This window comes from Thamnophis sirtalis, unplaced genomic scaffold (assembly GCF_051295495.1).
Source record: "Thamnophis sirtalis isolate CommonGarterSnake01/CBP01778 unplaced genomic scaffold, rThaSir2_p1.2 scaffold_5, whole genome shotgun sequence".
NCBI lineage: Eukaryota > Metazoa > Chordata > Lepidosauria > Squamata > Natricidae > Thamnophis > Thamnophis sirtalis.
In genome coordinates this window covers 103931237-104003325 of record NW_028261385.1, presented here as the reverse complement: position 1 = coordinate 104003325, position 72089 = coordinate 103931237, and the positions used below count along the sequence as shown (strand labels likewise).

Genomic DNA, 72089 nt, shown 5'->3' with positions numbered 1-72089 from the left:
AGTCTTAAAAGTCCCATTCAGTTTTCCCCCCCCTCCCCCTGAACCAGAGGGATTCATTCGCTGTAAAGCAAACCCCTATCTCTCCAGCTTAGCTTTCCAATTCCTGCACACTAGTGTGGGCAGAGATATATACATTTCCTTCTCACCCCTATGAGTGGTGTTTGTCTTCCTTAATCTCAGACTCTCTACCAGAGGCCTGGCAGTTACAAGGTTTGGCACAGAATCTTTTCCTAGCACTGCACTCGTCTGGGCAGAGAGCTCTGGTGTCGCTCTTGAAATCTGTTGGAGCCACGTCTTAGGAATTACAGCCCCAAGTGTTCCTACCACCACTGGGACCACTTTGGCCTTGACTTTCCACACCCTCTTTAGTTCCCCCTCCAGGCCCTGGTACCTAAAATTAGCAGGCAAGGGGAGTGATGCTAGCCAAACTATCTTAATGGGCAGATTTTGATACTAGGCTGCCTTTAGATTTAGATTTAGATTTGTTTATTATTTATAGGCCGCCCTTTTCCCTGAGGGGACTCAGGGCGGCTTACAATTTATAGGGAGGGGAATACAAGACAAGACATGAGACAATACATAAGTAAAATAGAACACAACATTCACTCATCATTCGGGTGGGGACGGATTAGAATCTTTATCCCCAGGCCTGACGGGATAGCCAGATCTTGAGGGCTGTGCGGAAGGTCTGGACGGTGGTGAGGGTGCGAATCTCCACGGGGAGATCGTTCCAAAGGGTCGGAGCTACTACTGAAAAGGCTCTCCTCCACGTAGTTGCCAGTCGACACTGACTGGCGGATGGAACTCGGAGGAGGCCTAATCTGTGTGATCTAACAGGTCGTAGGGAGGTAATTGGCAGGAGGTGGTCTCTCAAGTACTCAGATCCACTACCATGGAGGGCTTTATGGGTGGTAAGTAGCACCTTGAAGCGCACCCGGAGATCAACAGGTAGCCAGCGCAGCTCGCGGAGGATAGGTGTTATGTGGGCGAACCGTGGTGCGGCCACAATCACTCGCGCGGCCGCATTCTGGACTAGCTGAAGTCGCCGGATGCTCTTCAAGGGCAGCTCCATGTAGAGCACGTTGCAGTATTCCAGCCTAGAGGTCACAAGGGCCCGAGTGACCGTTGTGAGAGCCTCCCGGTTCAGGTAGGGTCGCAACTGGCACACCAGGCGAACCTGGGCAAATGCCCCCCTGGTCACAGCCGACAGGTGATGGTCAAAGGTCAGCTGTGGGTCCAGGAGGACTCCCAAGTTGCGAACCCTGTCTCAGGGGTGTAAAATTTGGCCCCCCAGCCTGAGTGGTGGAACACTAGCCAAATTATTGGGAGGGAAACACAACAGCCACTCGGTCTTGTCCGGGTTGAGTACCAGTTTGTTAGCTCTCATCCAGTCCCTAACGGCTTTGAATCTACCAGTCCAGTTTCTGCTGTGATTCAGTGGATATGCTGTTTGGATGTCCCTGTGAAATTTAAACCTGTGAAATTGAAACCATTCCTGGTTGAACATGGTACAGGTAGTCCCTGACTTTACAACCTTTCATTTAGTGACCTTTACAGTTACAACAGCACTGAAAAAAGTGACTTATGATCAGTGGTGGGATTCAAATAATTTAACAGCCAGTTCTCCGCCCTAATGATTTTTTCCAACAACTAGTTCACCAAACTGCTCAGAAACTTAACAATCAGTTCTCCCTTTGCTGGATTGTACCTAATTGTCACTTAATAAAGGGCTGTTGTTACTGAAGCCTGAGTCTGCCTCATCCATTCACCCTATCTAACACTGGTGACGAGGATGGGATCGGAAGGTAACTAGGCACCAAAAGAGCAGAAACAATCCAGCAAGTCAATCCAGCCCGAAGCAAAGCACAGCATTGAGCAGCCATCTTAAAGCGGCAAATTCAAATCCACTTGCCAAGACAAGATGACTACGTACGCCCGACCAGCTCCGTATAACCCAGCCACCAAGCACTGGGACTCCTACATGATGAGGTACAAATGCTTCCTCGAAGCCAACGACCTCCTGGGCCTGTCTGAAGGCCGGAAAATGTAGTCAATGTTCCTGACTACTGCGGACCAGAAGTGTTCAAGACGGCTAAAGATTTGTCCAAACCAACACCACTACATTTGGTTGCTTAGTCAGTCCTACAAAGGACGCTGTGGACACACTATGCTCTCAGACTGTCCAAATACATGAGGAGGCATGAGTTCAACCTCTGCAACCAGAAGGAAGGCGAAACAATCAACCAATATGTTGCCGCACTTCGAAAGGCTGCAGCCTACTGCGAGTTCAGAGACTTAGACGAACTCTTGCTAGACCGAATTATATGTGGTGTTCGGGACATTAGTTTACAGAGGAGGTTGCTCACCAAAACCAACCTCACACTACAGATTACCCTGGACGAAGCCAGGGCTACCGAGTCCTTGACCAAGTCGACAGAAACCTACAGAGATAAAGCAATCCAAAAACTGTGCGCAAAACTACAAGGGTGCATCATGAGACTACGGAGCCAGAAGCTTCAGACAGCGATGATGACATCTATCGCATGTGCACTGATGCAAAAAATTGGCGCTGAAATTTGAATCGCATTTCCCACCTTGCACCGGCTGTGGAGAAAACCACCAGAGATCGGTTTACCATTTCCAGGACACCATCTGTAAGCGCTGTGAACAAAAGGGGCACAATGCCAGAATCTGCAGGAGCAAATTCCCCGCAGCACCCAGACAACCAAAGAGCCAACCTGCATGCCCGAAACTGCAGAGACGAGGGGCATGGCAACCGCAACCAAAGCAGCCAGGGGCAGAACCCAGAGCAACATTCCAGACCACCATTGGTCAAGCCTGCACGACACGGGCCAAAAAGCTAAAGGTCACAATCCTTGAGGGGTTTCCATGCTCCATGGAGATTGACACAGGGTCATCACTGACAATTATGTCCTGGACTATGCTTAAGAAGGCTGTCCCCAACTTGAGTAGGCACAAGCTGAAGGTTCCAGACCTATACCTGAGCGACTACCAGGGGAACCGAATCCCAGTTCTTGGCCAAGGCACTTTCCAAGTGCAATTCAAGTCCTTCAATGGACTGCTCCCTGTGACGGTGGTCGGCAGAGTCCTGCAGAGCCTCCTAGACTTGGACTGGTTCCAATCCCTGGGCCTTGGGATGACCGGAATCAACACCATTCGCGATGAAAGCACTGAGGAACTCCTTAAGGAGTTTGAGGACGTCTTCAGCACTGGTCCAGGTAAGTATGTGGGGATGCCAATCTCTTTTAATTTGGACCCCAAGATAGCCCCTATTAGGCTAAAGCCCAGGAGAGTCCCTTTCTCTCTCCGTCTCAAAGTTGATCTTGAATTGGACAAATTAATTGGCCAGGGAATCCTAGAGCTGGTAGATCACGCACGCTGAGAGACCCCCTATAGTGACCCCGGACAAACCAGATGAGTCAGTCTGCATCTGCGTGGATTACAAGTGCACAATAAACAAAGCTTTACAACAAAGCGCTTATCCTGTGCCCATTGTACAGCACTTACCACATTCACTAGGCCCCGGAAAAGTTTTTGCTAAATTGGGCATGATGCAGGCATACCAACGGTTGCCTGTAGATGGCACCACAGTGGAAGCCCAAACCATAGGTGGCCTTTAAATGCACCTGACTACAATTCGGCGTTAGTATAGCCCCTGGACTGTTCCAAATCGTCATGGAATGGCTTTTGCATGGGATACCAGGAGTCGTCCCCTATTTTGACAACATTTTGGTATCAGCTGCAAATAAAGAACAATTATTCAAAAGACTTAGGACTGTTTTGACCAGAATTAGTGAAAAAGGCCTTCGCCTCAAAAAAGAAAAATGCCACATTACTGTGCCAAGGGTTGAATTCCTAGGGTACTGAGGCTCTGAGATTCACCCCACAAACAAAAAAATTAAGGCAATCCAGGATGCCCCTACACCTCACAATCAGACCAAGCTCCAGGCGTTCCTCAGTCTCCTTAACTTCTACAGTGTCTTTCTTAAACAGAAAGCCACAGTTGCTGAGCCTTTGCATTGGCTCCTCAGCAAAAAGGCCAAGTGGACCTGGGGCAGAGCTGAAGCTGCTGCATTTGCCGTGGTGAAAAGACTTCTGTCAGAGGACACGTTCCTGGTCCAGTACAACCAGACTCTGCCACTTGTGCTGACTTGCGACACTTCCCCGTTTGGCGTTGGGGCCATCCTCAGCCACCACGTGTCCAATGGAACTGAGACGCCCATCGCCTACTACTCAAGGAACCTGTCAGCTGCTGAATGGAACTACAGCCAAATGGACCACGAGGGTCTGGCTGCGGTAGCTGGCATAAAATGTTTCCATGAGTACTTGTATGGCTGTGATTTCGAGATCATCACGGACCATAAGCCACTTTGGGGCTTGCTGGCTGGGGACCAGCCTACCCCTGCTTTGCTGTCGCCACAGATGACTCATTGGACTATTTTCCTCATGGCCTACAGCTATCGCCTCATTCATCGACCTGGCACCACTTTAGGGCATGCTGACACCCTCAGCTGGTGCCCTCTACAGTACGGCTTGCCGATCTGACCCCTGAGACACCAGTCCTGCTCATTGACTGCCTTGAGGCTGGTCCTGTCTCATCCAGTGAGGTCACCCACCACTCAGCAAAAGACCGGACTCTTAGACAGGTTTTGAACTGGGTGTGGAGAGGGTGGCCCAAGGGGCCAGTTGGGCCAGAGTTTAAAATGTTTTTTGCTAAAAGGGATGAACTGTCTATTGTAAATGGTTGTTTGCTGTGGGGTGACTGGGTCGTGAGTTGCAGTATTAGAAGCTTTGCATGTGGGGCATCCAGGAATTGTCCGGAAGAAATATTTGGCTAGGAGTTACGTATGGTGGCCTAACATGGATAGGGAGATTGAGGAATGGGTGGCTACCTGCAAATCGTGCCAGGAGTCCAGACCAGCTCCCCCAGAGGTGCCTGCTAAGGAGTGGGAGCGACCTCAAGCACCGTGGTCTAGGGTGCACATTGACTTTGCCGGCCCAGTTCATGGCCAAGTATTCATGGTAGTTGTGGACGCCTACTTGAAATGGTTAGAGATAGTCCTCATGACCACTACCATGGCAGAAGCAGTCATCAAGGCACTACTGAGACTTTTCTCCACTCACGGCCTGCCCGATATCTTGGTCTCTGACAACAGGCCCCAATTTATGGCCATGCAATTTGAGACCTTCTTAGCATCGCAGAGAATCAGGCATACCCTGGTCGCTCCATTCCATCCGGCCAGTAATGGACAGGTGGAGAAAATGGTGCGATCCGCTAAAGAAGCTCTATCTAGGATGGGGCCAGGAGATTGGCAAACACAGGTTGATCATTTCCTCCTCATTCAGCACATCATGCCAAGTGCTACTACTGGGACAAGCCCCTCTGAGCTTCTAATGGGTCGCTGGCAAAGATCACCCTTAGATCAGCTACACTCAAACTACTCTGCCGCGACACCCCCAGATTCGACTGGCAAACTTAGACATTTTAGCATAGGGGATCGAGTTTATGCCCACAACTATGCTGGGGGGGGGGGGGCTCTAGATTCCTGCCATGGTTACAGGCATTACCGGACCTCGCTCGTATCAATTGGAGCTGGAGGACGGTCGAACTTAGAGACAGCATATTGACCAACTCCTTGGCCGCCTATCCCAGTCCAACCTTCACAAGCTGGACAAACCCAACTAAGAGGGGAGGGGTGTTACATACTGACAATCAGTATAGTAGATTCCACCAAGGTCCTCTGTTCCAGCAGGAACAGTATTCAAATCTGATTGGTCGAAGGGTCTGACAGCTCCCTATAAAAGGGCTGTTGCCAGACAGAGTCTTTGCTGGATTGTACATAGCTGTCACTTAATAAAGAGCTGTTGTTACTGAAGCCCGAGTCTGCCTCATCTGTTCACCCGATCTAACAATCCTTTTTCACACTTATGACTGTTGCAGCCTCCCCATGGTCATGTGATCAAAATTCAGCCACTTGACAATTGGCTCATATTTATAATGGTTGCAGTGTCCCAGGATCATGTGATCACCTTTTGCAATCTTCTGACAAGCCAAGTCAATGGGGAAGTCGGATTCACTTAACAACTGTGGTGATTCACTTAACTGTGGCAAGAAAGATCGTTAAAAAAGTGAGACAGTTGTTAAATGGGGGCAAAACTCACTTAACAACTATTTCACTTTTGGGCTCAATTGTAGTCATATGTTGAAGACTACCTGTACCTATAGATTTCCTTACAGTTATCTCTAGGAAAAAAAATCTTTACAAGCCACACAAAGCTGCCCAGGAAAGGCAATAGTTCCTGCCCAGGAACCTGCAAGAGGAAGGGAGGATAGAAGGGTTGGTCAAAGGAGTTATGTAAATAAAGTTTTGCTGTGAATGGGCAGTACACCTCCCGCAGCACCTATTGTGCACAATCCCCATACTATATTCTCAAAAGTTGCTTTCTATTTCTCAGACTGGGAGATAACTGCTGTATGCATTTGCTTGGGAACCTCATACATTCATTCAATTACATAAAGAATTCTTACCTGTTTGCAAAAATATCCATAATGAATAATTTAAACAAACATAACATGCATAAAGGTAAAGGTTCCCCTTGCACATATGTGCTAGTCATTCCCGACTCTAGGAGGTGGTGCTCATCTCCGTTTCAAAGCCGAAAATCCAGTGTTATCCAAAGACGTCTCCGAGGTCATGTGGCCGGCATGACTAAAGGCTGAAAGTGCACAGAACGCTGTTACCTTCCCACCAAAGGTGGTTCCTATTTTTTCTACTTGCATTTTTACATGTTTTCGAACTGCTAGGTTGCCAGAAGCTGGGACAAATAACGGGAGCTCAGCTCACTCTGTTACATGGTGCTAGGGATTCAAACCGCTGAACTGCCAACCTTCTAATCAACAAGTTCAGTGTCTGTGTGTGTGTTTGTATAGATAGATAGATAGATAGATAGATAGATAGATAGATAGATAGATAGATAGATAGATAGATAGATAGATAGATAGATAGATGATAGATAGATAGATAGATAGATAGATACATACATACATACATACATACATATATATTGTGCTGATAAATATTATTTATCAGCACAAATAAAATACACACACACACACACACACACACATATAATTTGTATGTGTGTGTAAGCAAACATTGCCTATTGTGCAGATAGATAGATATCTAATATTAATATCAAATAACCACAATGAATATTTAAAAGCTTATAATATGTATATGTTACGTGTGTTTGTATATAGAATTAGAAATGCGGTATATATGTATACATTAGCAAAAATAACCCAATCTTCCTGAGTACAAAACTTGTGCAGGGGTTAAAAAAAGAAGCATGTTTGAACAGACCAAGCTGGCAGAGGTATGAGGCCACTGCTCATCAGTTTGGTTTTAATCCTTATGTAACAGATTTGTATCTCAGCCAGATTTCTCCTGTGCTCTGGGCACAAAACATGTTTAATCCAAGAAGATGGACTTTGCAAGTATACAGTCTAAATTAGAACAAAACAACCCATCCTAGCTTATGCTTGCTTGCGTGCAAAATTAGATTTGTTGATTTGGAAAAAGTTTGCCTGGGGTTCAGGAGGGCACCTTCAACACCAAGAAGATGTTGAACCTCACATGTTGATCAACATGTGAGGAAACATGATCTGAACTCAAAATCAGGATGATCAGCTTGATATTGAAGCCTTGTGTCCCATTCCCAGATGCTTTGGCAATTTTTTCAGGGTATGGATAAGTCTAAGATAACCATATCTGGGTCAGGAGGTCTGAGCTATCCCTACCATTCCAGAAGAATTTCTTGCTTGATAATAGAACCTCCACAGGATTAAATGGAGCAACCTTCTTTCCTTACTGGCCATCCTGATTGGGGCAGATGGCAAATCCTCCCCTAGAGAGACTCACTGCAAGAAGTATTTTCCTAATAGAAGCAGAAAATTACACTTTTGTTGCAGTGAAGTTAGAATTCAGTGCAAAGTTAGAGTTCAATGAATATGGTAGGTATACTTATGTTTGTTAGAGATCTACAACTATACCATTTAGCTATATAATATTCATATACACAAACAGAGAGTTTAAAGGCATTCCCTCATATATATCCCAGTGTCATCATATAAGGCAAAGATGGAGAACCTCCAGCTCACAGGTGTAATCTAAGGGAGGCTAGCCAGCCTGCAGTACCACCACCACCACCACCACCACCACAAGTAAAGCCATTCCCATCAGAAAGCTCTCCTTTTTCCAAATTGATTTTTGCTTTCTATACTTTCCTGATGGTAGAAGATACAGGGCAGATGAATGTGGTAAGAGCTACTATTAGAAGCATTCTGCTGGAAGTAGCAATAGCAATAGCACTTAGACTTATATACCGCTTCACATTGCTTTACAGACCTCTCTAAGCTGTTTACAGAGTTAGCATATTGACCCCAACAATCTGGGTCCTCATTTTACCAACCTTGGAAGGATGGAAGGCTGAGGCAACCTTGAGCCTGGTGAGATTCGAACTGCCAAATTGCAGACGGCTGGCAGTCAGCAGAAGTAGCCTGCAGTACTTCATTCTCACCACTGTGTCACCATGGCGCATAAGTACTTATAAATATGTCTGTATTTTGTTTGTTCTACACTTTATCCAATGGGAAAGACTGGACTTTTGAGTAGGTTGTGGAGAGAAGTGAAGGCTATTACCTGCTTATCCTGCATGGATTATCAGTAGTCTGCTTTGCTTTGTATAGGCAAATTAAAAGCATTAGTAATATCAATAACTTCTGCCAACCTAGTAGTTCAAAAGCATGTAAAAATACAATAGAAAAATAGGGACAACCTTGGTGGAAGGTAACAGTGTTCCGTGTGCCTTCGGTGTTTACTCATGTCGGCCACATGACCACGGAGACATCTTTGGATAGTGCTGGCTCTTCGGCTTTGAAACGGAGATGAGCCACCTCCTAGAGTCGGGAATGACTAGCACATATGTGCAAGGCGAACTTTTACCTTTTAATATCAATAGCACTTAGACTTATATACCACTTCACAATGATTTACAGCCCTTTATAAGCAGTTTACAGAGTCAGCATATTGCCCCCACCAATCTGGATCCTTATTTTACCCACCTCGGAAAGATGGAAGGCTGACTCAACCTTGAGGATTGAACCCTTGGTATTCAGAAAATTAGCCTGCAATACAGCATTCTAACCACTGCACCACCATGCTCTCAGGCTTACAGCTACTGTGTATTGTATTAACATCTTTCCATAAATCCTATTTTCTAATATTGTTAATCTGCTAATGCAGGTGATGGTTTGGGTTGAACTCAGGGAACCAGTTCAGGTGCTCACATCATTAAAGGTAAAAAAGAAATAATTTGAATATAGCTCAGAATGGTATGAACACTCTGTATTTGCTTGCAGTCTGAAATGATACCATCTAGGGTAATTTTGTAATTCATGCGAAAGCATAGATTCTAAAACAGAGCCTGGAAGATCATGAAATGACAGTGATGCTGATAATGTTCAAAGAAACAGACTCTAAAAGAAAAATAGCATGTGTCATTTTCAGCTGCTATCATTGGTATCCTGACTGATTTTAGCCTAACAACACCTCTCTTGATTTCTATGAATAGCTACTGGTCAAATTCTGAAAATCCAAACTAAGCTATTTACAGCAGCCAACAAATCTCACATTTAGAAATGATGCTGTATTTTCAGAAAGCCTGGGGAATATCCACCAGTGCTACACATTGCTATTTCTGTTATGGACACAGAGATGAACTGTAAAGAGGCCTCCTGATGTGAGATTTAGCAAGTGATATTTACATCTTGTAAAAAATAACTCACCCTACTGCATTTAGGTATGTGTGTGTAGGCACTCAGATGTACACACAAACTGCTCTCTTTCTATCTGTCTGTGAGTATATCTAATAAAATCTAACCTATCACATTTCTCAGTGTTGCTTTATTTACGTATATGAATCAATTGTACCCCCTCTGTTTGTTATGCACTGGGTGGACTGTCCATCTTAAAAAAAATACTTTCACACTCTTTCACACAGTAGTTTCTTTGATCATTTTAAAAATAATTTTTATTGAATGTTTTAATCTTTAAAAACAGAAAGAAAAACACCATAAAAACAAACAAAACACAAAACATACATAACAATATAAAGTAATTATACAGCCTTCTGTATCAGCTTTCCTGTTTAGCTTTTATAATTCTCCATTCTGCATTGCCTTCCTATTGCTTTAACCTTGTCCTATAATAGAACAACAGTAGTGCTAACACTTATAATAATATTGATTATTTATATCACCATATATTTGCATTCTCTATTTTCTGTTTTGGCTTCTGTTTTCTAGCCATTTATAAATTTTATTCCATATTTTATAAAAATCCGATTCTTCTTTTTCTTTTAGTTCTATTGTCATTTTGACCATCTCTGCACATTTGAGTACTTTGCTAATTATTATTTCATCTGCGGGTGTATTGATTTTTTTCCAGTTTTGTGCAAAAGCAATCCTGGCTGCAGTGAGTATATGTATGATTGTGTATTGAGATTGTTTATCTATTTTTCGTCGAGTAGTCCTAATAAGAGTGCTTCTGGTTTCAGTTCTATTTTTCGCTCTGTAATTTCTTCCAACCATTTCCGAATTTTGCACCAGTATTTTCTTGTGATGGGGCACGTCAGAGGTGGGTTCCTACCAGTTCGCACCTATTTGGTAGAACCGGTTCGTCAAATCTACCAAACCGGTTAGAAGAGGTTCCACCAGTGGACCCGGAAAGCAGGCCACACCTACAGAAGAGATTCCAAAATTTTTTGAAACCCACCATTGGTCCTTGGATATGATTATTCTACACTATCATGCTCATATTTATAAAACTCAGTGCCTCTGTGAACAGTAAGGATGACTACTGCGTTTGTGGTGCAATCAGAACATTGCGTGTGTTGAAGTTGTTTTAATGCAAACCAAAGATGCCTTTTAAAAAACAAGTTTACATCATATTCTTATGCATGCCAGTGCTGTGTGTGAGGTAATTTAAGGTGGTTCTGACAAGTGTCGTCGGCATCTTCATATCCGGTCACATGGGTGGCAAGCCACTCCCATCCGGTCACATGGGCGGCAAGCCACTCCCACAAAGGCAGCCACACCCACAGAGTAGGTTCAAACAGTTTTTGAAATCCACCACTGGGGCACGTCCACCACATATGGTAAAAAGTTCCAGACTTGTGGCTACATCTCCAACATTTGAGGGATAAATTTGGGTATTTTGGCCTTGTTTGACCATTTTCAAATCCAAGAAGCCCAGTAAGAACCCTACGGAAACAAAAGCCAAGTAACATTTTCTGGCTTGTAGTCCAGTGGCTGGTAGAAAAACAAAATGCCTGTGTTGCTGAAGTTTAGCCTACATGGTTTTATCTAACCACTTTTGAAAACTGTTTAAGTTGGCCATCATTTCTACATCTGATAGAGGAATTCTATTTTTTAATAATATGTAATATGACGGATTTCTTAACTAGATGTGGGTGTGACAAAAAAAGTCAACGCAGTAATCATCACAATGTGATTTAAGCTCTATTCTTTTATACATCCTTGCAATGTCAATGCAAATGCAAAATAGTTGGGGCTTTGATCACACAGAACTGTGTAAAATTATGGCATACTGTACAGTATTACAGGAAGTTTTACTTTCTCATTCTTTTCCTAATGATCCTTCAAAATGATTCTGGGACAAGGAGAAACATTTAACCCCATCCTAAACTATTTATGTAATCCGAACTTTTGTTGTTGGGAAACAAAAATAAATATGTGTTTCAATAATGGATTTGCTAACTGACTTAATAGTTTGACCTGCAGGAGCTCCATGGCACCTGATAGATGATAACAGAAAAATGTTTTTATAGATTTGTTATGACATGCAAATTACAGAACAACAGAGTTAGACCTTGAGCTTTCCAGTCCACTCCCTTGCTCAAGCCAAACTATACCACTGCAGACAAATTGCTGTCCAACATCTTCTTAAAAACATCTAGTGATGGAACACACACAACGTCTGGAGGCAAGCTGTTCCACTGATTAATTTTTCTCACTATCAGGAAATTTCTCCTTAATTCTAGGTTGGAGCTCTCTTTCTGTTACTTCTTATCCTGCACTCAGGTGGTTTAGAAAATAGGTTGCTCCCCTCTTCTCTGTGACAACGCCTCAAACATTAGAAGACTGTTATTATGTTATCCCTAGTCCTTCCCTTTGTTAGATTAGACATACGCAGTTCATACAACCATTCATTCATCACCTCCAACTCCCTAACATTCTCTGCATTCTTTCTAGAGTCTCAAAATATTTTGTATTGATCAAATCTGGACACAGTATTCCAGGTGTGGTCTTATTAAAGCAGTATAAAGCAGAACTACCAGTTCACATGACCTTGATACTATCCTTCTGTTGATGCAGCTTCAGACTGCATTTGTTGGCTTCTTTGGCAGCTGCAGCAAACTACTGGCTCATATTTAACTGGTTGTCCATTAGGACTCCTACATCCTTCTTACAGTTACAGTTGTTGAGCCAGATATCATCTATTCTATGCCTGGCCATCTTGCCTGATCTTGTATGATGTGTTATTCCAAGTCTGTGGATAGATAAATAAAAGAATAAAAGGGAACTCTGAAATATGATTACTTCTACTATGTTAATCTCAAACCATATTTGTATATACAGACAATAATTAGCTCATTCATTATTTTCTCTTCATAGCCCTATTCAGCTATAATGGCCTGTGAAACCCTGTTTGCAGATTTTACTAGTTGTCTCATTTTCATGTCTCTATCAGAGTTAAGCCATTCAGGACAGCTGAGAAGGGCCGGGATAGAAGCCATAAGTCTGAAATGACACAGTGTTACTTTAGATAACAGAGCACACACTGATTACACAAGTTGGTTTTGAGCAATATTAAGTCAAACATTTCCAGGATGTTCAATCATTTTCAATGCTATTATTAGATGAGGAAGGCCTGGAAAAAGTCTGCATCTTAGGGTTAGAAAGGCAATACTGAGATTTCATTTTAAAATCCTACTAGGTTATAAATAAAAGTCTCTCATAGTACAGATATTTACTACTTTCCTTCCAACTAAGATTCACATCAGGACAAGCCACAAGTCTCCTAGGTATCTCGTCTGGGTGCTATCTTCCCTGAGTCTTCATAAGAGGCTCAGTTCCCACAGAGAAATGTCACATGGGTCATTTAGCATGCTACCCTCTGTCCCTCTTTCCAAGTACATTTGTGTATTTTTCAGGCAGACATTCTGCTCAAAACCAATGTCCCTTTAATATATTTTACTCTAATGATGCCTTATTAAAATTACAGAAGTGAAGTGGTACTCATGGGCTCAAGTCCTCTGCTCTACTGTGCTCTTTCATCCCCTCCCCACTCCTATACCTGTAGCAACCAATGAAATGAAGCAAGGCTGGAGCAGGAAAGTTGGGAAGAGGGGAAGCAGAGCTCTCATTCTTCACATTACATACATTCATTTTTCTAGATATGAAAAACAAAGGCAATTTTAGGCTGTTGTTGCTGTTCCCCAATCATAGTTTTCTACCATTCTCAAGCAGGCAGTGCAATGAACCAGTGGTGTACGTCCTATCCATGGGGTGTAAACAGAGTGTGTAGCTTGGTAAGCCAAACTCAGGTACATAGGAGATATGTGCAGTGGTGAGATGACATTTAAAGTATTCAAAAAGTCCATTCCAAAAGAAATGAGACAAAGCCAGAGATCTAGAGAAGCAGATACAAAGAATTATCCAGAGACAGGCACTTTGACAGAGGAAATAAAGGTCATGAGCTAAAGGAGAACTGCAAATAAAGTTTATGTGTAGAGTTCTAAACCTGTTAGGATTCATTTGTTCCCATGAAGCAAAGTTGTCCAGGTTGCCCAACATGAGGAGATAAGAACTTTATTCCAATTCAGACTGATCAATTTAGCTTAGTATGTTTTCTCCAACCTTGCCCAAGACTGTGCACTTCAGCGCCCAGAATCCTCTAGCCAACCTGGCCAATGTTGAGATTTTGGAGTTAAAGTTCACACAGCTAGTGGAGGACACCTAGATTGGATAGAGATGGGGACTTTGTATTCTTTCAGACAGGATTTTCCCAATTCTGTCTCAGTACACCAAAACCATCTGCATAAGCTCTATCACTAAGCTACTGCTTTTCTGATAGCTGAGGTACTAGGAACATGATACAAAATTAGAAAAAGCTGTATGTAATAGCAGATATTTCTCCACCCACCCACCCCTGGGAGAGCTGTATTTTATGAATCTAAATCAAGGCAGCAAAAACTCCTGCACATAATTTAGAACACCCTTGCATAACCAAAGTTATGTTCTTACAAAAAAAAAATGATGCTAGAAAATGTTATTGCCAGCGGCATGAATCGTAATTATTTCCATTTTAGAAGTCTTATATAACAAGCAGTCTGTTCTACCATGTGCCTTTCATTTCAAGCGTAGGTGATTTATAACAGCTGATTTTTGTTTTTGTAGGTGAAAGGCAGAAGATAATTTTTTATCTGGGTGGAATGAATTGATCCTCACTCAGAAAGACGTGGCAGTGCCAAGGAATACTGTATGCCAATTGATAAGCAGATTTACAGACTTCCTGCTAACTAAATAAGCAATACTGAGCCAGCTTGGCAGTATATGGATCTTGGAGCCCACTGCACTCCAACCACATTTCCGATTAAAATGTGGAAATGGAGCTCAAGCTCTTCCATTCCAATGGAAGGAGAAGGGGAAAAAATGTTGGGGGAAAATAATAAGCTATGCATATGCATTACACTCATTTCCTGTAAATTTGTAACTACAATTTTAAATTGGAACATAGGGAAGAAAGGGAGCTTAAGAGGCATATCTGCTTGGTTGGAAATTCAGAAGAACAATATTTAGTTGTACTTTTAAATATTGTTCTACTGAATTCCAGCCAAGCAGTTATGCCTCTTCATCTCCTCCTTGTAGTATTCCAGTTTTCCGTAAAGCATAGCGAAAATGTGGCCATTTAGCATGATCGTTTCCACTCAAAGTCTGAAGGTGGACCCAGATTCCCTTAAGTTATCTCCCAGACCAACCCCTATGAGAAACAAGTCTAAATATCAATAAACTTAGAAATTGCAAATTATTGTTTAAAGAATGGAATGTAGTGTGGATTTCCAGGAAGGAGGGGAGCTGATTTCCAGAAGACCAAGAGATAGCAAAGTTTAGGGAGTTTGGTTGGAGGAAACAGGATTAAAAACTCTCAAAACTTGCTTTAGTTCATCAAGATTTCTATCTATAGATGAAAAACAATAAAGGAAATTCTTAGAAGTAATTTCGCATGTCTTTCTTGGTTTTTGGAGCTTCATAAAATCATCATTGGATTTTTAATAATACAATTAAATAAAGATAGAACAAAACCATTAGGTCAGGAACATTTAAGATCAATTGGGAAAGGAAAGGGAAAGAACTAGAGAGAAGAATAAAATATAGCAAATGGCTTCAATGGTCTCTGGTGTTTGGAAGTCAAGACAGCTGGCAGATGAACTCTCTGAATAATCACATTCTTTTCATAAGGAAATGGTTATGTTGAAAGATTTTCTGACCAGTCTCACTTCTTCTTGTTACTAAAACCCCAATTTATTTATTTTTAAAATATACATCAATATCAATACATGAACAGTGAAGCATCTGGGTATCATTCATTTGGATACAAATAGTAATGGTAGTAATAATATTTGTTACTTAAATCATACTTACGTAATTGTAATGTTATTATACATATTTGTGTTACAATGTAGGGCTTCATTATTTAGTTTTTCAGCATTTTAGTCCGTCATTAAAACGTACATAGTATCACCATCTTTCAACATCTAATTTTTATATCTAGCTTTTACTTTTAGTGTATTATATAGAAATATGTACAATAATATTCCCTCTATTTCTTTTTCTTTTCTAGCTCGTAGTAAAGCCAATCTTGTGTTACAAAACATTTCCTCTAACCATCATCTCTTACCCATTTTAATATTTCAATTCGTATTCGTTTCTTGACTTGCCTCCTAAACTCCTCCCTTGGGTCTTTATCTCTATGTACATCTTTCCTGTTTAACCTAAGTATTTCTTCCATCTCTACTATCTTTTGCTGCCAAGCCACCAGTGGGTCTGCTCAAGTCTCTATCTTCTTTTCAAGAATATCTTTCTGTTTATCCAGTTTATCTAATTTATAATTGTCAATATCACCATGGTATTTCAGGGTAGAGTATACATTATATGCCATCAGGATGCAATACAACATGCTTTGTCCATCTGTGATTAGCAATGATTACCTAGATAACCACTGCATTAAATTTATTCTAAAGCAGCTCCTCAAAGTGTGGTGGAGGGATCTTGGTCCTTGGGACCTTTTCATGGAATCTGAAGTCAAATAAATAAATATAGAAATCTAACAGATCATTAATAATAGAACAATCTAGACAATAGATAATTCTAATAGAATCATTAGCTTTTTTTAAGAATATGAAGGGCTTCTCATTTTTAAGAGGGTAAAGGAGTCCTGAAACCGAAATGTTTGAGAACTGCTGTGATATGGATTTCCATTTTTACTTTGTGATCAAGTACTTAGTACTTTTCTCACCTCATATGGAACGAATGTACAAAGACACCATTTGATTTCAAAAATGTACAGACCAGGACTAATAACATACCAATAGATAAACGTGGGAACTCAGATGAGTCACAAACATCTATATCAAAGTCTAACAAGACACACCTAGCTGAATCAGATAACTATAAGAACATATCAACATGCTTTTCTCAGACAGCCTAGGCCCTAGGCTGAGAAATATCCCAATCCCTAGCATAGTGATGATTTAGAGCTGGAACCTACAAGCAGGCTACTACCAGGTCAAGCATGCCGTAAAAATTTTCCCACATACCAGCATAGATAACATAATTTATTTTGATCCTCTGCACCAAGAGGAGGCCCCTACTGTTGTACTCTAGGTTACAGTATTTGGGAAGCATAGAGAATGAATGAAAAAAAAAATCAGCTAATAATTGTTCCTTAATTTCTGATTTCAGAAATTGCAGTGACAAAATGATCAATGGCTAAGAATCAAATGGAATGGAAACATTTATTATCTTAGAAAATTCAAATGGAATTAAAAAGATATTCTTCCCAGTCCCGTCCTATAATGCTGTGGGGTGTGCATGCACACACGTGCACCAATAAATATGGGGCAGATGGAATCTTGGTTTGACAGAGTTTGGTATCTGTTTGTGGTGGCTACTTATAGTTTTAGATTGGCTGCCTACCTGTAAGCATTTACAAGCATTTACAACCCAGTGGTGGGTTGCCAATTTTGTTACTACCAGTTTGGGAGCACTTGCGCTTGCCGCTTCTGCAGATACACAGGAGCCAAACTGGCAGCAACCCACTTCTGATACTACTTTTGACTTTTGAAAGGGAAACACTTGTATTCATGATGACTTGAAGATTACTGATGAAATATTTGAATTCAAATATTTGAATTTGAATCTCGACACTGAGAAAAGGGGAGATTAGCTTGAATTGAGAACAAAGCAACTTTCAACTTATCACTACGTTCAGCTTTTCAGTGGGACAATACTTTGAGGTGGTTTTGGAAAAGGAGAAAAGAGTGGGAATTCTCCAGTAGCAGCAAAGACCTCATAAAAGTGTTAGGATGAAGATTGAGCTAGTCATTTCAGCAATCAATTGTTCCAGCAGTATCTCCTGCAATCAATCAATCTCATATAATTCTATCAATTCTCTGTCCCCAGTCCAGATCTCTCCCAGTTGCTATTTTTTTCAAAACATAATCTTAAAGAGGTTTTGTCATTTTTTTTAATTGATTGCTTGAATGTACAAATAAACACATAAATGAGCTGGAGTCACCCTCTCCTCTGCATGAGTTGTGTGTTCTAGTTCTGTCACCACAGATAGGTTTGTGTGGCCATATATTATATCATTTATTCCTTTGATTATTTGAGAGCAAGGTGATGTTGGTAGCATTTTGGGTTTTCCATTTCAGCTTTGATAACACTAGATACTATTTGATGCCCATTCTTATTAGGCCAGTCGCATACTTTGTGTTTACTGGTTCCTTGGAGTGTTGCTGATTCATGAAGGCAGGACTGGATTTCTCGGTCACTTGGAGTTACCAGTTGAAGATGAAATTCACCTGTATCAATCACTCAAACTTTATACCACACAAGATGTATAAGATCTTTATGCCACGCCTTCCTCCTCATTTGTTACTCTATCAATCATACTAGTTTTGAACACAGGATTAATGCTCTTTCAAAAAAGCACCAAACTTGTGTTCAGAAATAGCCTAACAGACTCCAAGCATTGAGAACCTGCATGTCTATAACTTGATATCGGGCAGCTGAACAGGTAGATAAACATCATTCCAAGAATGATGTGTGCTATTTTTTTCCTTCTGAAAATGTTGGTAGGAAGGGAATTCACTAGTAATTGCTTTCCTTGAATTATACTGCACAAAATAAGGAAGAATATCAGAATATGTTCTCTCAGCCAAATATGGATTGGCAATGAGGACAATACAATCTACGTCAGCATATCTTTCTGCCACTTCATTGACAGATGGACAGCAGTTTAACATCACCATCTGGTTTGATCCTTAGAAGCTCTTTAGACCACATGCCTATCTGTTTCTCCAGTCTTTAGCCTGCAGTACACATTTAAATGCCTTTACTTTTTCAATTCTATACAGCTATTTATAGCACTACAATCTATAGCTTGTCTACCGTATATTTTTCTAAGCTGGAACATGTGGAGAATGCCAGCTAGTATTCACTCTTGCTGTCACCAGGATAGCTAATAACTGGGTATCTTTTGAGCCCATAGTTCCTACCCCTCACTGTACTGGGCTGTGAAGTGACAACAATCTTTCATTCTTTTTCCATAAAAATAAAATAAAATGACTTGCAAACTTGAGAGATGGAGAAAGAAAAGTTGACTTTGAAACATGAAAATAAACAAATTTAAGACTGTTATTTCAATAATTCCATGGCTATGAAGATGTAACAGTAAAGTTATCTCTTAAAGTCTTTCTTGGCAACTGCAGCTATGGTGATAATAAAATTGGATATCGTGTTATGCACCCTCAAATACCAGGACTTTGGAAGCATTACAAGAAAAACTAAACCTATAAAGGGTGGAGAAGACTGTTGGCATATGCTCTGTCTCCCTAGATCCAGAAAGAAATGAGAGCCAAAGCTGAGAGCCCAGGAGCTGGGAGTAGAATGGCTGGTAAGGAATCCCATCCAGTGAAAAAAGATCACCCCCTTTACAGAAGTGCAGCAGATGTTCTCACTGGGGGAAAAAAAACCAAGGTAGGGTACGTGTACAAGAGAGGCCAGCAATTCCTTTATGTGATGTTAGTATGGTTTCTAAGTATCAGAGACAAAAATAATAGGTTTACCAAAGCTGTTTTATAGTACTGCTCCTGAAATCAGGTGATAAATGCCACTTGTTTTGTGCCAGCATATTTTCTGTGGCATAATTATAGTTGTATGAAAAATAAAAATTATTACTAATGATGCTGTTTCTTGCTTTTATCTGTAGACCTGTTTCCCATGCTTCTAGCCTGCTTTTATTGCTTTAAGAAACTAGCTAGCTAGTTATCAGAGTATTGCCTATAATTTTGAGACAATCAAGTTCTGCCAGTAATCAGGGGACCTTCCCAGGAGAGGCCAATGTTGGAACCAGCAACACCAACTGCAGAACTGAATATAGCAATGTTTATTTTTTTTATAAAAGGTATTTTGCTGACCATTATTGTGCTACAGCATAGTTGTAGAACATCATTTTCAGTGAGAAGGCATTCCTAGTACCAGAACCCAAGGCAAAATTATTAAAAGAACTAAAAATAAAGTGCACAAACAAAAAAGTCAGTTTATTCAAATTGTTGCTTGGACATGAGAAAGAAAAAGGTGGAGGAACTCAGAAGTTCAAGGAGGAGCAGGAAGCTTTTCCATTCCAGTGCCACTACTTATTCCAGAAACAAGATGGACCCTTCTTTGTATTCTATGGCCTGGTGCCTTTGGTATCTACCAGGCAAAGCAGAATTGCAAGGAACCAAGGAGTTCTCAGCCCCTTCCTCAATCACCTTTTCATCACTGGCTGTCCTTCCACCAGCCATAGACTGACAACTGTTAGTTAACAAACCACCCACTTGGAATCTTGCACTAGGGGCAGGGGAGAGGTCAGACAGACTGGAGTAGGGTTCCCTGTTGGTTCCTTAGTAGCTGTCCCTTAAGTGTGTCAGAGAAAATTATACATCAAGAGTGGGAGGATTGTCTGGAAAGGGTCTCCAATGTCTCTTGCCATTTGTAGCATTAATATACTAGTTGCATCCTTTTATATATAATGTTCAAAATCTAGAATAGGATTATATGATAACATTCTATTAAATCATCCTAAGATCATAATATATCCAATCGCAATACATCTTTATCACAATACATTCAATCGCAATACATCTTTATAACATATTCTAGATAAGGCTTTTAAACCTCCTCTCATATTCTCCATGTGTTTATATAAAATTTCATATTATCAAATGAATACATCGATATGTATTATTATCATTATTAATCATTATTTAACTATAGCTACTGTCACTTCATTTTAGCATTTTATACATACTACTAATGCATGTTGTTTATATAAAATTTCATATTATCAAACTACTATATCTATATGTATTGTTATCATTATTAATCATTATTTAACTATAGCTATTGTCACTTCATTTTATACATACTACTAGTAAACTAAATTTAGCTTAGTTTTTATTATACATTTTCATTGCATCAACCTGTATCTTTCCAGTAATAGTACCGTCTTATATCTCTTGCCATTTGTAGCATTAATGTTCTAGTTACTTTCTTAATAAATCTTGTATAAACCTCTCTTCGCAACATGTTCCTTTCGTATCTCATAAAAGCTTGAAACCCAGCATATGTTCTTTCTATCAGCTTATCTTTGGTTATCACTAGTGCTTCTGTCAAGATTTCTCTCCTTATCTCCGTCAATTTTTCTCTCTTTTCTTCTTCTGTGCTTTGAAGTCCGGGGTAGAGTTCCAATCCATCTTCCCTTTCCATATTCCGCTCTCGCCATTACCAACCACGCTCACTTTGTTGTCAGTATCCACTGTTTTCTTAACTCTTTGCTTATTTTTTTCTTTCATCTTTTGAACTCTGTCCTTCACTTTCTTCATTTGATAAACATCCTCAGTTTCTCCATCAAATTTTTCTGTTTTGTATTCCATATTCTCCAATCTCTTTTCAATTCTCTTTGTCACAGTTAGTAGATTTTGAATTTCAAACATAATCATTTGTAATGTTACAGTTTCTTTTTCCTGCTGAGCCAGTCTTTCAATTTTGCAGACACTGCCACTAAAGGGTTCAAGGCTATTTTAATAAACTTCAAACAGGTTCATTTATTATCTTTCAAGTCAAAATGTTGTCTTCCCTCCAATAGCTGGTGATAGAACTCCCAAAAGGCACTTGTATAAACAACTTGTGCTCTTCCTACTATCATTGTCAGTAAACAAACTGAAAGAACCTTGAATCTCAAGTGATCAAAGAGGAAGAAGAAAAAAACAATGTATCCATCCTCCAGTCTCTAAGTGGCAGTGTAACTGCTTTTCCTCCTGTTGTTACAACCCTCTTTATAATCCTTATTATTATCTTCTTTATATTCCAAGTTTAAGAAAGAAAGAAAAACCCTTAAATGGAGATCAAAAACAATCCAATCAAGCATTATAAAAAAGAAGGAGAATTTAATCCATAGGTGTAAGCAAAAGTGAAAAAAGAAGAAAGAATTAATCCATTCAGTTTAAAAAATCGGGAGCCTTTGCAAAAGCTCCATCCGTGAAAAAAAATTGGAAACAGGATAACACACTAAGTTTAATGCAGATTAATTCCTAAAAGACAGCCTTCTGTTTTCAATTTTAATTTAACTTTTTTTGGGGGGGGGTAGTCTCTTTTTCTAATAATAAAATTTCCTCACCAATTCGACACACTTTCTCTTTCCACTTTCTTCCCATTCCAGAGCTGTCCCAACTTCAGCAGCTTCATTAGCTGCATTTCTGTTGCCAGAAAAAAAGCTATTTCTAGATCTTTCAGGGATTTTGTGGTGTCCCTGAGATCAGCAGGAGGTGCCCTTCTCATCACCATCTCTGCGGAACAGTTTTGGTCTGAATGAATCGTCCAGTGGCAGAAATATCGACTACTATCTCGGAGCACCAAGATCGCACATCGTGGCGTTGCGACGTCAGATCTCCAACTCCTAGGTGAGATTTTCTTCACACACTTATGCTGAGTTGAGGCATGAACTCCCACTGGCCTTGTTGCCAAAACCTGCTTTCCTTTGAGGTAGAAGAGCTGTTCTCTCTTTCTCTCTCCTGTTCAATTCACTTGCCTCCTGTTCCTCACCAGAAAAAAGTGATACATAAAAAAACTTGTGTCCCCTTTCCAAGACCAGCCAATCAGTTTATCAATCTTTTTTCCCTGCTGCAAGCCCTTTGTGAATAAGAGGTGGTCCCCATTGATTGAGAATCTGCAAGAGATGCTATCTCCCCCTCCCAAAGACCCACCATGCCTAGGTTTGGGAGATGGTTTTAGAACCTGGATTGCAGCACTGAACAATATTTCATGATGTTACCCAAAGACACAGGACTTTATAGGTAGGGTCAGAGTGCTGTACCTTCAGCAAGTGGGGAGATACCAGTATCCCCATTAGCCACTTTTTGAGCGTACACAAAGAAGACAGATCTTTAGGTGGATTCAAAACCTAATTCCATCAGCAATTGGGGAAATATTCCCAATGGCCATTTTTTGAACTTGTACAGGAATAACAATTCACTTGGGATGGGATGGGCAGCCTAGTGGTCACAGTGCCCTGTGCCCTCTGGCTTTTGTATGGGAAGCTGTCCTTCCTTGTCAGGCCCAGATCAAGAAGTATACAGAACAATCCAACCAAAGTCCACTTCTTTTTGTTCACATCTAATAGGCAGAATCTTGTCAGACTAAACTAATAATCTTACTCTGACAAATGTAGTCCAGAATATTCTAGGGAGTGGATATCCTAACTCTCTTCCTTTATCTCTGATCCAGCTCTAGGCTATAGTGCTTTTTGTCTTGCCTGTCCTTGGAATTCTCCTCCCTCCTGCAAAACTGCTGCTTCATTGTAGTCCATCACACCACCTCACCCTTCACAGGTACCATTCATCACAGTTCATGACCAATGCAAAAGCCCAGTCACATATGACACAAACCTCATAGCAACTTGTTTCTCTGCAGTGCCTCTTGGACAATTTGATTTTTACTTCCCCTTTGGGCTAGCATAGCTTATTTCCTTCCCCAATTTAGTAAGTCTAACTCTAACTCTTGCCTACTCTTATTCCTGAAAGGGGTGTGTGTGAGGTCTGGGGCACAAATGTAGAGACAGGGTTTGGAGGAAGTGCAAGAAAGGCAAGTTGGTGTCTCTGATGTCATTCAAAGCCACTTTCACTCAGGCTTCCAAGTGAGGAGTATGGCAAACTAAGATATCTCCAAGATATATCTGCATTGTGGTACAGATCAGTGACCTGGCAACAAGTCTAGGCCAGGGCAGTTCTCTGGGCAAGGAGAGGTGGCAAGATTACTTACTTAAAACTCTGTACCGCTGCTCCTCAAGAGAAGACCACAGGATTTGATGATGCTTGCAGCTAATTTATGACTTATAAGTGAAGATATTGGGAGACAAAGAACAGAAATCTAGGTTTCAGGCACATTAGAATCTTTTAAGAACTCTGGGCTCAATTAAAACTTCATTTTCTTAAACACATTTGGATACAATTTAAGGTTAGAGATATTCGGATCAGCAGGAGAGGGTGGGGAAATCACTTCACGAGTCCCCTTCATTCCAAATTCAGTACCCTATGAAGACCTTTCCTCTTGGGGAAAATGCCACAACATCTTCAAACTAAGAAGTGCTACCTGTTTTAATGAATCAGGACTCACTCATTACCTCATCACATCCTTCAGGCTTCTGGTCTTGTCCAAAGGCAAGATTTCTTGATTATTTAAGTTACAACCCAAAGTTTTGTCATCTGAATGCAGGCTAAAGGGATCTAATCCCTGCTTGGGAAAATAAGATATGCTATTTTCAATTTCAGATTGTCAAATAAGGGCTGGCCACATTGATTGAGGGAGACAAATCAAGGTCAGGGACATCTGGCAATTGAATTGGGGGAAAAATTGCACTAATTGGCAGATGCAACTGTCCTCGATTTGCCATTGTGGTGTTTTAGAGGAAAAGGGAGTAGTGAGGATACTTTGCTTTCCCAAATCATGCAGACCGTCAGCCTCTCTCTGGTTTGTCATCACTGGGGAGAGATTGAAGGAGCCAGAGATCAAAACTAGCCATGGGCCCTTTCAAGAGTAGCCATGTAGATGCTCTAAAAAAACCGTCAGCTAGTCTGCCCTGAGCCATTCTTTCTTTTTCAGAGAAAAAGGTAGAGAAGGAAAGGTGAATTTCCCTGAAAAGGTGGTTCCAACAACCTTTGGCCCCCACTCAGTCCTTGCAACTGGCTAAGATGGGAAGTTTCCTGTTTATCTTTTTCCAACCCTCCCTTTTTCTTTTGTGCTATCATTTTAAGTTAGGTACTTACTTTACTGAACTTTAATCATGCACTCCATGTCCAAGTGCCTTCATGGTCTAGTCCCCTTTGGCCCTAAATAGGCCCCCATCCCATTAAGGAGAAAAGAGAAAGGCTTCCTGTCCATGGATATAGCACCCATCTCAATTAGTCATAGATTAGATGTTTCTCGTAGCCTTAGTTCTTCAGGACTGTGATGCAACAGTTTTCTTGCGGTCTTAAGAATCCATAGTGGGAGCAATTGTTGAATCTTCCAGGCTGTGGGTCGTGGTGAGCCCATGGACTTTTATCGAACATTAAAAATGATAATTGTTTGTTTCAAGGTATAAATCCAAAGTTCTCTGCATACCAAAACGATGGCCAAAGCCTATGGTGCAAAGTTCAGGCCCTAAAGAGTAGTGTATTCAGAAGCCTTAGGTTAAGAGAATGTTGCTTCCAAAACTATCCCCAACTATTCTCCAAATAGGCTGCGTTCAAGGTTGGGGCACTTGGCAATATTTATGGAAAGACTCTTCCTCTATTTGGAAGACAATCCTTTCTTCTTGAGGGGGTCATGAAAAGATGGATGCATAGTAACTTAATCACCATTTCTTCACTGGGTGTCCTATCAGCTGTGGCCTGGAAACTGATGGCTACTTAACCATCCATCCATCTGGAATCTTCCACTGGGAGCAGGGAAGAAGTCAGGCATTGAGACTGGAGTAGGAGGAGATGCTGGTCCCTTCCCTCAGATACCCTTTCTATATCAGGGGGGATGGGCTAAACAATTTAGCAATCTAAACAATTTGGGGGAAATGGAGAAGATAAAAGTGGACCTTGGGGGCGAAGGCTTTTAACCCAGGGGAGGGAGAAGCATCAGGAGGGGGTTCTTAATTGTGCCAGAAAGAATTACACAAATCAAGTGGGTTTACTTGGAAAGGCTCTACAAATGTTGTTACCTTGTCCTCTAAAACTATAAAAGTCTTCCCAGGAATGCAAAGGCTCTACTTGAGTTTGCTAGGTTCATTGGGCTTCCTAATGAGAATCCCCACCCCACCCCAGCCAAGAGTACTTGAAGCATGACTTCAATGTTGCCAACTCTTCCTTACCCCTGAAATGGCAGAATTGTCCCGATCACGAGAGCTGTTATGTTCAACTCACTCCTATGCTCTTGGCTCTTGACAGGAGGAAAAGGGTGAGATATGGAAGAACGTCCAGCTAATTTATCTTCCCTTTTCCAAGACCAGCCAGTCTTGTCTTTTATTTTCCTTCTGTGGACATGAAGTGGTTTGGGGGCAATAGAGGCTCTTGCAGGTTCTTGTGGCATATCATGGCTCCTCGCTTGAGGTTTAGAAGGCTTTGGTATCTGGCAGGTGGCACAGGAGGGTCTTCTCCCTGGTACCTACAAAACAGAAACCTGGACACCTTTCAAAGATGTTCTGTGAGGAGAGGGGACAGAGAAAAAGACCTGAGTAAAGTAGAGGGAATTGGGGTCCTTTCCCCCATACTCTCTGGTTTTTGGCAGCTGAGGGCACTTACCTTAATAGCCCTCTTAATAAATGAAGATGTCCCATGATAATGTTGCAGGATCCAATCTGGGTCAGTCACCAGGATCCGGGGTTTAATCTTCCAAGCTTTTGGAGTTGTGCTGGAGTGCATCCTCAGGTAACGTCTCTCTAGCAGTGTGTGTGCCTTGGGCTATTCTATATGGTGTTTGTGTGTGGCTTTTTAATCATTAATTGGGGTGTTGATGGATGACTATTAAGTAGTTGACTGATGTTTTCTTGTGCTACCAAGCCCTCACCTCCTAAGTACTTGATAAGTTGATGGTAAATCAGCAGTCCTGTGCACTGACAAGGGGCCCATTTCGTAAATCAGCAGTCCTGTGCACTGACAAGGGGCCCATTTCCCAGGTTTCAATCACTTCCCTGGCTATTTTTGTACCTGCTTGTCCAACAATCTTAGTAGTTCCTATGCCTCAATGTATATCCTTGTTGATTGCAAGGTTATGCAATCCAATGAGTTTGGGTCTCCTCATCTGACTATATAGCAATAGCAATAGCAGTAGACTTATATACCGCTTCATAGGCCTTTCAGGCCTCTCTAAGCGGTTTACAGAGAGTCAGCATATTGCCCCCAACAATCTGGGTCCCCATTTTACCCACCTCGGAAGGATGGAAGGCTGAGTCAACCCTGAGCCGGTGAGATTTGAACCGCTGACCTGCTGATCTAGCAGTAGCCTGCAGTGCTGCATTTAACCACTGCGCCACCTTGGCTCTGACTACTTGTGTGTGTTCTTGCAATCTAGTGGTTAGCTTCCTCCCCATTTGTCCGACATAATCAGTCATAGTCACAGCCTTCTTAATGCCATAGCAGAGACCAGACAGACCTACAGGGAATGTGGTAGTAGAAGGAGAGGCCACAGCAGGAGAAACCAGAAGGGGTGTCTATATGCTACCAAGCCAAGCAGGAGTGGGCACTGGGTGATGGCTTTGTAAGCAGGCATACAACCTCATTCCCTCAGTAACTGGTCTTTCACCATGGTCACATTCATATCTACCCAAAGATGGTGGTTGTCTCATAGTAGAGTGGATGAGCAGTCTGTGAATCTATTCTCTTGGTTGCCTATGACCTCTACCTTTCATATGAGAAATTGTCTGTTCATTTAACAATATAAAGGCACAATCACACAGGCCTGCTGGGAAATTTGACCTTCCTTTTTCCACCCCTTTCTTCTGCCCATCATTGAATGGATCTGAATCCTGTCTGCTCAAAGAACTTCATTTTTTCCCACCAGAATGAGGGTTTAAAATCCAAAATTGGCAATTGAATATGGGTGTGTGTGCAAGAGGGGGGCAATCTCTTCAATGTAATTCAAATTGGCCTCCCTATATGCAGCCTAGAGGTCCTATAGATCTTATAGAATGCCCAAGAGACCAGTCATACATGATAGATCCAGAGCAATGCCAGAGCAGTGGGGGCTGCCATGACAAGAGCTGCCGTCCTCTCTTCATAATTCAAAACCAGCTACATCTGGCCCTTGCCTGCTCTGGCCTGTCTGCCTCTTTTTTCAAAAGAAGCATAACAAGAAATAAAAATAAAAGACCACCTTTCCCAATGTGATAAGAGAAGTTTGCAATATATGTTTGAAACGAATAAATCCTGCTTGGGAGATCATTTGGGGAATGAACTCAGGACGATCCACTACATTGCAACCGAGGCTAGAAATCTACATCATTTATTGTATGCAGCTCAGTTTTAAACCCCACCTTAAATTTTGATTTGTTACCTGTAATTTTAAGCTTTGTTATTAGCTTCTTTAACAAAGGTCATATTTAGCAGGACATCTGTGCCTCTTTTTGAAGTGTGGGAAGCCAGGTCTGGAAGTTGAATCATGGCAACTGGGTTTATTTTCTTGTTGGTTTGAGATGTTTTGCTGTCCATCCATCCAAACAGCTGCTTCAGTCTGAACAAGTTGGTTAGAGGAGTCTGAGTAAGCAGACAGTCAATGGAATGTACCAATTCCTAAAAGAATTATGGTAGGGGAATTCCTGCATCCATTTCAGGGTTTCTTCAACGTGTGTTTTGATGAAAACAGTGGTGGGTTGCAGGCGGTATGCCACGGTACGGGCCTACTGGAGCCAGTCCAGAGCATCGGATACCGTTCCGGTATGGTGCTCCGGAGGGCCTGACCGACCGCCCTCGCTTCTTACCATCCTTTTATGTTTTCAGTGCTTCCACACATGCGCACAGCGCCTGCATGATGCTCCACTGAGCAGCTGGAGTGTCGTGGAGGCTCACAGAAGTGCCAAGATGCATGCACATGCTGTGTGCGTCCACATGGATGCTGTCAAGCTGGTTGGAACGGAATCCGCAACCCACCACTGGATGAAAACATCTCAAACGAACAAAAAAATAACTCCAATTGTCATGACTCAACTTCCAGACAATTCTATCTGGATGACTGAGAATCTTCACTGATATATTGCCATGCACTTTGAGGAAGAAACACTGAGGTTGGTGTGGGAATACCCCTAAGAATGTTAAGGGTTGGTACATTCCAACAACTCTCTCCCTATGCAGATTCCACTCTGCAAAGGAATAGTGTTTTCTCCTTCAAATTTAGGGACTAAGCTCTTTGTATCCCCATAATCACTCTTGTGCCTGAGTTTGATAGGCAACAGGCAGTCTGGGGTTAAGGATTAACCATTCCTAACTCTGTCTATCACCTGATTTTTATTTAAGTTGGAACAGGTTACTGTATCTGTACCTCTGCATATCAAGGACAAACAACGGCAACAACAAAATTCTTTGCAAAGTTTTTTTTTGTAAAGCTTAAACTTATAACCTTAAGTTTTATACCTTAAAGCTGAGTTGTGGGGGAGTCAAATTGTTGTGGGCAAGGAGAAACCAAGTGAAAGAGAAATTCAATCAATTCAAGCTGGACTACCAGACTTCCAAGGTCCTTTCCAGCTCTATTCTGATTCTAATTCAATTTATCACTATCCTGCAGGGCAGGACCAACCCCAAGAAATGTGTTCACCCAGCTGCCTTCTCTCCCAATTTCCTGTATAGACTTTTCCCTTTTGCACCCAACCGCCATGGCCAAAGCAGAAGTCTCTTGCTGCCTTTGCTGTCTTTTTTGGACCCAGCTTCTCCAGCAAATATTTCCTACACAAAACTCCCCGACCCTTTGGAAAGCTGTGCAGCCTTCAAAAAGCTTACTGAGTCTAAAGACTGGGATGGGTCCTTGTGGACAAGAAATGGTCAACGGGGGAGAAAATGCAGGTTTCATGACTTATTTAGGGCGCCATACCATATCTTAGGGTTAGGAGAAGTTCTTGCCTAAGGTTTAAGAGACGTCCTGCAGGTAACACAGGATGGTCTTCCAACCTGATGCCCACAAACCAGGAAAATGGATAACTTTTGAAGATGTTCTACAAGAAGTGAGCAATGAAAAAGAGCTGAACCAGGGAGAGTGAGTCAGGGACTTGATTTTCTCCTTTCCTCCACTGTTTCTTGGTACCCAAAAGGACCACATTTACTCTGAATAGACTTCGTAGTACTATACCAAAGGCTGTATAGCCTTACAGGGAAAGAGGCTTGTGGCCCAAAAAGAGGCCACCAAGCAGGAATGATTCAGAGGAGTATCTGCCGACTTGATAGTCAGAGATGCCAACTTGCTTCCCTGCTGGACCACTTAGGCAATTTGATCTTCTTTTACTCTTCAAGCCAATATAGTCTGTTATTTCCTGCCCACTTTTAGCAGATTGAAGTCCTTGTCTGTTCAGAAGCGAATTCCTTTCTTTTCCCCAGCTCAGAGTCTGAAAAAGAGAATTTGGGGAGAGAGTTGTGGCAACCTCTCCAATATCATTCAAAGTCACCTATCCCACTTATCTCTTTTCAAAAAGATGCCTGTAGTTAAATCATGAGAAGTTGTCCTGCTAGCAATTCAACTACCAACAAGTAGCAGCTTATCCATTTCCCATAGTGCCAGAGCATTCTTCAAAGTTCCCACAGAGGCTTTAAAAGAGATCCTGGAAGCAATGAGATGGTCATTCACGTGCTGGTAATATTAGGAGCACATGTTGCCATCTTAACTGTTCAGTGTCCTTTTTCATTAAATGGTTCTCATCTGACCAGAAGACCTTAGGTGTAAGGAAAATAGGGATGTGACTTCAAGAGTTCTGATTCACCAAATCCATCTCAGTGGTACTAGTAGATCTTGATAAAAAGATAGCAGTGTTTTTCTTTTCCCCACTTCTGCAAATGTTCCTAAAGCACAATTCATCTGTCTCAATTGTAATGGCTCATCGCAAATACCTGGGGAATCACTTCATATATCAGATTGTATGTCATAGAATGAATAATTAAGGAGGCTTTGCATGTCAAGAAAGAATTTATCCATAATTCTCTGGCAGAATTTTACAAGTCATTGAAAAGCAATTTATCTTTATTATAAATAAGTAAAAGTCAGCACACAGTATTACACATCTAACTTTCCTTGTCCCAGCATGCATGGTTGCAACATAATGTATATGGGAGTCAGTTTGTCCTGCTTCAGTCTGAAAAACCATTTTTTCATGGCGTCCTTGCTACCAAAAACGTTGTAACAAATCATTATTTTTGATTTTTATTATTCTAAATGTGTCTCCCATTTCTTCAAATTCTAAATATAGATTTAATAGGACAATGTTTTATTGGTTGACACTGTACTGGATAATTTCTAGTGGTATGCACAAAACCAACCAAGTAAATAAGCTTTGTTCTGAGTTTGGAATCAATGAACTCACTTGAAATGTTTAATCATTTTAAGTGGGCTATATGCTAATGGTGAAGGGACATGGTGGCTCGGTGGCTAAGACGCTGAGCTTGTCGATCAAAAGGTCGACAGTTCAGCGGTTCAAATCCCTAGTGCCGCATAACAGAGTGAGCTCCCATTACTTATCCCAGCTTCTGCCAACCTAGCAGTTCGAAAGCATGTTAAAATGCAAGTAGAAAAATAGGAACCACTTTTGGTGGGAAGGTAACAGCGTTCCATGTGCCTTCGGCATATCATCATCCTGGCCACATGACTATGGAGACGTCTTCGGACAGCGCTGGCTCTTCGGCTTTGAAACAGAGAGGAGCACCACCTCCTAGAGTCGGGAACGACTAGCACATATGTGCAAGGGGAAGCTTTATCTTTTTTATGCGAATAGCATGCAAAATATTTTGAGTACAGGAAATAATGAAGACTTTAAAAAACCCTTCCTTTTTTGTATTTCTGTAGGAATAATTGCTGGGATCCTGATCAAAAACAGGCCATGATCTGCTGTGTCCTCAGTGTGCTAAACAATGATTAAAGCCAGTCACATTTAGGTTTCAGGAACTCAGATTCTGATTTAATGTTAGAAATAATTTCTAACAGTAAAACCAGATTAACAATGGAAACATTATTCAGAAAGATGATGTGCTTCCCTTTCTTAGATCTGTTCAGAGTGATTTTATGGTAATTAATCTTATGGTAATTTATTTATTTTATGAATGAGTTATTCCAGAGTCATTAAACATCAGGGGGCATACAAGTTGTTTATTATTACCCCATACTGAAAGTAAAGAACATAGGAAGATGTGGCGTTCAACTGCAAGAAAAGTATTTCAAAACTAACGAAACATTATAGTTCATTATTAAACCTCCTTTAGTATACAGATGGAGGCAAGAGGCATTTGCCACAGTTTCCTTTCAATGTATTCCAGTAGAACTTTTCTGAATGTTTTGGGGGTTCAAGTTTTTTCCCCACTGGGAGATCCAATAAAATTCTCAAAAGCTTTACAAAAGGTTTACAAGAAATTTTCAGAACATCATCGTATTTATCATTTATGTACTTTGATTCCATAGTTCTGATAAATTCAGTAACTAGTTGTGCTGGATACACTATCATGTTACAATGGGGGGGGGGTTGAGTTTTTAATATCAAAACATTAACGAGATGTGTGCTTGATCTATGTGGTCAAAGGAGATTTATTGAATCTAGTAACAAGATGCTCATTTGAATCCTGGCATTCTAAATTTGTCCTTTCAAGAAGACAATGTTTCCCACTCGTGATTCTGAATCTATGATTAGGAAAAATGAACCTAAAAAGCCAAAGAGTTATAACTATTTCTCAATATCCAATTTGTTATGAAACATATGATATCTAGATATTCATATCATTCAAAGTGTTTTTTCTAAATTTATTTCAATCCTAATTTTGACACTGAACCTGCTCTGCTTGCCTATGGAATTATCTTTGCCTGGACAAATGTTAAGAGAAAAGTAATCCTATTGATTCTCTTGGACCTCTCAGTAGTTTTCTGTATCATTGTCATTTTCAGTATCATAGAAACCTAAAAAAAATCTAAGTTACAAATGGATAGAAATTTTTGTAATTTTCTCTTATCCTTGGACAGCTATCTTCAGAAGACAGCGCCGGGAAAAATTCCAGCTCAATCCATATTTGCACTATGTGGTTCCTGGGAATTTTATATTTTCTTTTTAAATATCTGTATGAAGCAACCAAAGTGAGATCAAATAAGAGATTTAGAGTAATGCCCTATCAGTACATTGATGACATGCAATTACTTTTCTTAATCAGTGTTGAGCTACAATAATGAACTTTACAAAGGTCAATAAACGTGAGATCAGTCTATACAGAATGAAAAGTCTATTGATCTGTTTTATCAACTGCCTTCAACTTGCTTCAGAAAGGGATCTGCTCTAAATGTTTACTTTTGTAAAATGTGAATGCTTTAGATTCAAGTTCTTCTATGACACTATAAGCCTTCTAGACTGACCAGATAGGTCTAGTTATGTTTGAGTATACCATAAATTACTAGAGCTGTAACACTGCATACACACAAATCATCCCACCCTACTTCCTCATCAAGTTCAAGATTTGTAGTGTGCTCTAGGATAATGGAGGGAGTGGTTTAATTAATATTGTTTATATAACTGCCAAGATGGATACTGAAAGCTATTTCTTTATGTATGCGTTCCTTTATTAATTTTCTATTTGTTTTCTACGTCTTTATTATTTTTCTTTTGTTCTTTTTAACACTTTATTATATACTTTTCTTGGGATGTATTATTTACATAAAATCTCTTAATAAAGATTATTTTTGAAAAAAGAGTGTGACCCTAATTATGTAATGTATTAAATTCTTCATATTAATAGAATAATACAATATAATTAATATAATATAATAAATATATGATATATGATACGATATGATATGATACAATATACAATATAATATATTATAATAAATATAATATAATATATTATAATAAATATAATATAATATAATATAATATAATATAATATAATATAATATAATAATATAATATAATATAATATAATATAATATAATATAATATAATATAATATAATATAATATAATATAATATAATATAATATAATATAATATAATATAATATAATATAATATAATATAATATAATATAATATAATATAATATAATATAATATAATATAATATAATATAATATAATATAATATAATATAATATAATAATTCTCAGTACTTAAAAATGAAGGCAGTTTGGAAAACAAAGCAAAAATTTGTGATGGCCACAAATTCGTCCAGTATCGGGGAAATGGATGACTAATTCCTAATTGGACACTAAAAGTGGCCAATTAGATCACTATTCTAGCAACTCAAAGGTAAATTGGATTCTAAAAGTGGAAGCATCTAGTTGTCAAGATTGCTGTACAAGATTGCCGGAGGAGATGCCTAGAGCACCGTTGGAGGTCCGATAAGTCCGAATCGAACCGAGCAATGGTAACCACCTGCACCAAGGAATACACCAGGGCACTTAGGGCTGCAAAAAGATCTCACATAGCCACCTTGGTTGCGTCCGCTGAGTCTCGCCCAGCCGCCCTGTTTAGGATAACCCGCTCCCTATTGAATAAAAGGGAAGCGGGGGAACCCTTGCAGGGCAGAGCTGAAGATTATGCCCAATTCTTAGCGGACAAAATTGCTCGGTTTCGGTCGGACTTGGACTCCACCCCCGCAGTTCCAGCCGAGGCACAGGAGGACCAACTAGAACAGCTCTGGGTTGAGTTTCAGGACGTTACCCCCGGGGATGTGGACAAGGCCATGAGGGCTGTAAGTACCTCCACCTGCGTACTGGATCCGTGTCCCTCATGGCTGGTTACTAACTGCAGTGAGGTGACACGAGGCTGGATCCAGGCGGTTGTGACCGCCTCGCTTCGGGAGGGGAACTTCCCCGCCGCACTGAAAGCGGCGGTGGTGAGACCCCTCCTGAAGAAGCCATCTTTGGATCCAGCTATCCTTAATAACTATCGTCCAGTCTCCAACCTCCCCTTCCTGGGGAAGGTTGTCGAGAAGGTGGTGGCCTTCCAGCTCCAGCGGTCCTTGGAGGAAGCAAACTATCTAGACCCCTTCCAGTCAGGCTTCAGACCCGGTTACAGCACAGAAACCGCTTTGGTCGCATTGATCGATGATCTCTGGAGAGCCAGAGATGGAGGACACTCCTCCATCCTGGTCCTCCTTGACCTCTCAGCGGCTTTCGATACCATCGACCATGGTATCCTTCTGCGACGACTGCGGGAGGTGGGAGTGGGAGGCACCGTGTTGCGGTGGTTCTCCTCCTACCTCTCGGACAGGTCGCAGTCGGTGTTAGTGGGGGGGCAGAGATCGTCCCCTAGGCCCCTAACTTATGGGGTGCCTCAGGGCTCGGTCTTATCCCCCCTACTATTCAACATCTACATGAAACCGCTGGGAGAGATCATTCGCAGGCACGGGATTAGATACCATCAATATGCGGACGATACTCAATTGTATCTGTCCGCCCCGTGCCAACTCAATGAAGCGGCAGACGTGATGAACCGGGGCCTTGAAGCTGTTATGGACTGGATGAGGGTTAACAAGCTTGTACTCAACCCAGAAAAGACCGAGTGGCTGTTGTGTTTCCCTCCCAAAGATTCGACCAATATTCCATCACTCAGGCTGGGGGGTCAAATCCTATACCCCTCAGAGAGGGTTCGCAACTTAGGAGTCCTCCTGGATCCACAGCTATCGTTTGACCACCATTTAATGGCTGTGACCAGGGGGGCATTCGCCCAGGTTCGCCTGGTGCGCCAGTTGCGACCCTACCTGAATCGGGAGGCTCTCACAACAGTCACCCGGGCCCTTGTGACCTCTAGGCTGGAATACTGCAATGTGCTCTACATGGGGCTGCCCTTGAAGAGCATCCGGCGACTTCAGCTAGTACAGAACGCGGCCGCGCGAGTGATTGTGGGTGCACCTCGGTTCACCCGCATAACACCTATCCTCCGCGAGCTGCGCTGGCTACCTGTTGATCTCCGGATGCGCTTCAAGGTGCTATTAGTCACCCATAAAGCCCTACATGGCAGTGGATCTGGATACTTGAGAGACCGCCTTCTGCCAATTACATCCCTGCGACCAATAAGATCACACAGATTAGGCCTCCTCCGCATTCCATCGGCCAGCCAGTGTCGGCTGGCAACTACAAGGAGGAGGGCCTTCTCAGTAGTAGCCCCGACCCTTTGGAACGAGCTCCCCGTAGAGATTCGCACCCTCTCCACCGTCCAGGCCTTCCGCATAGCCCTTAAGAACTGGCTCGCCCGTCAGGCCTGGGGACAAGGATAGTTACCCCTCCCGAATGATGAATGTATGTTGTTGACTATTTTTATTATATGTCTCTATCTTAACGTCTGTATTCCCCCTCCCCGATTTTATGTGAGCCGCCCTGAGTCCCCTCAGGGAAAAGGGCGGCCTACAAATATTAATAAAATCTAAAAAAATCTAAATCTGTACAGTAATCTAATTTCTTACTGCTTTCAACAAATGCAAATCTTCATAAGAACCTTCATAAACCTTTACCAAGAGTTTGATACCTTCAGACAAAAACTGAAGGAACTCATCTGTATGCTGCCTCAGATTTGCTTAAGCATGCTTGTGAAAGTAAATAAACACCGGTCTATGACTCATTAAAACATCCATGGCAAATTCCTTCATGGAATCTAACAGCTTCTTCTGAGCTTTGATGCTTAGCCACTCCTCATACTGAGCTACAGTGATTACAGACCCTGGAGTTTATCTTTTTAGCTGTAGTACTGCAGCTTTGAAACAGCTCCATTGACTCCAGGGTCTTTCCAGCACCAAACAAGTTTTTATTTTCTCCAGCTACTTAATATTTTAACATTAATTTTTATGCAACTTTGAGAGTAATTTTATTTCTATTCATTATGTTCATTTAGTTAAGAAGTTCTTAACAAAATAGGCATAACTTAAAACTTAAAAACATGTTAAATTTTTTTAAATCTGTCTTTAGAAAACGTATTTTAAACATCATGTACATAAATTAAATAAAACAAATGAAGTATACTTGGATGGAACTTTTAAAGCCTCAGATCAGGGTGGCAACTCACGTCGTCATGGTAGCATCACGTGACGTATTGGGACTTTTCCTCCCTTCGCTCCCTCCCTTGGCATGGCCAGCGTGTGATGCATCTGGCCGGCGGGCTGGGAGTTTGACAGCCCTGCCTTAGATGGCTTGGTGTTCACTGATTTTGTTCTTGGGAAGTAACTGTTTCACCAGCAGCTTTTTTCCAGCAGCTTCCAGAAGCTGAATATTGTTTCCTCTGCTTATCTATTGAAGACCCAGAGTTTGGTTATTGCAACGCCACTTGGCCAATAAAGTTTGTTAAACTTCACTACAGACTTTTTGGCAAGCAAGTCAAGTCATTACCTGGACCAAATAAAGTATGTTTAAAAGCCATTCTCATATTATGCAAGACTTGTTTTAAAATTAACTTGTTGGCCTCCATGAAGATTCCAATTTAGGACAGACCTTGAGAAGAAAAACACCAAACAATGTAAATTTATTCTTTGGTCACATCCAGTGACTTGGAGGTAATTTGTGTACTTGTTTAATCTGGTCACTCTTTAAATAGCTGCCAGTTTTCAATAAGCCGATGCTTGTTCATGGTGAAGCAATTTCAAAAGCTTTTTGTAGAGATTTAGAGTTAGACCCAAAAAATGGCAGGACATACACGTAGTGTGTTGAGAATTCAGAAAAACAAAACTAAAAGGCAGCGGCAACCTTAAGGATTTGACATTAAGATTCAACTTTTTATTAATCCTCTCCACATCTCAAAAATACTTTTAAGTTTTATATCCATTCTAAACTGACTAGTGGTGATGAAATTTCTTTGTGCGTGGCTGAGGCGAATGAACTTTATTGCCCCCGATTTTGGAAAGGCCAATGCAGTAAGCAGCAGCAGGAGACAACGCATCCATTAAATACAGTATGACCAGTATTTCATATGCAAAGTAAAATACCTTTACTTTGACAGAATAATTTGAATCATCTACTATTTTTTCTATTGAACAGGCAATTGTAAGCATGTGCAGGTGTATCATATACTTGTACTCACACTCTTAAATCTAGCTACCTGGTCGCTATGAAAAAGACTTGATAGACATAATCGAACACATACTCTTAAAAAACATTCTGTATTTCATACACCTCGCTGAATTCCTTTATCGTAATATTGATATTCCTACATCTTGAAACAATGTGTGTTTGTTTACTTTATTTATTTATTTATTAAATTTAGTGGCTGCCCATCTTACCATAAGGTAACTGGGTGGAGCTTCCAACAGAGATCTACACCTAGGCAGAAGAAATTCCTTTTTCTCTGACCAATAAACGAGAGATAAAGTACAAAGCAGATTGGTACAGGTGGCATTTTTTGAAATTGTGATTTGTGCAAGTTCACAAATGCTCAGAATAACTATTGGGTTTGAAAGGTACGAAGGACATTGGCAATTGGGAGAAAAAAGGGCAATCAGCATCATTGGCATGTGAAAGCCTCATCTCCTGCGCTTGAAAGGAACAGCATTCGGTGGAAAATATGCACTTTTGAGTCTTCTTACTCCTTGCCATTAAAAGAAAAAAAAGTGGATGAAAGGAAAATAGAAATGGGTTAACAACCACCAAATAATGATAACTGTTAGTGAAAAAATATGGTATTTCACAGAATACCATTTTTTTCCCTGCCGGTTTTCTTAAGTGATTAAAATGTGCCGAATGTGTAGATAGGCAATAGTTAAATGATATGTATTCATAGGATAAATATAGCAGAAAGTTAAATATAAATGACACATTTGTATAGCACAAATGTAGCAGAAAGCTCAATATTTGTATATATTACTTTCAGTACTTTTGACAGTAACCTGCTAAGACAAATTGTATTATCATTCCCTTTATGCAAGATGAAATTGAAAAAGCCTATTGTCATCTCATCAATATACGTAAAGCTTTCTAACACAAAAACTATTCTTAGCTATTACATTATGCTAGTTATCTTCTGTCATTTCCTGCTCTAATACTTTAAAGATTAGTAGATGCTTAAAAGATGCTTATTAAAGACCTCCCATGAAAACAAACACCAACCTTAATCGAAATTGGAAGAAATATAGCACCTTTATCAATCTAGTGCCTTCACCCCGATTGACACTTTTCCTTCCCAGAGGTTATGAAGCATACTAAGAGTAAGACTCACTAAAGCCAAATTAAGAGAGTATCGTGTTCTCCAAGCATAGTCACAAATCTAAGTGAGTTTAATGGCCTGTGGCAGGGAGGAAGTGATGGCCTTTTCAGCTTATATTTCAGTTCACAAAGTTGTTTTTGGTAAACATACTGAGCATCATTACAAGCTCCCCCAGGATCAGAGCAATACTAAAAGCAAATCAGGTGGGAGGCCTACTATGCTGTCACATTCTGATCACACATTAAAGAAAGCCACTGAAAAGGGTGGCTTTAGTAGACCTCAATTTCAGACCAAGCAAACTGAATTCTTGAGAGTTACGAAGAACATCTTTCACTGCAAAATATCACATACCATTTTATTATTTTAAAAATCCTAAAGTAGATTAGAATAAAGTAACAAAAATGCAATGACACATGCAGCAATATACATACCTTTAATAGAATACTCTTTCCTGTACCAAAAGCAACTTTGGGATTTTGAGTTTCAGTGGAAGAATAGAATGGAGCAGAAAGATATTGCTTAAAAGGTATTCAGGATAAATGGGTATGTTTCAGGCTACTTTTCAACTCAAAAATGCTCTTTTAACTGCTTTTTGCTACTAAATTTTATACAATACAATACAATAGCAGAGTTGGAAGGGACCTTGGAGGTCTTCTAGTCCAACCCCCTGCCTAGGCAGAAAAACCTATACCATTTCAGACAAATGGCTATCCAACATCTTCTTAAAGACTTCCAGTGTTGGGGCATTCACAACTTCTGGAGGTAAGTTGTTCCACTGATTAATTATTCTGTCAGAAAATTTCTCCTCAGTTCTAAGTTGCTTCTCTCCTTGATTAATTTCCACCCATTGCTTCTTGTTCTACCCTCAGGTGCCTTGGAAAATAGTTTGACTCCCTCTTCTTTGTGGCAACCCCTGAGATATTGGAACACTGCTATCATATCTCGACTGTTTTGACTAACATAGTGATTGCACCAATTTTCTGAAAGTGCTGCTGTAACTTTCATTGTCCAAAGGGCATTGCATACTGTCAATATACATCAATCCTACTGCAAAAGGACATCAGAAGATACAGGAAAGTTAATTGATTAAGATCAAATAGTATCAGGCCGGGTCCCCAGTGACCAAATAGAAAGTTTGATAAACTACTTGGAAACTGTTGAATTTACCCTGAACTATTTCATTATTTTTTAATTCCAGGTCTACATCAGCTCTTTAATCTCTTTCTTTTGTTTCCAAATGCATGCCATTCCTTATTGAAAATGTTTGTCAATCATAATTAAATAGATATTCATATTTCACATTTCAGATCAAACAATGTGACTGCAAACTCCTCAGGACACAGAACTGCTTGTTTCTATTCTGTGCAATGAATGAGGATGGTGTGTGCTAGTATAACTGGAAGAATGTACAGACATAGATACTTGAATGCATGCACTTCAAGATAGTCAATCCTCAGCTTAATTAACAGGTCATAAAATTAACTATCAGCTGCTATGAATAGAAACATTTAATTAAAACTTTAATTAAAACACTGTAGTAGAGAAAGTTGATATTGAAAGACAAGTTAACATTTCATCACAATTCCATTCAGTGGCTTAGAGTGACAGTAATTTGCCCAAGGTTAACCAAACAAACTTCATGGCACAACATGAATTTGAACTCAAATAATTGTCTGTAGTTCATATGATTATCCTTTGATTTCCCCACACCATCTGCCAGTAAGTTATGTTTTAGTAAAAAGGAAAACTTTAAAGGAACAGTTGTTTGCATCTGAGATATTCTACCTGAGACAGCCTCACACATGAGAAGCATCACCTTTAATGAAATCCACATATGAAACATTCCTAAGAGAGAGAAAGTCTCAATGGAGATACTCCTGAACGTCTTATGTATCCGATAACAACTGCTGGAAACCTGAAGTTAAATTCAAGCAGATTCAAAAACCCGTTCAGCCATGAAATTCACCCAGTTAATCAGGGTCTGGCATTTACACCCAAAGGATTGTTTCAGTTTAAAGAAAAAGAGGGTTGAGCAAGAAATTTATACAGCAAATTTATATTGAAAAAATACATATAAACTCCTTCCTTCCTTCCTTCCTTCCTTCCTTCCTTCCTTCCTTCCTTCCTTCCTTCCTTCCTTCCTTCCTTCCTTCCTTCCTTTTTCTCTTGATGAGTGCCTGGACAAGTCCTTGCAGTTTTCTTAGAAGAAAAAAATTGCCTGCTTCCTAGGACTGACAGAGAGGGACTAGCCCAAAGTGTCTTTGTGCAAAAGTGAGGACTATAAGTTTCTAGTCTGGTGCCTGAACTACAAGACCAAAAAGTCTGTTTTCTCTCGAATTTAAATTGCCATTTTTGGAAACATTTTAGAAACTCCGAATTCTCATGCACTGCAATATGTTCATACAGTACTAAAACGAAGCTCCCGCGTTTACCAAACATTCCTCTGGGATTACACCCCGAGTGGGCTGGGAAAGGCCTGAGAAAGCTGTATTGTACACAGCAACCTTTTCAGTTCCCCTATCGTTGTATGAGAAGGATGGGGATGGGGGAGTGGGCTCCGCACGCCGGTCTTCTCCGTCAGGGGTGGCTGCAGCCCCATTCCGAGTCGCCGCGCAACGCATAAACCTTCATCGCTTATTGGAACCGCGGTCACTCCCACATAGCCAGCTTGGCGTTCACGTGCTAGCCTGCTGCTCTTCCACGGGAAAGCTCCGCCGTCATTGGTTGGGAAGGAACATTCGAAGCGCCCCCATTGGCTGGCACGCAGCTCACACCCCTGCAGGAGCGTCCTTGGAGGAAATCGGGTCTACTTCACAAGTTCTGTAATGAGATCGGAGCTGCCAGGGGAGCAGGATAACCCAGGAGGAATTGGTTTGCTAGGGCTGAACGGATCATCTTTGGCAATTGCAGTAACCGCTCGCTCTGCGTATAACTCCCAGTTAGAAGGCACTAAACGCTGCTCTGTCGGGGGGAGGGAAAGAAACAATCGGAGGCCTTGAAGTGTTCTTTAAGCATCCTGAAATTTCCAGGTATTAAGTGGGAGGCGAGGAAAATGTAACCTCTAGTATACTTGTTTAAAAGTGGGCTGAGCCGGTCATTTCTCATTGTTTGCTTCCGATGTTGGCTTTACAATTGAGCCATAGAAGAAATGTAAATTTATTCTCAGATAACGTATCCAAAAGCAGTAATCCTATATCCAGGTTTGCATAGCTCGTGTTCTTGGTGGGTGGGTGAGCACGCGAAAAAGTCTAAAGTCAATGAATAGAACAGGAACCGGCTACGCTCTTAGGACGATTGAATGGAAGCTGGCGTAATTAAAAGTCGTGCATTTGGAATGGATCGCCTTGGAAACGAAACCGCTTGAGTTTCTCAAGTGGGTTGCCCGGGTAATGTATGTTATATTAAATGCTGCTTTCCGCAACTGGTTACTGCGAAATAGTTTGGGAAGGGGCTTTTTGATACTTTTATTTCCTCTCTTCTCTCTCCCCCCTCCCCCTATGCTTGGATGGATTCTCTGAATGTTAAAAGAAAGGGACGCGGTGAACTAGTTGCTCGGGGGAATTAAAAGCAGCGGCCGCTGAATAAAAGCGACCTGACGAGTTGCGGATCGCAGGTTTGGGCTGCATCTTGGAATTTCTAGGTGGGCGAGTGAGGCCCCCGTCTGGCAACACTTGTCTTATCTGCAAGTTCGGAGCAAGCTATAAAATTTACTCGGGGTGGTGAATGATTAAGCTGGGGTTTGTGGAGGGATCCAATGGAATTTTTCCATAAACCTATCTTTAAAAGTCGTGCAAATAGCAAAAGGGTTTTAAGGTGCAAATTGATACCAATTAAGCCCATCAGGCTTAAGAGTACTTCTTTACAGTTGTGGGTATGACCGTCTAACCTTCGTTTTAAAGAGTTTGTTCAGCCGTAGGGCCGGCTGAAATGAATGGGAGCCCACCTATGAGAAAGCATATTGAGGGAGTGAGCCTGGTGTCCTTCAGGCAATTTCTTCCAGAAGAGCTTCTTGTGGCTCAAAGAAGGTGGGCAATCCCTGGGGAAAATGGAGATGTTTCTCGCTCTGTATCTTGCCTCCTTAGAGCTTTGAAGATAGTTTCCTTTGGCATGGATGTAAAAATGGGAGGGACTGATTTGATACTTGATTCAGATATACTCACCTACCATATCTTCTTGTTTTAGGGAATGAATTTGTAATGCCTGCAGGATGTGAAATTCTGGTATACCTCTGTCCTCTGCCCCACAGTTTGAAGCAGCAATCCAGTTCATCTCCTTTGCCCCTATGAGGTACGTCAAACATTTTTTAAGAAGCAAGAGGAATCTGCTGAAAGTTAATTATCTCTTGTCCACAATCGCTTATATATCAATAATTCAATGAGATTTACTCCCAGATAAATAGATATATATCTGTAGATGTACGACCCATATCTTTCTATATATGTATGTATATATATAAAATATGTCAATATCTTGATGTATTTAAATCACCCCAGAGAATTCTGGAGTTCTTTGTTCTTTGAGATACTGTCAGATATCCATAGTCCTTTACTTAACATATGACTATATTCTCTCAACTGTAAAGATGTATTTGGGGTTTGTGTGCCATATATAGGGCCAGTCCGCACTTCTGTATTATGAATATGATAGAGCAGAGGGTTACCCGACATCACAAATCCTTCCTTCAAATATCCAGGATGTAGATTTCTTGCTGCTGACTTGTTTGTATTAGTAGAAGGGTAAAACCCTTAGCAAGTCCCAAAATATAATACCCAATCTAATCAGTGAACTATTTTTAGTAAATATCAATAAGATAAACATTTAGTTTTAAACAAGACTGGTAATCTGTCTGAGATTGTATAAGTGGGAATGGATGCTATCATTACAAAATGTTACATTTCCACACTAAGAGTGTCGGCTTCATAAAGTTAACCATAAATCCCATTGTTCCCTTATGTTTTCATTCATTTTCATATTCCAAGGGGGCCAAGTCAGGCACATTTATAATTAGCCAAGAAGATAGTAAAGGGATGCACCACTCCTGGTTTTGTTCAGATGTACAACAGTAGCATGCTTTTTGATTTTTAGTTGCTGTGTTTAAATGGGAAGGCTGCTGTTTTCAGAGGTAGCTCTTTTCAGCGGTAGTCTTGCTGGAAATCAACATGACGGCCTAAAAGGATCTTGACATAATCTAGTCATTACAATTTATGGTCAAAGACCAAAAAAGAAAAGAAAAAAGCAATACAATCCATTAAATGCAATGGAGAGCTAGAATGTTAGCGGGAGAAAAGTTAATGCTAATCGTTAAATGTTGGTGGCCTTCTACCACAGTTATAATTAATTACCCAGCATATTCTAATAGCAATTGAAATTTATCAAAATGAAACAACTTTACAGAAATATTGGTTGGTTGAGCCATTCATAAAATGTGCATTTCAAGCCAGCCCACTCACTTAATAAGGAGGACAAACATTAATTCATAGTTCCAAGTATGGTATAAAGGGTAGCTTATAAAATTGTCCTGATGGCCATATCCAAGCAGGACAGAAGTGTTAAGAGTAACATCCCTTTTAATAATATCCCCTTCCAGACATGTAGGAGTTAAAAAAAACACAGTGCTTGCTAGTGTAAGTGCCTTCCTGTGCAGAACAGAGAGAGTATAAGAATTCCAATTATATCTCGATAAAAATCTGCTGCAAAGGCCCCCATAACAATGGGTTGAAACTTTGAGTGTGCAGATCCATATCAAGGATCCTTTGTTTGACCTCTAGCATGGTTTTCTCTAATCCAAGCATAAGTTTGAGTTAAAAAGTAAAAAATCCAAGGATACATTTTCTTGTAAGAGGCAGAAAGGATTGGTTAAATCAAGAACTCAACCCAGAAATTTAATCTTAGATAATATTCAAATTTTCCATAGTGTCACAGCCCACGTTCAGCCAAAGAAATATGTTTGGCCAGGATCAATGTACATAAAGCATTCTGATGCATTTTGATTGAATTACTTCTGTAGTCTTTACAACTTTGTTTACTTATTTCCTTTGATTTGCAAAAGCAATTCCTAGACCAACAATGGCCTCAGTAGTTTGATACTCTTCTCTCTGCTTCAAAAAGTCAGCATAATGACCTAAATTGCATAAATTTGGGGTATGTAACTCTATGGTTATCTAGGTTTTTGACTGATCAGAAATAGGAGAAGTTGATGAGAGAAGAATAGAAAAAAAATGGATCTGCTTAACAACCATGTGATTCGCTTAACCACGGTGACTCACTGTACAACTATCGTCAAAACAGTCATAAGAATCAAGTCTGTTCATGTGCCTCGACTTAAGACCAAAATTCCAATCACAATTGTAATCATAATTCAAGCTCCTTTAATTATAAAGCTTCTGGTTTCTCTTACGATCATTTATATTTTATTATTGTAATGTTCATATTTCTTAGAATTAGGACTCATCAGGTAAGATATCTTTTAACTGTCTGTAAGCCACCTAGTATGATATATGTGAAATGGGCAGCTGTATAAAATTATTTTATAGGGACTTGGTGGTTCAGTGGCTAAGATGCTGACCTTGTTGATCAGAAAGGTTGGCAGTTCAGCGGTTCAAATACCTAGTGTCATGTAACAGAGTGAGCTCCCGTTACTTGTCCCAGTTTCTGCCAGCCTAGCAGTTCGAAAGCATGTGAAAATGTAAGTAGAAAAATAGGAATTACCTTTGATGGGAAGGTAACTGTCAGCCTCTATTTCGCTATTCGCTTTCGGCTGCCATTGAAACGGGGAGGGGGGCATGGTATTTGGGAGGGGAATATTTGGTACAGGAGAGATTGTTAAGAGGGAGTTTTGTTCTCACCATCTACTCCGCATGCTGATGGCTGGTGTTTAGAGTTGGTCAACGCCAACCGTCCTGCATACCAACCTCATGATGCTTCTTGGAGATGCAACCCACATGACACCTGAGGGATTTGCAGATTGGACAATGGGATGGGGGTTGCCGGGGGGAGGGGGGTTGGACAAATATTGATATGTATGATTTCACACACTTTTGCCTCAGACCTTTTTTTTGTACTTAGTTGCTATCTTTTCATAACCACTCTTAATTGTGCAAAATGGAGTTAAGTGGTTTCTTTCTTGGTTGCTGAAGGAGGCTGGTTTGACATTAAGCAAGATCTCACTTTCGCACTCATCCCGGAGCTAACACCTTCTGAAGGGAGTGTAATAAAACCAAAACCTTCAAGGAAATGTCCAACCCAGGCAGCGACCAGGAGGATGACATGGGGGTGGCTGGATCCTCATGTCCCTTGGAGACGGAGTGGATGGCAGAACTGATTTTGGAGGAAAGATCCGTCTGCCCCAGGTGGTCGTTGGGAGTGGGACAGAAGTATGACCCTGAGGAAATTCCAGCTGGAGTTACAACAAGGCGACATCGGCGACTGGCAGGTGCCTGGCAGGAAGCCAAAGAAGAGGATCTCATGATGTCCCACGCTATGAAACTCTTCCAGGAGGCTTGGGAGAGACGACGTTTTTGCGAGAGCAGGTCCAAAAGAGAAGCTGATTTCCCTGATCTAGAGGAGAGACCTGCAGAAGACCTGTCTCGCCCACGGGGGGGGGGGGGGCTGGGGGCAGACAGTGGAGCTGATCAGGATGGGGGAGCCCTGGCAGCAGCAGCTGCGAGAACCCCTCCAAGGGGAGGAGCCCCCCCCGCAGATGCCGGATGGCAAAAGTTCCTCCTCTTGGTGTGAAATTTGGAGGTGACCCAAAGGAGCTAGGTTTTTCCCTGGTCCAGGTCTGGGATTTCATGCAACAGTTCAGAGAGGATCTCCCCACCGAAGAAGCCAAGGTTACCATGGCGTTGGAGAAAAGGCTTTCACCGCTATATAAGGGGTGGAACCAGTTGCAGAATTCCCTCCCATTCTGAGGGAAGAAGAACCCTCCTCTCCATCGGGGGAAAGTGAAACCGATTCCGATGACAACCATCTTGTAAGTTCCCGATTGGGCCCCATGACCATCCCAATAGAACTTAAAATGCCCTCTACTGGCACCCAAGCAAAAATGCTGGCCCTTTTAGACTCTGGATGCACACATTGCATTATTAGCCCAGAAGTGGTGGAAAAAATGGGCTTAAGACTGAGAACTTTGAAAGTCCCCATTGCCTTTTGCCAGTTGGATGAGTCAGTAGCTGGGGTGGGGGCTCCTGACCATTTTGTGACTGAACCAATAGATATGTGGATGGGGGATCACCAAGAAACTAAGTTTCATCGTTGCACTTGGGATGGATTGGCCCCTCATACTGGGCTTATCCTGATTATGGAGATGGAACCCACACATCAACTGGAGGAAAGGGTGGTTGCACATCTGATCCGCTAAACCCTCAGAGGGAAAGGGGAGGTTCTCCCACATAGCCAACGCTGAACCTAACCTGGCGGCTGCGGTGCAGGAAAAAATTGAGGGGGGGGGGGAAATCCCAAAAGAATATTGGAACCTAAAGGACGTTTTCAGTGAAAAATCTTCTGATAAATTACCTCCCCACTGTGCAACAGATTGCAGCATTGAGATCCTCCCAGGAGTAAAACTTCCCACACCCCAAATTTACTCGATGACCTCACGCGAAATGAAGAAATTACAGAAGTTTATTGACAAAAATTTGGAAAGGGGGTTTATAGAACCTGCTAGGCCACGGGTGGCTGCTCCTGTATTGTTTAGAGAAAAGAAAGATGTCTCTTTTCGTTTGTGTGTGAAGTACAAAAACCTCAACAGTGTTTGGGTAGAAAATGTAAACCCAATCCCGCTCATTTATTTATTTATTTATTTATTTATTAGACTTATATACCGTTTCATAGGGCTTTCAGCCCTCTCTAAGCGGTTTACAGATTTTTTAGCAAATTGAGTCAGCAACTTGCCCCCACAGTCTGGGTCCTCATTTCACCCACCTCGGAAGGATGGAAGGCTGAGTTGACCTTGAGCCGGTGAGATTTGAACCGCTGAACTGCAGATCACAGTCAGCTGAAGTGGCCTGCAGTACTGTACCCTAACCACCGTGCCACCTTGGCTCTTCTTTCTCATGAAAGACATGTTGGCCCAATTGGGTAAAGGGAAAATTTTCACGAAATTGGACCTAAGAGAGGTGTACTACAGAGTCAGAATCAAAGAGGGAGATGAATGGAAAACTGCTTTCAACTGTTCTTTGGGATGTTTTCAATTCAGGGTATTGCCTTTTGGTCTGCAAGGGACGCCAGCAGTTTTCATGCAATTAATAAAAGAAGTTTTGCATGAACACCTGTACAAAGACGTGATGGTCTACTTTGACGACATCCTTATCTACATGGAAACACGTGATGAATACGTGACTTTAGTGCAATCAGTACTCAAGAAACTCCGGGCCGCCGAACTTTATGCCAAATTGTCTAAATATGAATTTCATCAAGAGAAGATTGATTACTTTGGCTACCGCATCTCCCACAATGGCATCGAGATAGACCCAGCGAAAGTCCAGGCTGTCATTGAGTGGGCACCTCCTCGCACCCGCAAACAATTACAGAGTTTTTTGGGATTTGTGAATTTTTATCGTCAATTTATTCCCTCATTCGCCAGCATTGCTCTGCCCATTACAAATCTCCTAAAATCAAAAGGGGAGGCCAAACCCAGAGCGGGTAAGCCTTTGAATTGGACTATGGAGTGTCAAGCCTCTTTCAAAAAATTAAAGCGACTCTTTGCAGCTGAACCTGTTTTGAAACACCCAGATATGGAGGCACAATTTATCATTCAAGCTGATGCCAGTGATGTGGCGGTGGGGGCAGTATTACTTCAAATGAACACTGATGGAAAATTGCAGCCGTGCGCGTACACCTCACGTAAGCTTACAGAGACAGAGAGGAGATGGGCTATATGGGAAAAGGAAGCTTTTGCTGTCAGATGGGTTTTGATGACCTGGCGACACTTCCTAGAAGGGCAAAACACCTTTTGAAGTATGGACTGATCATAAAAATTTGGAGGCATTGAAGACCCCGCGTAAGCTATCTCCTAAACAGGTGTGTTTGGGCACAACACTTCAACCATTTCAACTTTACCCTCAAGTACATGTCTAGGCTTCCCCAGTACAACAGCTCTAAGCTGAGCGTTGTTCACCAGTCATCCCAGCAAAAAGTCTGGCTGCCCCGGTGGTTACTAGGAGCCAAGGCACAGCGAATTTAGAGGTCACTATGGACCTAATGTACAAACTCAAGGAGGGCCTTGAGTCTGATGACTGGTTTAAGAAACATTCAAACGAATGCACCATGAAAGATGGAGTGACTTGGGTAGTAGTTAAATTGTATGTTCCTGCTAACCTGAAACCTATTGTTCTTCAAAAGGCCCACAATTCGAGAATGGCGGGCCATTTTGGTTTTGTAAAGACTTTGTATTTGATTAAAAGGCAATTTTGGTGGCCTTCATTGAAAAAAGTCATTGAGTCCTACATAGCCAGTTGTCCCATTTGTGCAGCTGCAAAATGACCACCAGGGAAGCCCCAGGGCCTTCTCCAAAGTGTTGCCCACCCTGAGGCCACATAGAAGGAGATATCGATGGACTTCATTGTCGAGTTGCCAGAGAGTCTAGGAAATAGCGTGATTTGGGTTATCACCAACCTGTTTTCCAAACAAGTTCATTTTGCACCCTGTTCCAAAATCCCATCAGCTAAGTTGTTAGCTAAGTTGTTTATTTCACATGTGTATCGGTTACATGGAGTGCCTGAGCGCATAATTTCATATAGAGAGGTCCAATTCACCTCTCTCTTTTGAAAGGAGTTTCTGAAGTTAATTGGCTCCGCCCAGGGGCTAACCTCCGCCCACCATCCTCAGACTAATGGGGTTTGTGAACGGACTAATTCTGTTTTGGAACAGTACCTCCGGTACATCAATTATCAACAAGTTAATTGGGCTGAGCTGTTACCACATGCTGAGGTGGCGTACAATAACTCTGTGCACAGAAGTACAGCTTGACCCCTTTAGAGTTGTGTTTGGCCAGGACTTTGTACCGATTCCTGAGTTACCTCAAGAGAAACCACAAATTTTGTCCCTCTCTGAGTGGAGTGATCAACTTCGCCAATTTTGGCCCATGACCCGCAAGGCATTGGAGGCTGCTCACCAGGCACACAAGAAACAGGCTGATAAAAAGAGGGGGAAGCCTAAAGAGTACAAAGTGGGGGATCGAGTGTTTTTGTCCACCAAGTTTCTGCAAAACACCCAAAAATAAACAAAACTGGGAACAAAGTATGTCGGTCCATTCCCTATTGTGAAAATCATGACTCCTGTTTCTTTACGATTGGAGTTGCCAAAGAACCTTAGTCGGATTTATCCTGTGTTTCATGTGAACCTGCTGAAACCAGAGCACACTTCTTCCTTTCGTCTGCCTCAACCTGCACCCCCAGTTCCTCTTCTTATTAAGGGAGAGCAACATTTTAAAGTTAAAGAAATCTTGGACTCCAGGAAACATAGGAGTCGAATTCAGTATCTGGTGTCCTGGAAACATTTCCCCCCATCCCATACTGAATGGGTTGACAAATCTCATGTTAGGGCTCCTAGACTTTTACAGACGTTCTACGCCAAGTACCCTGATAAGCCTTGATATTATTTGAAATGTACATATTTATGTTGTGTTTTCTATTGTTTTTTGTTTTTCCTGGAGGGATGACTTCTCTTCCTGAAGAAGGGCCGGATGTCAGCCTCTGTTTTGCTATTTGCTTTTGGCTGCCATTGAAATGGGGAGGTGGGCATGGTATTTGGTACAGGAGAGATTGTTAAGAGGGAGTTTTGTTCTCACCATCTACTGCGCATGCTGATGGCTGGTGTTTAGAGTTGGTCAACACCAACCGTCCTGCATACCAACCTGATGATGCTTCTTGGAGATGCAACCCACATGACACCTGAGGGATTTGCAGATTGGACAATGGGATGGGGGTTGCTGGGGGGGAGGGGGTTGGACAAATATTGATATGTATGATTTCGCGCACTTTTGTCTCAGATCTTGCTTTACTTAGCTGCTATCTTTTTATAAGCAGTAAAAGTACTCTTAATTGTGCAAAATGGAGTTAAGTGGTTTCTTTCTTGGTTGCTGAAGGAGGCTGGCTTGACAGTAACAGTGTTCTGTGTGTTTAGACATGCCAACCACATGAACATGAATGAGACGTTTTCGGACAACGCTGGTTCTTTTGGCTTCGAAACGGAGATGAGCACTGCTCCCTAGTGTTGGGAATGACTAGCACATATATAATATATATATCATAAGTAGAGATTGCACAAAGCATTCTGGTAGGCTAAAAGATGTAAGGGAGTTACCTCACCAGGTATATCTGGTGACATTTTATGGGTATTCCTAGTATGTTTTCAAAATTCCAAATTGACCAAAGGGGCTGGTCTTTAATGTAAATTTAACCGCTTCTGTATGAAAGATCTGTAGATGAAAATACATGCTACTGAAAAATACAGGTAGTCCTTGGGTTATAATGGCAATTGGGACTGGGATCGCATCGCTGAGCAATGTGATTGTAAAGGGCAATGTCACGTGACTGCATGACTTGGCAATGGCAATTCTGGGCAGTTTTGGTTGCTGTTGTAACCCCAACACATTTGGGTCATTAAGTGGGATGAGACGGAAGTCCTAGATAAATAGCATGGGGTGCTCTAGGGGGGGTGGAGACTGGGGAGGATCTGGGAAGGTTCGTGGAGAAGCATGGGCAGGATGGATAGGTACTGCAAGTAGAAGAAAAAGCAAGACCAAATTACTGGAGTTACTTGTGGCCTTCTCTACCGCTTTCCTGTTGAATTTGCTTGTGGAATGCCAACAGGGAAGGTTACAAAGGGCAATCAGATAACCAAAGCTCCCTGCAACATTGTAATTGTAAACTGGATTGTGATTGTGACCACTGAGGTTCTGTGATGGCCAGAACTCTGAGGACCAGTTCTATGTCCACTGTTTCAGTGCTGCTATAGCTTTAAACTGGCACTGAATAAATGCACATAAACTGAGGACTCTCTGTAAATTGAATGCACTTGTTAAAATGTGTCAGGAACTATTACAGAGGAGTCCTCTGCTGTGGTTGTAAATAATAAAGAAACTGATATTTAAAAAGAGGAAGAAATAGACTTCAATAGGAGCCAACAGCAAGGGGTCTGTTTGCTTATTGTGTTATCTATTGGCAGCACCTTTCGCTTTGAATAAATTGCTACTGATGTCTAAAATATCTTCAGGATAACAGTAATCATTTCCTATAATTGGATGCTTTGCTATTCATCTTATGCGGTTATGATTTGGTCAGCACTAGTAAAGCTCAGGTGGCTAGCTCGCATGCTAGCAGCATACCACTGTTTCCTTCACATGAGTGGATCAGTTGAAAAAGGTCCAGCCCACAATAGAGCCAGCATCGTGTTGAAGTTAATGTGTTGGACAGAACTGGGGGGAGGGGACAGGTTTACAAAGCTAGAGCTCAATGAGTGATATTGGGCCAGTGTTTTCTCTCTCAATCTAACTATCTCCAGATCTGTTGATAGGATGAAATAAGGAACATCTATGCATGTGCATTCTTGTGAATCCTCAGAGGACATCTGGGATATAGATCTAATAAATAATATTACCATCTCCCAGGAGAGCTATTGATGCTGAAATGTAAGGAAGATCCATTTTCTTGTGTCAGACTTGCAACTTGGCACGTAAACACCAGCTGGCTGGAGAGAGCTATTCATAATGTCTCCAAAAGGACAGTAATGTCACAGGAAGTGTAGAATAGGGGGTTTTTGCCTGCTCTTTGTGGTTTTCCTGAAGTTTAATGCTAGGGGTGAGAAGAGGAACTCTCTAGAAGCCCTACTGCATTCATTTCTAGTGTTTAAAACCCTGTGAAATTGGCCTAAAGTGGCAAGTAAAATTTAGCAGCAAAATGACTGAATTAAGAGAAAGATTGGGAGCCACTATGGGTTGCATGATGTAGAGGAGAGGGAATTGGATTGGAAAAATAATGCTGTTTGCCTTTCAGATGCCTAATGTTCCTCCCCGCTCCCCATTTTTGGAAGGAATTGGCACAGATAATTGCACCACTGAAAACCCAACTATTTCCTACTGAATTGCAGCAGTACAGTTTTAAGGTGCTGGAGGGGTATAAATTGGTTGCCAGGAATTACATTTGGGTCATAGATTGGAAAATACTTTATTAATGAATACTAAAATGCAAGAGCTACCCTTTGCCGTATGCCTGCAATAATATGCAAGTATGAATAACCCTGCTGCTTTATGAGCTACAAGATGATTATTTATTCAACCTGCATTCCTGAAATTGGACCTTTAGTTAACTCTTTGAATTAATGCTTTTGCTGGGCCATCCTCTATATTCTTCTATATCCAACTTATAAAGCCTTTCTTCCCATCAGCCCTCTCCCATGCTTTAAAACACCACTTCAACTTGATAGGGCAGGTTTTCTTCATGCCATTCAAGTATTTTTATTATACTTTGGGGGAAGGGGAGATAACCTCAAAGAACCAGACTTTTGATTGCAGCAAATAGTTGTAGAAAAAGGGTAAGCATTCCATGGCCCACACAAATACCAGGAAGAATTCAGCAGGTTGGTGGTACTTCATGCATTCCATCCTTGAAATGGCAGATAAATATGTTTAACGCTCAGGGCTCTGAAGATGACCTGTACTGCTAGGTCTTAAAGTTATAAAAAAATTGAGAAATCAGTCTTTCACCATAAAGGTCATGAAGAGCTGTTGAAAGCTTTATAATCGGTGGTGCAGGTGAGATAAAGGGAAGTCTGGTGGAGATCAAAGATTGAGTAAAAGGCTTCCGGATATGTTTTTAATTGAGAAACAAAAATCTCTTGCCATTTGCATAGAAGGAAAAGACAACCAGTATCTTTGAAAGCGGCTTTTGTGCACCTGTTGGAACTATTTGGAACATGACAGCCACTATTAAACAGTGCCTGTGTTTTCAAGAGATTTTAAAATGCATTAGAACAGGTTGAAAGAACATTTAAATCTGGTTTTCCGATTTCAGCTAGAACTAGGCAGATTCCCTGGGCATGCAGACTGCGGATTATAGAAACTGAAATCTAACTTGTCTGGCAGACAGCAGTGGAGGAAATCTGTCATGTGCTAAACTTGCTTGTTTGGGATAACTGAAGAGTTGGAGTTGATCTTCATTTAGTGACTTTCAAACCTATTTTTTAAAAGATGGATGGCTTTGTTTGTTTATATTTATCTCTTCATTCTCAAATAAGCCAAGAGTAGTATACATGTAATAGTCTCCAGGAGTGTCTGTGGGAAAGGAGGAGGGGGGCGAGTCAAGATGTGTGTAAATTTTGCAGTCAAATAATCATTATCTTAACATTTTTGACACACAAGCCCCCTGGGTAAATGTTCCTGGTAGTCATTTACTGAAATCTTTATAGACATGCAATTAGTTCCTATTCATCTAAAACCAGTTTGAAGACTAAGAAACCCGGAGACAGTGAGTTATCATCATCATCATCACCATCTGCTTTGCTTTGTCGAATTTTGCTTTGTTGCTAGTTGCTTTGCTTTCCTTTGTCGCTAGTTGCTTTGGTTTGAAAAATATATGTCACATTCACATACGTAGCATTAAATTATACATATATTTCTTCAAAGCTATTGATACATAGGCTTTTGGCTTTGAAAAAGTCTCAGGAGGTTAGATTAAGGATACTCCTTCCATAGAGCCCTGAACAAGACCAACCCCCTGATTTCAATCCTCAATCTGGCCTTACTTGTTCTACACATAAAACCTCCCCTGTGGAATTGCCTCCACGGTACCAGCCACCCTCATTGGCAGCAAGAGGTCTGTTCTCCATCTTTTCCCTCAGTCACCAACTTGCTCATACCAAGTGTTGCACCTCCTGGACAATTGTCCAGAGGCAGCACTCTGAGAGAACCAGCAAATTGACTACTATATCCTGTTAATTGGGTCCTCGGTCTCTGGGCTGTGGACTGGCACCAGTCCATGTCCTGCCAGGAATTGGGCCATGCAGGCAAACAATGCCCCCATCCATGCACACATGATATCCAGACAGCATGTGAAACCATGCCCAGCCCACGGAAAAACCACCCTGCGTGAAGCTGGTCCCTAGCACCTGAAAGGTTGGATCTCTCTGTCCTCTGTTGGAACATAGCTGGATAGGCCTCAAAAGCAGCAGAGCCAGATTTTCTTAGACCATTTATGTCTAGCTCTTTTAAAAATCCCAAATATAATCTAGCTAGCTTTAGGCTGCTACATCTCATAAATAGACTTAACCTACAGGGATACTTTTAAAGTACAGTAGTATAGTCTTTTAAAAACATCCATATTTTTCTACAAACCTGTTCCTTCTGTTGCACAATAGATTCTGTGGAAAATATAGAATTGGCCAGCTTCCAATTATTGAACTTGGTGATCCACTCTGAAATTGGATCTTATTAGCTTGCAGTTGGCAGTCTTAACTTGCTGTGACATTTAAAGTTGTGGTTTTTGTTTCTGTTTTAGTAAGAACAATTAAAGGTAATTTGATCTTTGAATGTATGAATCAGAACAAGTCTTCTGGGGAAGACTTTTAGTAACAAAAACTCATCAAGACTTATAAGCAGGCTCCAGTATAAAATGAAGCATATCAGGAAATAATAGCAAAAATGTTTGTTATTCTGATTTAGCTTGAAGGTGGTTAATTATATGTTAGAGAAAGTTACTATGTTACTAAAATTCACTTTCTGTTTCACTTTCCCTGAATGCCACTGGCTTATCTGTCAAATGCAATGGCCTTCAGGCTTTTATCTTACCAGAAATGATTGCCTTCTTATCAAACAAGAAATCGATTTTTAGCTATGGTTCCTAACCTCAAACAAGTGGCTTTTCTGAGCAAATTAGAATGGTTGACGCTATGATTTTCAATTGGGCAAAAATTATATACCATATGTTTACGGTGAGTTATGAAAAATCTGGGCAGTGTTTCATAAAGATTCAACAGAGGAGGTATTGCATATACAATACCTCACAATTGCTATACATTAAGGGCGAATGTATTAGAGAAAATGCATGGAAAACTACTCCTTTGGATTTTGTACTGCATATCTTGTGACCTTATCCATTATTAATGATCTTCATGGCGAAAAGCCTTTAAAATTTCTTGGAAACAGCAATGTATCCAAGAATATAGTTTGTTTAGGCAACCGTTTCCAAACATACAGAAGGAGGTATCTGTTGGTTTGATTCCCTAAGAACCTGAGAGAAAGCCAGTGGTTTTAAGGTGCCTGTTCTACATAGCCGAAGACAAAGCAGGCATTAATAGCAATAGCAATAGCAGTAGACTTATATACCGCTTCATAGGCCTTTCAGGCCTCTCTAAGCGGTTTACAGAGAGTCAGCATATTGCCCCCAACAATCTGGGTCCTCATTTTACCCACCTCAGAAGGATGGAAGGCTGAGTCAACCCTGAGCCGGTGAGATTTGAACCGCTGACCTGCTGATCTAGCAGTAGCCTGCAGTGCTGCATTTAACCACTGCGCCACCTTGGCTCTTGAATATAATATAATAAAAGACATTTCGGAATTTGGCATATGCAGTTTTATCTGTTGGCTGACCTCTGTGTGTATGAGTCAAAGTTTCATGGATGATGAAAGCTTCCCATTTGCAAAATGTTCTACAAAAATTTCAGCAATTTTGAATTAAATACCTGGAGTAAAAATTTGTTGCATGAATGATTCTTAGTCACTGTGAGACCTATTTGTTCATTTGAAATTGTTTAGATTGCAGCCTTCCTTAGTCCAGGGTGTTCACATTATTAATATAATCCTTTTCTTGTTTGTGCCTGGATCCTGGCAAAGTGAATTTGGATGTACTGTGACTCAAAGTCATTGACATAGTTACATTGATGCAAATTCCTGAAATGTCTCAATATTGTTGAACTGTAAATCTGTGAAGTCATAGGTCTGCTGTGGCTTCCGCTCCAGTTAAGAAGTTGGGGCAGTTCTTTCTTGCTGCAGTCTATTCTGTTTCCTGTTTCCAATACTTAGAGGAATTGAGAACTTGCTGTAAAAGAAACGCGAGCTTTAGCCTCTGGCAGTTGTGTTTTACTGGGCTCTCCAAGCCTATCCATGCTTTATTGCTCTGCTGGTTTTGAATACCTAACCATTCAGAATGCTCCAAACTGGAATGCAGTTTCGACCAAACTCTTTCTGGGTTGCAGGGTGAGTGTGTGGTAAACTATTATGCCACTTATGTTGCCTTGTGATAGAAGAAAGAGAGATGTTTTTTCAGTAGAGTATCTGAGGCGGATTTAGTATTGAAATGTTGGGAAAGGTGTGGTTCCGTGATATGAAAGAACATATGAGAATGCCATGATCAAGTAGAAATTTGAATTCTGGATCTTTGTTCGGGGAAATAGCATGATGTGAAATGACATGAAACACAGTTTTGATCTACTAGTTGGATTTTCTGTTGAAATCTGCCAAAACTTGGTTCAGATCGTACACTTTCTCCATGGAGGAATTCCTATTTCTGAAAATGTGAATATGCCATTTGGTTGCTAGATCAGGGAAGACATATCAACTTGTAAGTCCAACTGTTCTGTTGCCAAACACTAAAAAATTGAGTTGTACATCCACATTTCTTCTTGTACTTCTGACCTGTGTCTGATTGCCTTTATCAAGGATATTAAGCAATAGTAAGGCTGTGAGCTTGATATAACCAGCAGAGTCCAGTATATATTTGATGAGATAACTAAAAATAAAAAGCTTGAAAATGAGCAGGCTTTGATAAAACATGTCATCCCCAATTGGGACTGACTATGGCCTGCTATGTGGCTTTGCAACTGTTTAATGTGTTTAATTTTATTTTTTATTTATCCCCTCCTCCAGAATCCTGGACTCTTTTCCTCAAAAGCCCAGAATGGCAGTGGATGTAGCCATGCAATTCTACCTGCGGGCGCCCTCTTTGCGGAAAGAGAGTTTTGCCTACAAAATAGCCCCAAAGATCAAGACGCCTTTGCGACCCTGCATTCATGTGAACAGCAGCCCTGTGCTGAAAGAGCTGGGGTCAGAGGTCCAAGCTCTGCGGAGGAACCGGGTGAAAAAAAGGGTTTCTTTTGCAGACAGCCGTGGCTTGGCTCTGACAGTGGTGAAAGTGTTCTCAGAATTTGATGACCGCTTGGATATTCCCTTGAACATCACAGAACTAATAGACAACATTGTGGGCCTGACCACGGTGGATCACGATGACTTTGTCTTGGATTTCATACAGCCTTCTGCAGATTACTTGGACTTCCGGAATCGCCTCCAGGCAGACTGTGTTTGCCTTGAGAACTGCATGTTGAAAGATAAAGCTATTGTGGGTACGGTGAAAGTCAGGAATCTGGCATTTGAGAAGGCCGTCAAGATTCGGATGACCTTTGATACTTGGAAAACCTTCACGGATCACTCATGCCAATATGTGAAGGACACCTATGCCAGCTCCGATAAGGATACGTTCTCCTTTGATGTTAGCTTGCCAGAACGGGTTCAAGCCCACGAAAGAATTGAATTTGCAGTGTGTTATGAATGTGATGGCAAAGTCTACTGGGATAGCAACAAGGGGTTCAATTACAGGATCATACGCTCTGAACTCAAATCAGCTCGAGAAATTTCTCAGCCTTGTAGTGAGACAGATTTTGGAATTGCCTTTGATCAGTTTGGAAGCCCCCGGTGTTCTTATGGTTTATTTCCTGAATGGCCTAGCTATTCCGGATATGAAAAACGTGGCCCTTATTACTAAATCAGAGCGTCGGGATTATATTTACTGCACAAGAATGAAGAGACAGAGATAGAAAGCCCTCTTGTAGAGGTGGCTGCAGAGTACGCAAAAGAACTGAAGTTTGTAGTTACAGAATGGAAACAAAGAGAAATGTTAAAACTCCTGGCTGCAAAGGTTTTTAGGGCAGATGCTCTCTTCATGTTCCTTTGAATTTAAAGAAAAGGAGATGGTCTCCTGTGACATGGCTGCCACAGATCGAATTCAGCACTTGGTGCTCTCGTTTGGGCCATTTGGTTTCTGTGCATCCTTTGAGATACATGACAGTATTGTGAGCTGTGCAAGAACAGATCCCCCTCCCTTTTTTTCCTTCTGTATTCTGGAATCAAACTTGATATGCACCTTTCTGATAAAACCAACTCTCTGAGAAGAAATACAGGGATGAGCTAAGCAGTCTTCCTCCTGTCTTAATCAGATTGTACAATCTGTGAGAGGCTAAGAGTCTCAAATGGAAAAGACTATAATTTTAGCTCAGAAGATCCTTTGCTTCCTTCCATTTTAGGAATTGCCTTGTTTATGGGAAGATTCCAAAATGCTTACTCACCATTCTGCCTGTATCTCTCTTCCTAAACACATATGTACATTTCTTTCAGTGGCTGAGCCAGACGAGCCCTATGTAGCCTAGTCACATAATCCACCCTTAACCAACCTGGTGCCCTCAGGATGTGCTAGACTTTAGTTCCTATGATCTCCAGGTGGGACAGTCAGTGGCTTGGAGAAGGCTGATGTAGCATTTTAGCTTCCACAATAACTAATAATTTTATTTAGGTGATTTTATTTATCTCCCTCCTTTATTAAGTGGTGGTGGACTGTTAAGAATAAAATTGTTTTTAAGTCTTAACTCCTCATGACACCATCTTATGTACATTTAATTTTGTTGGGGCCTGCTGGGCTTAAGTCATCTGGGTGAAGAACATTTTAAAATTTCATTTTGTTTCATGAATTTTATAAAATATCTATAAATTGAATGTTACTGACATAAATAAGTTATCATGTCAAATAATGGATACCCACTAAGTCGAGTTTTCTGTTGCGCCCCTCAACACTTATGCTCAGTAATAGAAGCATTTTAACTCAGTGGTAGAACAGACATTTTGATGCTTGATCTCTCTAGAGCTTAATAAATCAATTGTTTAATACAGCATAGAGTGGGCTACAGTCTATTAAAAAGCATAGAAAACACACCAAAGTCTAAAAAAATAATTATTAGACGAAGCTGAAAGACAGAAAACAGGAAGTATATGCATAAAAACCAAAAGCCTAAAGGGAAACTGGAAGAAGGTGTGGGAGCATTAGATAAATGCAGGGGAACTTAGAGATTAGTCTGTAGCAGACTAAATCTATCACAGTACAGAGGACTATAGAATGATGAAGTAGATGCTCATTGAAGCTGCTTTATGCCAGAGCTCATCGTCTGGTGGATTTTAAGCACTGCTATGCAGAACCTGGCAACGAATGTTTTAGCAGAGTTAATATCTGAAAGAAGTAGAAAGATATAGAATTGTCCTGTACACTCTGGGTATTTGTAAAATGATGGCAAGTGAGCCTAGTAGGAATGTCTCTGTAGTACAGACACTGGAGGAGTACGTGCTCTGTTGTGTCTGTGTGTCCGGAGTCATAGGGGCATGGTCTCTCTGAGTAGGGGATCTTCCAGTGTTGGCCTTCAATGGCAGCTGAAGTGAGGGCAGAACATTGTGCCAGAGTGAATTAAACAGCTGTTCAAGAACCCAGGAGCTTTATTATAGAAAAGCTAAAATCCAGTATGAATGAATTCCAGTGATTACTGTGTATCAAACATGACTCCTTTTTATAATGAAATCAGTGTTCAAATTCTTGTCAATTTCTCCTAACCAATCTATGCAATGGGCTAGATTGCCCACCCTTTTGACAGATATCCTGGTCTTTTCTTTGTTAATGGGCATATGTAGTATGAAATGAAATATCAATTTCCTATGTTCTTGAACTCTGGTAAAGTTGAGAGGGAAAGATGGTTAACCAAAAATAGTAAATCATTCCCTGCATGCAGAGGAAAACAATACAAAAATATTGCTTCATCTTCATCAATTTATCACTATTTCTTTTCTGAAATATATTCTCCTATTGGCAGAAACAGGGGGATACCCATATGTTATCATTTACTGGGGCCAATCTTCTCTGGTTCTTGTTTAACACTAAATAAAGTCATTTAGATTTTTTAACTTGGATTATAAATCCAACTCACTAGAAAGTTAACCCTTTTCAGGGCTTGTTTGTGATATCTATAACAAAATGGTGAAATTACTTGAAAGCTCAAAGATATATGTACTAGAGTTTCCTAACTCAACCTTAAAGCAAATCAGCTGTTATGGTGATTGAATAAGGAGCCCCATAAATGGTTTTGCTGAATGTGAACTAGAACTGAGGATTTTAGATTTAGTATCTAAATATTCAGATGACGTTCTTATGTTCCCTGTTCTATCTGGAAAAAAAATCTTCATTTGGAAAGGAGTTCATGCAATTTTGGAAAAGCAGCAGTAACCAAGCTTGATTACTTAGCATGATGCAAGAGCCTTGCCCTGGAATGTTAGCTTGTGGTTAGAAATTGGGAAAGTCTGTCAACATGCCATAGCTTGTTTCTTAAGAAATATGAATACCCAACATTTCCTTAACTCTCTATGATGAGTACTGTCATTTCATTTGCATGCCTTCAACTTGAATTAAGACTTGGCACTGGACTTGCTAGAAACTGTGTATTAGAAACCTCAGCACAAATATCCAATTGGTCTTAGTTATTGCTGCTTTAATTTTTTTTTAAAAAAACCCTGCAGACAGTGTGATCAGCAGTTGCAAACTTGTTATAATAAAGCTGGACTTGATTTCTCGTACGTGCCGTGGGTCTCTTTTTCACACTGCCATTTGAAAAGTGAGAAAGGCTTCTTTCGCAACGGGGTTTATTCTGAGGAAAAGGATTTTGGGGCTGAGCCATACTGAATGTGTTGACTAATACTTTCTGTGAAGGGAAACTGAATCCTTCGGTTGGTTATATGACAGAAAAAAATCATCTATTTTTTACTTCCCCAAGAAACAAGCATGGACACCTTAACTGCTGCTTTAACTTAAATAGCAAGATATTCAAAATCATTTGGAAGTGAAGCCACTGAACACAGCAGTACATATATTCAAAAGAAATATGTATCATAACCTTTCTCTTCTTGAAGGCCTCCAGATGCTGCAGGAGATGATGGGATGATTGTCTGCAGGGTCTGGGAGGGCTTGAGAAGCAGGAGAAAGCTAATGTGTAAATTTGTAGTTAGAAAGTAGACAATTAGTTTAAATTACAAGTTTGGGATTGCAAGTGGGAAGGTTACTATAGACTACAAGAAATGTTTTAATCCTTGTGTGTATTCAAGAAATAATCCCCCAAAGTCATGTGCAAAATCCATTCCTTCATGCAACTCCTCAATAAAATTGCAAATCGGCTGTTCGCAACTGCCTTTCATGTTGACTTAACATGCCAGTAGAAAAAACAATTTGCGGAAACTTAATGCATTATCCTTAATCTTCTGATAAGGACTATATGTGACCCTATTTAGAGAAGGTTTCTTCCTGTAGCCTTGAAACATGCCACATCTTTATAAATCCTACTCAGATGGTCCATCCCTCTGTATTAATCCTTCATATTTCCACCGTGTCTAGGGATTTGATATAGGACTGAAACTTCTCAAATAACAATATTGAACTGGAGAATTCTGGACAAATCAAACATACACCAGTTGAATTGTTTCCATCCAAAAGTCTGGATTCTATATATCCCATAACTCAAGGTTCCAAAGGCCTTATGCTAAGTTGCAATGGCTTCCTCTGATGGTATGTAAAATTATCCTAAAGGTTTCCAAGAAAGTAGATCAAAGTATCAAACATCATGCCAAAGAGGCAAGGACACAATTTGCTGAACCCAGAGATGCAAAACCTGAGTTTCTTGGTCTGAATGTTCCTCTGATTGAATTTTAAAAACATGAGTAATTTTAACTATAACTAGTGCACCACTGCACAAAGTCATAGAAGTTTGCTTGGTTTGGCTTTGTTTTGTGGATGACCATTGGATGTAAACCAAGGCTTATTGAGTCACATGTGAATCCAAATAATTTGCTTCTTTAGCAGATCTAGCTTATTTATGATGTGACTAGAGAAAGAAAAAAATACTTGACAGTGTGAAATGCATACCCAAGATGGCTATAAAAATGCACTTTTATTTCAGTCTTCTTTCCAAATTTCAAAGCCAACTTCTTGGACTTTTGTGTTTTTCTTGCCTGTATGAATGTAATGAGAAATAGTCCATTTTTTGCTTCAGGATGCCCTGCATGTTGTTAAATATATTTTTTACACAACTGAAAAATGCACTTTACAATCACAATGGATTTATTTTGTGTAGTGTTTTTTGAAATGTTTTTATCTGAGAGCAAATAATAAACTGTTACAAATAAAACATCCATTGAGTTTTGCTCTTCTTTCAAACAGTGAATTAAAGACTTGGGGGAAAAATACTTGACAACTCATGATGAGACAGAAAATTTTACAAAAAAAGAGTGCCAGATTTGGAACTTGTTCAAGATCAGTGTTTCTTAAAGTGTGGTCCTAGGATGTACAAAATCAAAATTATTTGCCAACTTACATGAAAAAAAAGCAGCAATGAATGTGTCTGTTTCATTTGTAATATAGAAAATACTGATTAAAATTTTCCATTTTTAAAAATGGAAAGGGATCCAGAGAGAAAAATGTTTAAGAAAAACTGTACCAGAAGAGAATGAAACCTTCAAATTTACTTAACTGGGAGTAACTCATGTTGAATCCAGAGGGACACAACTATGGTAGATAGCTATAAAAGCACTAAGGATTGTTCTTTTTTAAATATATTTTTTAAAAGTCAAGAATAGCCCATTACATTCTAGAGCTGGTCCACGACGGTTTATGCAGCTAAACATTTTGTCATGTTTTATATTGCTATTAAGAGGTAAAACATCACTTTTCTAAAATGTAGAAATAGGAACTACAACCATTAAATCAGTTTCACTGTATTCAAGAAAATTTTCTAGGACAGGAGTATACTTGAACCTCCCCCAGTTTTGTGGCATGCTACAACCATCCAAAAGAGTATGTATATAACAGTTATAACAACTACTCAGTGTTATTGCTTTTATCACAAGAGTTTGACCTACTTTTTGGGTTGTTCAGAAAATTATTCTGCCCAAGGTTAATGGCTACAGATGGCAGATTTGGATCAATACAAAGTCTCGTGTGAAGGGGACTAGATGAGGTTTGGGAAGAAGAGCAGCACTTCTAAACCAATTTTCTGCATAGGTGTGGCTAGAAGGAAGGCACCTGAGATGCTGGGGAACAGAACTGTGGCTATATGGATTCCCTAAACTAGCCTACTGCTAGTAGAGATAGAGTCACACAGGGAGTATTAAAGTCAGAGACCTAGGAAAAGAAGATGAGGCATCAAATTACCAATGTGAATTAGAAACAAAACTATCAAGCAGACAGCCCAATAACAACAAAAACACCTTCAACAGCAAAACTATCCAGGGACAAATGCAAAGAAACAGATTATCTGTTTCCAGTTAATTGATTTGAATCTTCATCTCCTGTGGAATCTAAGATTTCATTTGGTGCACTGCCTTTCTCTGTGGTGTTCCCCTTACATTCTCTAGGCAAATTTTGCTAGATTCAGTATGTTTTTAAAATTGTCTAGCTGATTACCTACCAGTATATGGTCTCATGAAAAAAAAAACTGGTGTAGGGTGATTGGTTGATTGATCAATTGATTATTGGCCATTAATTCCTAGCAACTCCAGAGCTTAAATGAGTAGTATTAGATCGGGCAATGGAAAGGCACACTCAGGCTAAAGGCAACAACAGCTCTTTATTGTAACAGAACAAGTATGTACAATCCAGCAAAGGTTGAGTCTGACAACAGCCCTTTTGACCCTTTGACCAATGAGATTAAACCCCTGTTCCTGCCGGAATAGAGGACCTTGGTGGAAACCATTATAACTGTAGCTAGTATCTAACACCCCTCCACTCTTAGATGGAATCATCCTACTGGTAACATCACACAGGTAGGCGGGCTTTTTGGTAGCTCTGCCAGACCTGCGCAGTTCAGTCGGAGAGTGTTCTTCGGACAGGTCAGATGGACTTGTTTGCTGTCCAGCACCACTTGGTGGAAACTCCTGGAACCTTTCACAGGCCGCGGCTGTAGCTTCTAGAGCCGGTTCGCTCGGAGCTTATTGCGGGCCTCCAACACAAGTAGCTAAGTATCCGGTGACTTCGGGTTTGAGTTGGCTGTGGAAAGAGTGATTTCATGCTCCTTTTGGATAGGGCTTTGGCTAACTCAAGCAGGAGTTACCTCTGGCTGCCTAAGAGTGGAGTTGGAGAGGCAGCCACAGAGTTGGTCAACGTGCCTTCTCCAATTCCAACCGTCCTCGAGCTCTACGAGATAAGAGTGAGGCCCGGTGATGCCACTGTGGCAGGAATCCACAGAGTTCTCCCAGCGTAGTTGTGGGTGTAAACTGAATCCCTTATGCTAAAATTCCGAATTTTGCTTGTGGAGTCAGGGGGCGATGCGGCAGAATTGTTTGGGTGTAGCCAGTCCAAGTGGGACCTTAGCCGGCGACCCATGAGAAGCTCAGAGGGGCTTCTCTCTGTAGTGACACTTGCCGTGATGTGTTGAATTAGCAGATAATGGTCAACCCGTGTTTGCCAATCTCCCGGGCCCATCCTAGATAGGACCTCTTTTGCAGATCTCACCATTCTCTCTGCCTGACCATTGGAGGCCAGATGGAATGACGCGACCAGGGCATGTCTGACATGTCTGTGCTGCTAAGTAGGTCTCGAATTGCATGGCCATGAATTGGAGCCCGTTGTCAGAGACCAGGACGTCGGGCAGGCCGTGTGTGGAGAAAAATCTCCATAGTACCTTGATGACTGCTTCTGCCATAGTGGAGGTCATCAGGACTACCTATCAATGTGCACTCTAGACCATGGTGCTTGAGGTCGCTCCCACTTCTTAGCGGGCGCTTCTGGGGGAGCTGGTCTGGACTCCTGGCATGGTGTGCAGGTAGCCACCCATTCTTTGATCTCCCTGTCCATGTTAGGCCACCACACATAACTCCTGGCCAAAGTCTTCATCCTGACAATTCCAGGATGCCCTATGTGTAAAGCCTCTAATATTGCAATGAGCAGTTTAGGTGGAACAACGACCCAGTTCCCCCACAGCAAACCGCCATTAACAACAGACAATCCATCTCTCTTGCAATAGTACATTTTGAAATCAGACCCAACAGGCCCCTTGGTCCACCCCCTCCACACCTCCTCCACACCCAGTTCAAAACCTGTTTGATCGTGGAGTCTCTTGCAGAGTGTCAAGCAACATCACTAAACAAGATGGGACCAGTCTCTAAGCAGTCAATACGAAGGACTGGCATCTCGGTGGTAGGGTCTGTGTGTAGCTCGTCGATGCTCTTGTTGATACCGGTCACTTCTAGGTCCAGGGCTTCGAACCAGTCAAGCCCCAGGAGGCTCTGCAGGTCACCGCTGACCACCGTCACTGGGAGCTGGGGGCTGAAGTTGTTGAAGTTCACTGGAAGGTGCCCTGGCCCACAATGGGGACTCGGTTCCCCTGGCAATCATGAAGGCGGATGTCAGGGGTGCGTAGATGCTTCTTCTTCAGGCTAGGGATAGCCTGCTTTAGTGTAGACCACAGCATGATGGTCAATGATGACCCCGTGTCTATCTCCATCTCGCATGGGGAGCCCTCGATGAGGACTGTGACCTTCAGCTTTTTTGACCACCTTGTGCGGACTTGGCTGATTGAGGTGTGGTAGGTGACTCTGGTGTTTCCCTCTGAGTGCCATGGTGGTGGATGCCCTGGCCCTTGGTCGGGCCTCTGCTGGCAGTTAGGTCAGCTTCTTGGCTGCCAGGTCATCATGGGATGCTTGCTTCTGCAAATCTTGGTGATGTGCCCCTTTCACTTGCAGCGCTGGCAGATAGTGTCGCAGAAATGGCAAAATGATCTGGCATGGTCTCCGCAGCTAGCGCAAGGCGGGAGACGCGGTTTGAATTTGCACACTGGCTTGGTGCGGCTACTTTGCATGCAGCAGCTGTCATCTTCGTCTTCTGAGTTCTTGGCCTCTGCAGCCTTGCGATGTGCGTGTGCGCTCTTCCATGTGTCTTGCGGAGTGCTTTGGTGCTGCAGGGTTTCTGTAGACTTGACGGCCGATTCTGATGCCCTGGCTTCGTCCAAGGCAATTTGTAGAGTGAGGTTAGATTTGGCAAGTAACCTCCTCTGTAAATTAATGTCCCGCACACTGATATGATGCTGTTTCGTAGCGCCGTAACATATTCGTTGATTGTTTCACCTTCCTTCTGGTTGCGAATATTAAATTTGTGCTGGCGGACGTGCTTAGACGGCTTAGGAGCATAGTGAGTCCTCAGTGTCTGTTGGAGCACTGACCAAGCGACCGATTGTAGCGGCATTGGCTCAGAGAGATCTTTGGCAGTTTTGAACACTTCCCATCCACAGTAACCGAGGAACATGTTCTTGCGGCCTTCAGAAAGGCCCATGAGGTTGTTGGCTTCGAGGAAGCAGTCGAACCTCAGCATATATGAGTCTCAGTGCTCGGTGACTGGGTCATATGGAATTGGTGGGGCGTGCATGGCCATTTTGTGTTCTGAGGGCGTTTTGAGTTTGCCGCTCAAAAATGGCTGCTCGAAGCCATGCTGAGCTCTGGGTTGGATTTACTTGCTGGATTGCTAGGCTCTTTTTGGTTCACCTAGTTGCCTTCCAATCCCACCTTTGTCGCCAGTGTTAGATCGGGTAATGGAAAGGCACAGCTCTTTATTGTAACAGAACAAGTATGTACAATCCAGCGAAGGTTGAGTCTGACAGCAGCCCTTTTATAGGGAGCTGTCAGACCCTTCAACCAATGAGATTAAACCATTGTTCACGCAGGAATAGAGGACCTTGGTGGAAACCATTATAACTGTAGCTAGTATCTAACAAGTAGGGTATTGAATTTTGAGATGACATAGCTTAGTCTCCTCCCCCACATTCCTGCCTATAGGTTTCAAACCAGAGGTGGTATTCAGCATGTTCTGACCAGTTATGGAGAACCAGTAGCGGAAATTTTGAGTAGTTTAGAGAAATGGTAAATACCACCTCTGACTGGCCCCACCCCATCTATTCTCTGCCTCCCCAGGCCCAGCTGATCAGGAGGAAATGAGGATTTTGAAGTAACCTTCCCCTGGAGTGGGGAGAGAATGGAGATTTTGTAGTATCCTTCCCCTGTCACATCCACCAAGCCACGCCCACCAAACCACGCCCACATAAGTGTTAATGAAAAAAATTGAATCCTACCACTGCTTCAGACAGAGGAGTAGCAAATGACAGTTTGGGATTACCTCAAAAGTACTTGTGCAAAGAAACTTACACAAAAACATCCAGATAGCACAGCAAGGAGTTTTGTACCATACTTTAAAAAGTCTCATGGAATGGATGTATCTGATTAAGATGCCCAAACAGAACAATTACAGCAAGAGTTAACATGCTTAGATAAAGAGACAGTGTGATGTAATGGTTAGGGTGTTGGACTAGGATTGGAGACCAAGGTTCAAGCCTATCCTTAGTCAAAGAAACTTACTAGGTGACATGATTGCTTGGTGTCATAAAATGAAGAGAGATATTAATGTAAACTATTTAAGATCTTGGAGCAGAGATTGAATATGAACCTGTTGGTATAGAAATGCAGCTATATTAGTCTTCTGAATTTTTTTTAATGGGGGAGAGAGAGAGCTGATGAAAGGTTGTAACCATGAAACATTGGAAAATTAGAAATGAATTAATAAACTTGAAAATTCCATGTAAGTGGTACAATAAAACCCACATCTCGATTAGCATGTATAGATAGTAATCCGTGAAAAAATTCTACTGGCCTCAAATACATGATTCCAATGTTTCTTTTGCACTAAATGTACATGGTTAAATTTGTAAATAGCAGCTCTTGGATCAGGGTAAGCAATATGGCAATTTTACAACCTGTGGACTTCAACAAACAGAATTCCTAAGCATGGTTGGCTCAGGAATTCTGCAAGATGAAGTCCAAAGGTTGTAAGATTGCCATAGTTGCTCAGCCCTGTCTTGGATGGACTGCCATGCAGGGGCAGAGTTATCTTAAGCTCTCCTTCTTCTTTTATGGTCTGGTGAAAATGGCTCATTTGAAGCTGAGCAGAAATTCTTCATAGAATTTCAGATCTGAAAAATGTCCTTCTGTGCATGCCATGCACATGGAATACGAACATTTTGATTATTATTCTATTTTGAATTTACAGACCAAACCAAATGATTGTTGCAATTATAAAGACCAGGCATGCTATGGGTTATGTGGCTAACTTAAGTAAAACTTTAAACTGGAATTAGCAAGCTTATAGTAGAAATCCCAAGGTAATCGTCACTCAGACAAATCTACAAACAATGCAGCTTCAACGAACTCTCCAACATTCATCCATCAAGACGATCTTGATGGCATAATATATGCAAATGATGGCTTGTGAAAAGTCCCTGGCAACTGTCTCCTGAGGTAGAGTCAGTTATGACATTCCATAGCTATCTCGTCAATAGACTTGAGGAAAGCTATTGCATTTTAATCCAGAAAGCAATTTTTTTTTGGCCGTTAGAGAATAAAAATTGTACTTTTTTATCCTAGCAACAGCAAAATCTTGCTATCTCAATTTTTCTTTTGTATGAACATCCATGTGGTGCTCACGCTAGAAACATATGGATTCCGTGACACAACCCTATTTTGTAAGTCTTAGTTGTTATTACACATTTTTGGAATAATAGGCTTATAGTAAGGAAGTGTTACTTGCCAGAAGGGAAAGGTTTGAAATGTAAATCAAAATACAAGATAAAAGCGATAAGCAGAAGCAGGTGTTGGGCATCTAACACAGCAGGTAATACATGTTGTCAACAGTTTCCAAGGAACCTGGAGTAGGGGAGAATAAAATTACAAAGCAAATGTGGTTTGACAGTTCAAGTACCAGCCTAAACCTGGGAAAACTCATTCTTGCTCAGACATGAATCCCATTCTACCCAGGGCAGGTCTTTTCACCTGTTTTATCTCATAGGCAGTGGTGGGATTCAATTTTTTTTACTACCGGTTCTGTGGGCATGGCTTGGTGGGCATGGCATGGTATGATGGGCATGGCTTGTCGGCTTGGCAGGGGAAGATTACTGCAAAATCTCCATTTCCTCCCGATCAGCTGGGACTCGGGAGGCAGAGAATAGATGGGGGTAGGGCCAGTCAGTGGTGGTATTTACCAGTTCTCCAGTTCTGCTGAATACCACCTCTGCCCTGCCCCCCCGACCTATTCACTGCCTCCCGGGTCTTCTTTTGTTGCCTGCACAGGAGAGCGGAGCTGGAAAGCAGGTTAATGGGGTGGGGAGGGAATGGGGATTTTGCAATATCTTTCCCCGGCCACACCCACCAACTCCCGCGCACCAACCCACGCCCACAGAACCAGTAGTAAATAATTTTGAATCCCATCATTGATGTGTGTTTGTGTGATTGTGTGTGTGTGTGTGTGTGTGTGTGTGTATGTGTGCTGCTTTTACGGAGGATGGGGTTTATTTTCCTTATAACACAAACACCATATTTAAGCTAAGTTCCTTCTAAAAGACAGCACACACAGTGTGAATCTTTGTTAATTACATTTCTTGAAAAGTAGAGACTGGTGGAGAGCTACGGTAGACTTACCATCTCCAGAACTGGTCAGAACCTACTGAATACCACCTCTGCTCCCAGGGCTGCTATATGAACAAAATGTTAAACATATTGGATTCGACTAGGCAGACTCTGGAAAAAACTCCTTAGAATAAATCATGGCACGACAAAACCGCGCTCGACTAAAGCGCGCCCGATTAAACCGCATCGCTGATGTCATCAGCAGGGCGACAACAGCGAGCGCAGAGAAAGAAGGGCGCTTTAAATAGCGCTTTGAAAGCAAGCCGATTCAAGTTAAGGTAAGGGTTAGGGTTAGGTTAAGGGTTAGGGTTAGGTTTAGGGTTAGGTTAAGGGTTAGGGTTAGGGTTAGGTTAAAGGTTAGGATTAGGTTTAGCGTTAGGTTAAGGGTTAGGTTTAGGGTTAGGTTAAGGGTTAGGTTTAGAGTTAGGTTTAGGATTAGGTTTAGGGGGGTTAGGTTTAGGTTTAGGGGTTAATTTTAGGTTTAGCGTTTACAGTGTGCTTTTTTCTCCACGCTGTTGTCGCGCTGTGATGTCAGCTACACGGTTTCGTCGAGTGCCCTTTAGTCGAACGCGGTTTTGTGGTGGAACCAAATAAATGGGCCTGTTGTAAGCTTTCACCCAACCTAGCATATGTTTATTGGTTAAATAACACTGCAGAAGGAAATTCATTTGGGATGAGGGTAAAATTACAATTAAGATCAGAAAGAAAAGGAGCAGAGCAGTGAGATGAGAACTCAGATACCTAACTTTATACTCATATCTCATGGCCTTCCCTCACTGCACTGAGAAGCAGGAAGAGGCATTTAAGAAGATTAGCCTCTCCCTGTCAGCTGGCAAGCATAGCTGTGCGTGAAAGATCATCGCTGAGAAAGATTCACATGATGATGGCAAAAAGCCAGGACTAAAAGTAACTTCCTTTTAGAAGTAAATCAAAGAAGCTCTCTCTACCTTGTCCTTGGGGTAGGAGTCGAGGTTCTTTTCACCAGTCTTCCAAAGCAAGATTGAGTTTCTACAACCCCTTTGCAGTAGCCCCCTCTGCCTTTTGTTTACATGTGGGCATATAGTTTTGTGTTCCATAAATCCCAGCAAATATTTTGGAGGGTTTTGGTGCTTGAATATTTTGCAAAATTTCCTTCAAGATGAATCTGACTCTTGGTTACCACAGAGACCGGTCCGTGTAAAGGTCTTGCCAGCAATAGAGAGGTTTTGCTTTCTTCTGAATTTGCCTTGTTTTTGTCTAGTTTTTCTTTTTCAGCATCTTTGTTGAGTCTCTAGCTTTAGTATCCTGCCCCAATACTAGCCAAGCCAACTAAGTTTTAGGTTAACCAGGTGCTGTACCTATAGTTATTGCAAATCTCAGATCATGATCATGTGGAGCCCTTTGTTTAAATTTTTACACATTCTCAAATATTCCCTTTCCTAGAGCTAATTTATATGCACTAAAATATCTAGATGGTCCATGGAAATCCATCCAGTGCTTTGCAAGCTATTTTTAATGTAAGAAGCTAGGATTGATATTGCCTTGATTAGATACTGCCTTGATTAGAACTCTCCTCAACCTGAAAAACAGTCCATTATATTCATACTGGGATTTATTTATTTTTGCTTCTGTGCTGTGGAATTTCATACTTAGGTTTAGCTAGAGCTGCTAAAAAATTACCACTGTCAATGGCCTCATTTGGGAAAGACCCAACAGAAAAAGATGGATCAAATGATTCTAC

At 41.3% G+C, this 72089-nt stretch overlaps 1 protein-coding gene across 4 annotated transcripts; it reads left to right on the top strand.

The window, feature by feature from the left end:
• Positions 1-41614: 41614 nt before the first annotated feature.
• Positions 41615-63059, top strand: PPP1R3B (protein phosphatase 1 regulatory subunit 3B). Of its 4 annotated transcripts, none has more exons than XM_087716376.1 (3): positions 41615-41834; positions 42988-43092; positions 57665-63059. In XM_087716376.1, the coding sequence occupies exons 2-3, from the start codon at positions 43088-43090 to the stop codon at positions 58554-58556; spliced, it is 897 nt and encodes a 298-aa protein (XP_087572502.1). In that variant the 5' UTR covers positions 41615-41834; positions 42988-43087; the 3' UTR covers positions 58557-63059. The 4 variants fall into 4 exon arrangements, with proteins under 4 accessions (XP_087572502.1, XP_087572504.1, XP_087572501.1 ...); XM_087716378.1 differs by having other exon boundaries at positions 41615-42178; XM_087716375.1 differs by having other exon boundaries at positions 41615-42191.
• The last annotated feature ends 9030 nt before the right edge of the window (positions 63060-72089 follow it).